General features: G+C 49.9%; 2 protein-coding genes and 1 long non-coding RNA gene across 3 annotated transcripts in view; 1 reads left to right on the top strand and 2 right to left on the bottom strand.

Annotated features, from left to right (window-relative positions):
• The window catches only part of LOC116967701 (B-cell lymphoma/leukemia 11B-like), a 24,182-nt gene extending 3,183 nt beyond the window's left edge, over positions 1 to 20,999 (bottom strand). Inside the window, exons 1-3 of the mRNA XM_033014296.1 lie at positions 20,786 to 20,999; positions 10,951 to 11,232; positions 1 to 352 (exon numbers count right to left, since the gene is read on the bottom strand). The exon at positions 1 to 352 is cut by the window's left edge and continues 358 nt beyond it. Of these exons, the coding sequence (XP_032870187.1) occupies positions 1 to 352; positions 10,951 to 11,232; positions 20,786 to 20,837 (686 nt within the window). The 5' untranslated portion in view covers positions 20,838 to 20,999. The remainder of the gene's footprint in view (positions 353 to 10,950; positions 11,233 to 20,785) is intronic.
• Positions 21,000 to 33,615: 12,616 nt separating this feature from the next.
• relb (RELB proto-oncogene, NF-kB subunit) lies at positions 33,616 to 56,381 on the top strand. The gene is made up of 11 exons (XM_033014425.1): positions 33,616 to 34,127; positions 41,861 to 41,896; positions 42,607 to 43,166; positions 46,930 to 47,081; positions 48,005 to 48,096; positions 49,190 to 49,315; positions 50,471 to 50,575; positions 51,841 to 52,056; positions 53,678 to 53,743; positions 54,641 to 54,700; positions 55,914 to 56,381. The coding sequence occupies exons 1-11, from the start codon at positions 34,079 to 34,081 to the stop codon at positions 56,312 to 56,314; spliced, it is 1,863 nt and encodes a 620-aa protein (XP_032870316.1). The 5' UTR covers positions 33,616 to 34,078; the 3' UTR covers positions 56,315 to 56,381.
• An 11,548-nt stretch (positions 56,382 to 67,929) lies between these two features.
• LOC116967791 lies at positions 67,930 to 70,962 on the bottom strand. Its single transcript, XR_004410321.1, has 2 exons — positions 70,442 to 70,962; positions 67,930 to 68,124 (listed from the first exon to the last, which is right to left on the bottom strand). It is a non-coding gene; the product is annotated as an uncharacterized LOC116967791 (long non-coding RNA).
• Between the last annotated feature and the right edge of the window lie 397 nt (positions 70,963 to 71,359).

The raw sequence follows: 71,359 nt of genomic DNA, 5'->3' as shown, positions 1-71,359 counted from the left end.
CCGGCCAGAGTCCGCAGCCTCCGCGAGAAGTCGGGCAGCCCGCGGCCTGAGGGGCCCGTGTCCTCCGACCCGCTGTCGCTCTGCTCCGGGCCCCCGTGCGGGGGAGGGGCGAAGAAGGGGGTCCCTGGGTGTCGGGGGACCGGGAAGTGAGCCCCCTCGTCCCGAGGGGGGGAGGAGGGGTGGTGGTGGCGGTGGTGGTCTTCAGCGCTGAGGATCGGAGGGGATTCGCACGGGTCGATCTCCAGGAAGATGTGAAGACCATGGTGGTATTGGGCATGTTGTAGCAAGTCCCAGGCACTGGAGAACGGTTCCTTGCAGGAGGTGCAGATGTAACAACTGGGTTCCATCTCATCTGTGGGGCGGGAGAGAGAGAGGGTAGGGGTTAGAACAGCAGCCAACATTAATAGCCAAAGACAATAGGTGCAGGAGCGGGGCATTTGGCCCTTCTAGCCAGCACCGCCATTCAATGTGATCATGGCTGATCATCCCCAATCAGTACCCCGTTCCTGCCTTCTCCCCATATCCCCTGACTCCACTATCTTTAAGAGCCCTATCTAGCTGTCTCTTGAAAGCATCCAGAGAACCGGCCTCCACCACCCTCTGAGGCAGAGAATTCCACAGACTCACCACTCTCTATGAGAAAAAGTGTTTCCTCGTCTCCGTTCTAAATGGCTTACTCCTATTCTTAAACTGTGTGGCCCCTGGTTCTGGATTCCCCAACATCTCGACCTGAAACATCACCCATTCCTTCTCGCCAGAGAAGCTGCCTGTCCCGCTGAGTTACTCCAGCTTCTTGTGTCGGTGCTGGTTCGAAGGGTTGAATGGCCTACTCCTGCACCTATCTTCTACGTTTCTGTGTCCCGAAACGTCACAATAGGTAGACAATAGACAACAGGTGAAGGAGTAGGCCATTCGGCCCTTCGAGCCAGCACCGCCATCCAATGTGATCATGGCTGATCATCCCCAATCAGTACCCCGTTCCTGCCTTCTCCCCATATCCCCTGCCTTCTACCGACACCTATTCCTTCTCTCCGGAGATGCTGCCTGACCCGCTGAGTTACCCCAGCTTTTTGTGCCTATCTCCACACCTACTAGAAACATAGAAAATAGGTGCAGGAGTAGAGGCCATTCAGCCCTTCGGTCCTGCACCGCCATTCGATATGATCATGGCTGATCATCCAACTCAGTATCCCATCCCTGCCTTCTCTCCATACCCCCTGATCCCTTTAGCCACAAGGGCCACATCTAACTCCCTCTTAAATATAGCCAATGAACTGTGGCCTCAACTACCTTCTGTGGCAGAGAATTCCACAGATTTACCACTCTCTGTGTAAAAAATGATTTTCTCATCTCGGTCCTAAAAGACTTCCCTCTTATCCTTAAACTGTGACCCCTAGTTCTGGACTTCCCCAACACCGGGAACAATCTTCCTGCATCTAGCCTGTCCAACCCCTTAAGAATTTTGTACGTTTCTATAAGATCCCCTCTCAATCTTCTAAATTCTAGCGAGTACAAGCCGAGTCTATCCAGTCTTTCTTCATGTGAAAGTCCTGACATCCCTGGAATCAGTCTGGTGAACCTTCTCTGTACTCCCTCTATGGCAAGAATGTCTTTCCTCAGAGTAGGAGACCAAAACTGTACGCAATACTCCAGGTGTGGTCTCACCAAGACCCTGTACAACTGCAGTAGAACCTCCCTGCTCTTATACTCAAACTGTTATCATCTGCTTTTGCATCCGACTGATGGAGGACATTTTATAACACTGGTACATTTTAGGCCACTGGTACGTTGCGTAACGTAGTTACTGAATGGGCAATGTTTGCTCTTTATCTGTTGATAATGTATGAGATAACTATTAATATTTTACACCTGCCATGTCTGTGGCTTCCTGTCTCGAAAAACACTTCCTCCTTTGGTGTGTTTTTTAAAAATCGCAGTTTTTCCCGGTGCAAGACAAACATGCGCCTCTGCTGCATCGGTGGTTTGCATTCTTGCCTCGGGGGGGGTCAGGCCCCAAAACACTAGATTGGAGCACCAACCTCCAGGCCCAGAGTCGGAGAGACTAACGGCACAGGCAGGCAGTTCTCCCACACCCAGTCTCCTGAGGTCCCGGCCATTTACTCGACATATACCACCAGAATTTGGCTTCTCAAAATGCATTAGTGTTTGAGCCCTTGGTTGATTATTGGTGCAGTGAAAAGCTTCTAGTCTGCTTGCCCACCACACCACCTCCAGGTCCCTCAGATCGGCCGACTTGGGGTTGCTGAACATCTAGGCATAAGCTCAGGGGTGACAGCATCTTTGCTGTTGCAGCTCCTAGACTGTGGAACATCATCGCCCTTCCCATCAGAACTGCCCGCCTCCATCGACTCCTTTAAGTCGAGACTTAAAACTCATCTCTACTCCCAAGCCTTTCCTGACATCCTCTGAGCGAGGGCTACATGTGTGTAGTGATGTTTGTATTTAATCTATGAACCAATGCTGTTTGTTATACTATTCTTATACCAATGTAAAGCTCTTGGTTTCTTGGTGCTATATAAATAAAAATGACTTGACTAGTCCCAACAGATCAGATATACCAAACATAGATCCAATCAAGTCAAACTCAAGTACACAGAAACATAGACAATAGGTGCAGAAATAGGTCATTCGAGCCAGCACCGTCATTCAATATGATCATGGCTGATCATCCAGAATCAGTACCCCGTTCCTGCTTTTTCCCCCCATATCCCTTGATTCCATTAGCGATACAATATGTACAACAGGTAGAGCAATGGGGAAGATACAGAGTGCAGAATATAGTTCTCAGCATTGTAGCGCATCAGTTCCACAGACAAAGTCCAATGTCCGCAATGGGGTAGAGGTGAATCGGACAGTAGCCTAGCTTATCCTGACATTCCTCACACTTGAAAAGACACAGAGTAACTGGAGTAACTCAGCGGGTCAGGCAGCATCTGTGGGGAACATGGATAGGTGACGTTTCACAGAGTGCTGGAGTAACTCAGCGGGTCAGGCAGCATCTGTGGAGAACATGGATAGGTGACGTTTCACAGAGTGCTGGAGTAACTCAGCGGGTCAGGCAGCATCTGTGGGGAACATGGATAGGTGACGTTTCACAGAGTGCTGGAGTAACTCAGCGGGTCAGGCAGCATCTGTGGGGAACATGGATAGGTGACGTTTCACAGAGTGCTGGAGTAACTCAGCGGGTCAGGCAGCATCTGTGGGGAACATGGATAGGTGACGTTTCACAGAGTGCTGGAGTAACTCAGCGGGTCAGGCAGCATCTGTGGAGAACGTGGACAGGTGATGTTTCACAGAGTGCTGGAGTAACTCGGCGGGTCAGGCAGCATCTGTGGAGAACATGGACAGGTGACGTTTCACAGAGTGCTGGAGTAACTCAGCGGGTGCAGCAGCATCTATGGAGCTAAGGAAATAGGCAACGTTTCGGGCCGAAACCCTTCCGGGTTTCAGCCCGAAACGTTGCCTATTTCCAGAAGGGTTTCGGCCCGAAACTTTGCCTATTTCCTTAGCTCCACAGATGCTGCTGCACCATAACTCAGCGGGTCAGGCAGCATCTGTGGAGAACATGGATAGGTGACGTTTCACAGAGTGCTGGAGTAACTCAGCGGGTCAGGCAGCATCTGTGGAGAACATGGACAGGTGACGTTTCACAGAGTGCTGGAGTAACTCAGCGGGTGCAGCAGCATCTATGGAGCTAAGGAAATAGGCAACGTTTCGGGCCGAAACCCTTCCGGGTTTCAGCCCGAAACGTTGCCTATTTCCAGAAGGGTTTCGGCCCGAAACTTTGCCTATTTCCTTAGCTCCACAGATGCTGCTGCACCATAACTCAGCGGGTCAGGCAACATCTGTGGGGAACATGGATAGGTGACGTTTCAGGTTGAGGCCCTTCTTCAGACTGATTGATGTGCGGGCGGGCGGGGAGAAAGCTGGAACATCTGTGTGTCTTCGTGCATTGATTGGGTTCAGGGTGGCGATGGAATGAGATACAAGGAACTGCAGAGGCAGTTTTGCAAAAGGAAAAAGACACAAAGTGCTGGAGTAACACAGCGGGCTGATGGGAATGTGTGGACACGGTTGCTCCATGAGCCAGCATGGACTAGACGGGCTGAAGAAACCTTCTCCAATGTCACAAAGGAACATGGTAAACACTGTGGACTTGCTAAACCTGCCTGGTCCTGGCAGCGTCCCAACTTCATTGGGACTTTCCCCACCTTCAACGGCCACATATTTATGTACAATGACTTGGGCGAGTTTGGTTTAGTTTAGTTTAGAGAAACAGCGCTGAAACAGGCCCTTCGGCCCACTGAGTCCGTGCCGACCAGCGATCCCCGCACATTAACACACACTGGCGACAATTTACACATTTACACCAAGCCAATTAACCTACAAACCTGTAGGTCTTTGGAGCGTGGGAGGAAACCGAAGATCTCAGAGAAAACCCACGCAGGTCACGGGGAGAACGTGCAAACTCCGTACAGACAGCGCCCGCAGTCAGGATCGAACCCGGGTCTCCGACGCTGTAAGGCAGCAGCTCTACCCGCTGCACCACCATGTACGGTGAGTTTGTAGGCGAGACCTCGGTGGTGCAGCGGGTAGAGCTGCTGCCTCACGGCGCCGGAGACCCAGGTTCGATCCTGACCAAGGGTGCTGTCCGTACGGAGTTTGCACGTTCTCCCCGTGACCTGCGTGGGTTTTCTCCGGGTGCTCTGGTTTCCTCCCACACTCCAAAGACGTACAGGTTTGAAGGCTGATTGGCTTGTTAAAATTGTTTTGTGTGTGTGTGTGCGTGTGCGTGTGCGTGTGCGTGTGCGTGTGCGTGTGCGTGTGCGTGTGTGTGTGTGTGTGTGTTAATGTGCGGGGATCGCTGGTCGGTGCGGACCCGGTGGGCCGAAGGGCCTGTTTCTGTGCTGCACCTCTAAACTAAACGAAACAAAACTAAGATGGCGTTGGTGGCTGTTTCATGTTACGGTGGAACAAGGATCAGGAGCAAAGCTGGGCGGAGTAATAGCAGATGGAATTTAATCCATGGAAGCATGTCCAGGTACATCGCAGCACAGTACAGCACTGGAACAGGCCCTTCGGCCCACAATGTCCTTGCCGAACTGGACGTCAAGTTAAACTCGAGTCCCGGTAACATCCTCGTAAATCTTCACTGCACTCTTTCCAGCTAATGCCCCTGTCCCACTTAGGAAACCTGAACGGAAACCTCTGGAGACTTTGCGCCCCACCCAAGGTTTCCATGTGGTTCCCGGAGGTTGCAGGTGGTTGCCGGAGGTTGCAGGTAGTGGAAACAGGTAGGGAGACTGACAAAAACCTCCGGGAACCGCACGGAAACCTTGGGTGGGGCGCAAAGTCTCCAGTGGTTTCCGTTCAGGTTTCCTAAGTGGGACAGGGGCATTAGACAATCTCCCTAGTTCTCCGACTAGTTTCACTGTCCTCCTGATTAAATATTACCGATTGTACGCCTCGTTGTCACCTTCCCCTCATCTAACAATTAACCATTCTAAATTTTCCTTGAACATGGTCCTCTTTGATCTGCCGTTTTCACACCTTGCCAGGGTTGCCAAGTGTCCCGTATTAGCCAGGACATCCCGTATATCGGGCTAAATTGGTTTGTCCCATACGGGATGACCCTTGTCCCGGATTTGAATGCTTCCACTCGGGTCGAGGGGACTGTCGGGCCGGAGTGCCGCGTCTGGCCCCGCCTCACCCGTCCCGACGTAGTGCAGCCCATGGAGTGCAGCAGCAGCACCTCGCCTGTTGGTCGGTCAGCAGCTGTCCAACATTTGGATCTTTGCTTACCACCGACACTACCACCACCCCTTCTCATGGCCGATCATCGGTTCACGGGTTGGATGTGGTGCCAGACTTTGCGTGCAGCAGAAGACAAAGCCCAGTCGGCGGTCCAGCTGAGGAGTTTTGGTCCAGGCCACGCGATGTAGCACGCAAAGTCCGGCGCCCGGGCCACAACTCCTCAGCTGGCCCCGCTGGCTGGGCTTTGTGTGCAGTCCAGCACCCAGGCCAACTCATCATTCACCCAGCCACGGCCGAGTCGGTCAACGAACTGCACAACGACCGTTTGTCCCTTATTTGCGAGTGAGAACGTTGGCAACCCTGGTCTTGACTCGAAACGTCACCCATTCCTTCTCTCCAGAGACGCTGTTCGACCCGCTGAGTTACACCAGCTTTTTGTGTCTGCAAGTCTCCCTCTCCCCTCACTCTCAGTCTGAAGAAGGGTCTCGACCCCAAAACGTCACCCATTCCTTCTCTCTGCCAGTCCCCACCGAGTTACTCCAGCATTTTGTGTTTATCTTCGGTATAAACCAGCACCTGCAGTTCCTTCCTACACAATACCCCAAATGCGGCCTCACCAACCAGCCTTCCTTGTGTTAATTTTTTTTGCTTATAGAAGCACTCTATGATCCTGAAACAAGTGAATCTTCCAATCTGTCAATGCTCTCTGGGTTTTAAGGGTAAGGACGTTACTGTAGGAACCCTAAGGGTATTCCGATGATAAATCCCAGCTCATCAAATGAATATTCAACAAATAATTATCCAGCCTAATTAAAAAATGCAAATTTCACTCTCTGTCTCTCTCCGCCACAAATCCCTATCAAACTCCCCGAATGTTAATTTGGAACGATGTACATGGGATTCCATAGGGAAATATCCCTGGAATCGGAGCAGGGAGGAATATTAATGAACAGACAGCGCTTTGGGGATTTTGAGACATATGTTAATATGCAAATTGACAAAGGATTGACTGAGAGCTTCAGTTTGCACAGTGGAGTAGTGCTGGGCCTGTGCGAGATTATGGCTAGGCCCGTAACCAAGGGCAACCAGCGTGGCCTGTAACTCAAGCCCAGCAGCGGGATGCCAAGTCGAGTCTTTCTCATCCACCCCCTCACCCCCCCCCCCCCTCACCCCAGGGACTTGGGGGGGGGGGGGTCTTGCCCCACCCCGCTGTTAGTTCTGTGGGTGGGGAAGGGGAGGTGGTGGTGTTGTTGAGTGAATTGTGAGTCTTGACATTGACAATGGGTGCCATTGCAAGCAAGGCTCTGCCCTGTTAAACAAGAAGCAGATAATACCAAGATGTAAACTAGATTCAGCAACACCCCAGGACTGGGGTAAATATTGTAAAGATAGATTTGTTTTTTTAGGGGGGTGGGGGGGAAGATCACTGGATCAATGGTCTCCCATCCACTTGTCCCCTCCCCGCATCTTGTTCCACCTACATTCCTTCCTCTGGCTTCACATTTCGCACTCCCACGGTAGAATTGCCGCCTTACAGCGCTTGCAGCGCCGGAGACCCAGGTTCGATCCCCACTACGGGCGCTGTCTGCACAGAGTTTGTACGTTCTCCCCGTGACCTGCGTGGGTTTTCTCCGAGATCTTCGGTTTCCTCCCACACCCCAAAGACCTACAGGTTTGTAGGTTAATTGGCTTGGTGTACGTGTAAATTGTCCCTAATGTATGTAAATTGCCCCTAGAGTGTGTACTCCCACACTCCAAAGACATACAGGTTTGTAGGTTAATTGGTTTGGTGTACAGTATGTGTAAATTGTCCCTAGTGTGTGTAGGATAGTGTTAGTGTGCGGGGATCGCTAGTCGGTGTGAACCCGGTGGGCCGAAGGGCCTGTTTCTGCGCTGTATCTCTAAACTAAACTGAAACCTTGTATCACATCTTTTGTCTTTTAATCTCTGGCCATTGTTCAACCATCTTCTGATCAACATCCCCTTCCCCCTGTATCCACCTATCACTCTGTCTAAAAAAGGGTTCAGGTCAGAAACATCGTCTATCCATGTCCTCCTGGGACGCTGCCTGACCCGCTGAGCTACTCCAGCACTTTGTGCGTCTGCATCTGCTGTACCGCCCCTCACGTGTACAAGACACGTGTACAAAGCACGTGCACCGCATGCGGCCTACAGCGGCTGATAACACCACGGCCATGCTTGGCCAGGCCGACCCTGCAACGTTGCCATGACAACGGGCCTTCATGGTCAGGTCGAGATCCCTGCACCTACCACAACTGGGACTTGGAAATGGCGCCAAAAACTGGCGACACTGTACACTGAATATGGACACAAAATGCTGGAGCAACTCAGCGGGACAGGCAGCATCTCTGGAGAGAAGAAATGGGTGACCCTTCTTCAGACTGAGTAAGGGGAGAGAGGAACTAGAGGCATGAAAGACACCACAACGCTGAGAACTATATTCTGCACTCTGTACCTTCACCTTTGCTCTATTCTACGCGACGAGTCTTACTTGACTGTGTCTATGTGCAAGTATTATCTGTGCCAGGAAGGAACTACAGGTGCTGGTTTAAACCAAAGATAGACTCAAAAGGCTGGAGTAACTCATCGGGTCAGGCAGCATCTCTGGAGTGACGGTTCGGGTCAGAAGAAGGGTCTCGACCCGAAATGTCACACATTCTTTCTCTCCAGAGACGCTGCCTGACCCGCTGAGTTACTCCAGCACCTTGTGTTGTGACGTTTCGGGTCGAGACCCATGGGTAGCATGTAAACGACTATTGCTTTTCGCTGTACCTCGGTACAGGGGTAAGCCATTTAGAACAGAGATGAGTAAACAGTCTTTCACACAGAGAGATGCGAGTCTGTGGAATTCTCTGTGGAGGCCGGTTCTCTGGATGCTTTCAAGAGAGAGCTAGATAGGGCTCTTAAAGATAGAGGAGTCAGGGGATATGGGGAGAAGGCAGGAACAGGGTACTGATTGTGGATGATCAGCCATGATCACATTGAATGGCGGTGCTGGCTCGAAGGGCCAAATGGCCTACTCCTGCACCTATTGTCTATTGTACACAGTGACAATAATAGAATTAAGCCTTGCTGGGAGCAGGGCGCCTTTGTAATTAGGAATGGCCAGGCAGGCAGGCGCGTACAGTCCTGCCCTTCACAAGCTTGGCACCCACTTCCTCACCGCCCGCCCACAACTGATGCTTCCCCTAATAAACCTGTTCGGTTTTATCTCTCAGCTTGCCCTGGAACGATTCCAGGGCCCGTAAGGTTAAAGGCGTGTCGGCCAAGGACTGGTTTGGGCAGGTTTCCCTGGGTGACAATAACCCGCTGGGATCGGCATTGCCAGCGTTTGGTGGTGTGAGCGTGCGAGACCTTGGCAACTGGGAGCGGCCCCTCGAAATCAAGCACCCCCTCTCTCCCTCCCCCTCCTTCTCTATCTCTCTCTCTGTCTCTGTCTCTCCTCCCTCTCTTTCCTCTTTCTCCCCCTCGCTCTCCTCCCCTCCCTATCTCTCCCTCTCTCCCCCCCCTCTCTCACACAAAAGCCAGTGGGAAACAGATAAAGGTTGGGTGGGTGGGTGGGGGGGGAACCTAACCAACATTCTTAAATGTCGCAGAGACCAAGTTATCCCCTCTTCCCTCTTCATTTTAAACCTCCCCCCCACCCCCAAACAAGCACCACTAGGCCCAGGGCCGGTTACCATGGCGATCGCAGGCCTCCTCCTGGGGAGGCAGTGACAGGCCCAGCGAGGGCTAACGAGCTGGCAGCTCACGGCAAAAGCAGAAGTTTCTTTCTGCAGATGTGCCATTTGAATATTCACTTCCTCCTTCGGGCCAAAGGGTTTTTTTCCTCTCTCTCGCTCTCTCTCTTTCTCTCTTTCTCTCTCTCTCTCACTCCCTCTCTCCCTTTCACTGCCCCTCTCTCTCTTCCTTCCTCTCTCTTTCTCCCCCTCCCTCTCCTCCCTCCCCTCCCTCTCCCTCCTTCTCTCTCGCTCCCCCCCCCCCCCCCCCGCCCTGCCCACAACATACACACGTTATTTTTTAAAGATACAGAGTAATACATTTTTGGAGTAACAGGCCCTTCGGCCCATCGAGTCCGTGCCGACCAGCGATCACCCGCACACTAGCACCATCCTACACACACTAGGGACAATTCATCAATTTTATCGGAGCCAATTAACTTGGAAACCTGCACGTCTTTGGAGTGTAGGAGGAAACCGGAGCACCCGGTGAAAACCCACGCAGTCACGGGGAGAACGTGCAAACTCCGTACAGACAGCGCCCGTGGTCAGGATTGAACCTGGGTCCCTGGCGCTGTGAGGCAGCAACTCTACCCGCTGCACCACCGTGCTGTACTGTTCTATGTTCTCACCTGGTATCAATACTTAACTCACAACCAATACTGTACACTCCAATGCCACCTCTAGACCATCTCAATAGTTCAGAGTGTTTAATTGTCATATGTATCGGGAAGTCAACCATTAAATTCTTGCTTACTGCAACTGAACAACATCAGCCCAAAGTCAATAACATGTAAATAGCAATCCATGATATGATAGATTAATTGGCTATTGTAGGTAGTCGGACCAATAATCGTGCAAACTCCACTCAGACAGCGTCGGAAGTCGGGATTCAACCAGGGATGCCAGTGCAGTGCACTTCCCACGAAACTATCGGTGGGTGGTGGGGAGGAGAGAAGGGAGGGGTGGAGACAGGAAGGGAGGCGAGGAGAGTTGAGGGAGGGGAGGAGAGGGGGGGGAAGGGGATGGGTGGGGGGGCATTAGGGGGGGAAGGAGAGAGGAGGAGTGGGAGGGTGTGATGGAGAGGGGGTGACATTGGGTGAGGGGAGGAGAGAGGGCGATGGGGAGAGGAGTGATGAGGGGAGGGTTGAGGGGGGACAATGAGGGTGGGGGGAGGTGTGGAGGGGAAGAGAGGGAAGGAGAGGAGAGGAGAGGAGAAGGGGATATACAGCTGGGATGAAGGAGTGGGGGAGATGGGAGATGATGAGGGGTGGGGGAACAGAAATGGGGTCCATTAGCGGGGTAGGGGAGGAGAGGAGGGGGGGGTGATGGGAATGGGAGGGGGTGGGGAGGAGATGAAAGGGGTGAAGGAGATACAGTGACGATGGGGAAGTGGGGTGGGGGGGTGACGGACCGATCGCGGTACGTGACCTACCTCCCACAGGGGTGCCATCATCGTGCCCCTCCCCCGACCTGGCCCCCTGCCCCACCCGTAGCCCGGGGGTGGGTGGGGGGGAGTGGGGTGGGCCGGGAGAGTTCCGGGAGCGTCGGGGCCGGCTGCAGTCGCTCCTCTTGTGCTGGATGAAGTGGAGGATGTGGCGGAGCGGGAGGGAGAGGCCGCACTGCCCGCAGGTCAGCAGGTCCGGGGTCGCGGGGTCACGGCCGGGCGGCATGGTCACCTCTGAACCCTGACCGTCTTCCAGCTTCTCGTCTTCACCTGCAACGGGGAGACAGAGCGTGAGTGGTGGGGCGACCGACGGTATTCCCAATATCCCTGACATTCCCGACGTTCCCAAACTCCGATATCCCTGACATTCCCAACATTCCCAAAACCCGATATCCCTGATATTCCCAACATTCCCAAAACCCGATATCCCTGACATTCCCAACGTTCCCAAACTCCAATATCCCTGACATTCCCAATGTTCCCAAACTCCAATATCCCTGACATTCACAATGTTCCCCAACTCCGATATCCCTGACATTCCCAACATTCCCAAAACCCGATATCCCTGACATTCCCAATGGTTCTAAACACCAATATCCCTGACATTCCCGACGTTCCCAAGCCCAAAATATCACTGATATTCCCAACGTTCCTGACATAAGGTCATTGTTTTTAGGAGTAGAGTTGGGCCTCTTACGATGCAGTCCCTGGAGTGGGATTTGAACCCACCACCTCTGGAGGGTGAGGTGGGAGCACGACCCAATCTGCCTCATTGAGGGATGGACAATGTTGCTCATAAATTCATATGTGATAGGAGCAGAATTAGGCCATTCGGCCCTACAAGTCTACTCTGCCATTCAATCACGGCTGATCTATCTCTCCCACCTAACCTCATTCTCCTGCCTTCTCCCCGTAACCCCTGACACCCGTATACTGATCAAGAATCTATCTAACGCTGCCTTAAATATATCCACTGACTTGTGGCCTCCACAACCTTCTGTGGCAAAGAATTCCACAGATTCACCACCCTCTGACTAAAGAAATCTCTCCTCATCTCCTTCCTAAAAGAATGTCCTATAATTCTGAGCCCATGACCTCCATTCCTAGACATCCCCAACATTCCCAACCCCCAATATCCATGACATCCTCAACATCTCCCACACCCCAACATTGTAGATGCTTCCAAGATGGCGGCCAACATAGGCGACTATTTGCGCGTTTGCCTCAGAAGCAGATCTACAAACTCCTATTACAATCTGTCCACACTCTCTAAATCTACACTGTGGACGGCTCGATTGTAATCATGTATTGTCTTTCCGCTGACTGGTTAGCACGCAACAAAAAGGTTTCCACTGTACCTGGGCCCACGTGACAATAAACTACACTGAATTCCCAAAATCCCCAACATTCCCCAAATCTCCATCATTCCCAAACATTCCCAACATTCCCAGCATTGCCCAGCTCCACAACATTCCCAATGTCAATATCCCTGAAGAAGGGTCTCGACCAGAAACGTCACCCATTCCTTCTCTCCAGAGATGCTGCCTGTCCCGCTGAGCTACTCCAGCATTGTGTGCCTACCCTCAATATCCCTAACAGCTATGGACACAAAGGGCTGGAGTAACTCAGCAGGTCAAGCAGCATCTGGAATGGAGACGAGGAAACACTTTTTCTCACAGAGAGTGGCGATTCTGTGGAATTCTCTGCCTCAGAGGGCGGTGGAGGCCGGTTCTCTGGATGCTTTCAAGAGAGAGCTAGATAGGGCTCTTAAAAATAGCAGAGTGAGGGGATATGGGGAGAAGGCAGGAACGGGGTACTGATTGGGGATGATCAGCCATGATCACATTGAGTGGCGGTGCTGGCTCGAAGGGCCGAATGGCCTGCTCCTGCACCTATTGTCTATCTCTGGAGACAAAGGATGGGTGAGGTTTCGGGCCGGGACCCTTCTTCAAACCCGCTGTGCTTCCTATAATCGTCTCAACATTATCCCCATTGACTCAACACAAAGTGCTTGCTCAGCGGCTCAGGCAGCATCTCTGGAAAATTTTAGACTTGAGACATACAGTGCTGAACCAGGCCCTTTGGCCCATCGAGTCCGTGCCGACCAGCGATCACCCCGTACACTAACACTGCCCTACACACAATTTACAATTTTACAACCTACAAATCCGCACGTCTTTGGAGTGTGGGAAGAAACCGGAATTCCCGGAGAAAACCCACGTGGGTCCCGGGGAGAAGGTACAAACTCCGTACACACAGCACCCGAAGTCAGGATTGAACCCGGGTCTCTGGCACTGTGAGGCGGCAACTCTACCACTGTGCCACCCCTTGCGGCATTGATTTAAAGTGTTTGTCAAAATGCCAGGGGTGTAAGGAGGGAATCAGGTGAAATATTGTTGTTAAATTGCTGCCATTTATGGAACATGTTGGTTGAAAAAATATACAGGGAGATTCAACAGGAACCTTCAAAGAGAAACTGGATTCAAATCTGTAGGAAGTGCCTGCAGGTGCTGGTTTAAACCGCAGATAAGACACAAAATGCTGGAGTAACTCAGCGGGACGGGCAGCATCTCTGGAGAGAAAGAATGGGCGCTGTTTCTTCAGTCTGACATACAGCGCAGAAAAAGGCCCTTTGGCCCATCGAGTCCGCGCTGACCAGCGATACACTGGCGGCATCCTACAAACCAGGGACAACATACAATTTTACAGAAGCCAATTAACCTACAAACCCGCACGTCTTTGGAGTGTAGGAGGAAGCCAGAGCACCCGGGGGAAACCCACGCGGGTCTTGGACCTGAAACTAGACTTGAGTTTTGGGCCTAGGAATCAGGCTCCGTGTCCGCAGCCTGGGCCTAGATTTCTAGCTTCAGCAGATAACAAGCCAGGAATTAGATATGGGGAGTAGGAAAGGGATCCTTGGTACTGCTGGCTTGGGAGTGTCTAAGTGAAATAATTGTTTTTATACTTTACTTTAGAATTTAGAAATACATTGTGGATGCATCAGACTGAAAATAGTTCTCGACCCGAAACGTCACCTATTCCTTCTCTCCAGAGATGCTGCCTGTCCCACTGAGTTACTCCAGCGTTTTGTGTCTGGGTTCAAATCTCAGAGGAGAAAGACATACAGGGCGAGTCTGAACTTTGGAAGAGCTAGCACAGGTGCGATGGGCCAAAAGGCCTCCGTTCCAGTATTCCAGGCTGGCTCGGCCTCGCTCCCAGCCCGGGCCAGGAGGGAGCGGGGAATGAAGGAGCCGGACCCGGTCTCCAGAGAGCGTCAGGAACAGAGTCTCAGCTCCTCCAACACCACATCGGGCACCAGGTGAACAGCTCCAGGCTCTGTTTACCAAGAGAGGTCCCCGCGGACAGTAACCAAGCCACATCTGCTCCTCTTCATGTTTGGACAAGGTTTACAACGAGGGCAGGTGTGTGTGTGTGTGTGTGTGTGTGTGTGTGTGTGTGTGTGTGTGTGTGTGTGTGTGTGTGTGTGTGTGTGTGTGTGTGTGTGTGTGTGTGTGTGTGTGTGTGTGTGTGTGTGTGTGTGTGGTGTGTGTGTGTGTGTGTGTGTGTGTGTGTGTGTGTGTGTGTGTGTGTGTGTGTGGATGAAAAGGGAGTTTAGAGACACTTAGAGAAAAAAAAAAATAGGTGCAGGAGTAGGCCATTCGGCCCTTCGAGCCAGCACCGCCATTCAACATGATCATGGCTGATCATCCACAATCAGGACCCCGTTCCTGCTTTCCCACCATATCCCTTGATTCCGTTAGCCTTATCTAACTATCTCTTGAAAACATCCAGTGAATTAGCCTCCACTGTCTTCTGTGGCAGAGAATTCCACAGATACGCAACTCTCTGGGTGAAAACGTTTTTCCTCATCTCAGTCCTAAATGGCCGACCCCTTATTCTTAAACTGTGACCCCTGGTTCTGGACTCCCTCAACATCGGGAACATTTTTCCTGCATCTAGCCTGTCCAATCCCTTAAGAATTTTATATGTTTCTATAAGATACCCTCTCATCCTAAATTCCAGTGAATACAAGCCCAGTCGATCCATTCTCTCATCATACGTCAGTCCCACCATCCCGGGAATTAACCTGGTGAACCTATGCTGCACTCCCTCAATGGCAAGAATGTACTTCCTCAAATTAGGAGACCAAAGCATGGAAACAGGCCCTTCGGCCCACCGAGTCCATGCTGACCAGTGATCACCTATGTTATCCATGTTTTGCATTCTACACACACACTACACACATTTTTACCGAAGCCAATTAACCTACAAACTTGCACGTCATTGGAATGTGGGAGGAAACCGGAGCACCCGGAGAAAACCAATGCAGGTCACAGGGAGAACATGCAAACTCCGCACAGACAGCACCCGTAGTCAGGATTGAACCCTGGTCTCTGGCGCTGTGAGGCAGCAACTCTACCACTGTGACGTCCTTCCAGGAGGAGAAGGAAAGCAAAGAGGAGAACACAATCTTCTAGCCAAGGCCCTCATTCAATCCCCTCCCACCACAAAATGCTGGAGTAACTCAGCGGGACAGGCAGCATCACTGGAGGGAAGGAATGGGTGACGTTTCGGGTCAAGACCCTTCTTCAGAATCTTCGATTTAGACCAGCATCATTGGGACGACAGATGGCACAATGGGCTAAGTGTTCGGCTGGCAACCGGAAGGTAGCCGGTTCGAATCCCGCTTGGAGTGCATACTGTCGTTGTGTCCTTGGGCAAGACACTTCACCCACCTTTGCCTGTGTGTGAATGTGTGTGAGTGATTGGTGGTGGTCGGAGGGGCCGTAGGCGCAGATTGGCAGCCACGCTTCCGTCAGTCTGCCCCAGGGCAGCTGTGGCTACAGAAGTAGCTTACCACCACCGAGTGTGACTGAGGAGTGAATGAATAATGCGATGTAAAGCGCCTTGAGTATTAGAAAGGCGCTATATAAATCCCATCCATTATTATTATTATTAGCATCTGCTGTTCCTTCCTACACATGTAGTACGGTACAGCACTACCGTACAGGCCCTTCAGCCCACAATGTGGTTCCGTAATGTGGTGCCAATTTATTCTGATCTCATTTGCCTGCAGGTGAAGTTACCTGCAAGTTGGGCTGAAGGGTCTGTTTCCATGGTTTATCACTCTATACGCCACCTGACCTGCAGTATATCCCCACTTGTTAATGGTCTGCATCCATATAGTGCTTTGGACACGACATAACAGGTGGGACTAATGTAGATGGGGCATGTTGGTCGGCGTGGGCAAGTTGAGCCGTAGGCCCCGTTTCCACGCTGTATCACTCGATGACATGCCCCATCTACACTAGTCCCACCTGCCTGCGCTTGGTCCATATCCCTGTAAACCTGTCTAAATATCCATGTACCTGTCTATAACATGGATAGGTGACGTTTCACAGAGTGCTGGAGTAACTCAGCGGGTCAGGCAGCATCTATGGAGCTAAGGAAATAGGCAACGTTTCGGGCCAAAACCCGTAAGGGTTTCGGCCCAAAACGTTGCCTATTTCCAGAAGGATTTCGGCCCGAAACGTTACCTATTTCCAGAAGGATTTCGGCCCGAAACGTTGCCTATTTCCTTAGCTCCACAGATGCTGATGCACCATAACTCAGCGGGTCAGGCAGCATCTGTGGAGAACATGGATAGGTGACGTTTCACAGAGTGCTGGAGTAACTCAGCGGGTCAGGCAGCATCTGTGGAGAACATGGATAGGTGACGTTTCACAGAGTGCTGGAGTAACTCAGCGGGTCAGGCAGCATCTGTGGAGAACATGGATAGGTGACGTTTCACAGAGTGCTGGAGTTACTCAGCGGGTCAGGCAGCATCTGTGGAGAACGTGGATAGGTGACGTTTCACAGAGTGCTGGAGTAACTCAGCGGGTGCAGCAGCATCTATGGAGCTAAGGAAATAGGCAACTTTTCGGGCCGAAACCCTTCCGGGTTTCAGCCCGAAACGTTGCCTATTTCCAGAAGGGTTTCGGCCCGAAACGTTGCCTATTTCCTTAGCTCCACAAATGCTGCTGCACCATAACTCAGCGGGTCAGGCAGCATCTGTGGAGAACATGGATAGGTGACGTTTCACAGAGTGCTGGAGTAACTCAGCGGGTCAGGCAGCATCTGTGGAGAACATGGATAGGTGACGTTTCACAGAGTGCTGGAGTAACTCAGCGGGTCAGGCAGCATCTGTGGAGAACATCGATAGGTGACGTTTCGGGCCGGGACCCTTCTTCAGACTGGAGAATGTAAAGGTCTATATGAAGAAGTGTCCAGACGTTAAACGTGTCCTCCAGAGATGCTGCCTGACCCGCTGAGTTACTCCACCACTTTGTGTCTCTCTTTGGTTTAAACCAGCACCTGCAGTTCCTTCCAACACAAGACTTGATCTAAGAGCAGGTTCTTCCCCGCTGTGATTTACTACTGAACAGTCATCAATAAAAGAAGCCATTTCTTTAGCCAGAGGGTGGTGAATCTGTGGAATTCATTGCCACAGACAGCGGCGGAGGTCAAGTCAGTGGGTATTTTAAAAGCGGAGATTGATAGGTTCTCGATTAGCAAGGGCATCAAAGGTTGCGGGGAGAAGGCAGGAGAATGGGGTCGAGAGGGATAGATCAGCCATGATCGAATGGTGGAGTAGGCTCGATGGGCCGAATGGCCTAATTCTGCTCCGATGTCTTATGATAAGGAACTGCAAGTGCTGCTTTACAGAAGTGACACAAAGTGCTGGAGTAACTCATCTATCTGGGCAGCGCCTGACTGGATGGATAAATCCATGGAGTTTAGTTTAGAGATACAGCGCGGATAACAGGCCCTTCGGCCCACCGGGTCCGTGCCGACCAGCGATCCCCGCACACTAACACGATCCTACACACTCACTGAGGACAATTTACATTTACACCAAGTCAATTAACCTACAAACCTGCACGTCTTTGGAATGTGGGAGGAAACCGGAGATCTCGGGGAGAACATGCAAACTCCGTACAGACAGCACCCGTAGTCGGGATGGAACCCGGGTCTCAGGGGGCTGTGAGGCAGCAGCTCTACCCGCTACGCAAGCGTGCCGTTATGCAACAGGGAGTGTGTAAGCTGAATAATGGGAAAGAAATGTTAAGGGTTTTTTTTTTTTAATGGATTTCTTCGGAACTGACACAGATTGTCATGAATCCTCAAGGAGACAGAGAATGCCTTCATGAACAGAGTTATACTGATTGGAATCATAGACCAGTAGCAGACAGGAAGAGGCCCTTCGGCCCACAATGGCTGTGCAGGACATGTCAAGTTAAACTCATCTTCTTTGCTTACACTACTTATACCAGAGTCATAGAGTAATACAGCGTGGAAACAGGCCCTTCAGCCCAACTTGCCCACACCGGCCAACATGTCCCAGCTACACTAGTCCCACCTGCCTGCGTTTGGCCCATATCCCTCCAAACCCGTCCTATCCATGCACCTGTCTAATTGTTTCTTAAACATTGGGATAGTCCCAGCCTCAACTACCTCCTCTGGCAGATTGTTCCATACACCCACCACCCTCTGTGTGAAAAAGTTACCCCTCAGATTCCTATTAAATCTTTTCCCCTTCACCTTATGTCCTCTGGTCCTCGATTCGCAAACTCTAGGCAAGAGACTCGGTGCATCTACCCCATCTATTCCTTTCATGATTTTGTACACCTCTATAGACAGTAGACAGTAGGTGCAGGAGTAGAGGCCATTCGGCCCTTTGAGCCAGCACCGCCATTCAATGTGATCATGGCTGATCATCCACAATCAGTACCCCATTCCTGCCCCTCATCCTCCAGCGCTCCAAGGGATAGTGTCCCACCTGCTCAACCTCTCCCTTTGTAGAGATCAAAACAAGGTCCGTGCAAGCTTAGTTTAGTTTACAAATACAGCATGGAAACAGGCCCTTCGGCCCACCGAGTCTGTGCCGACCAGCGATCCCCGTTCACACTAGTTCTATTGTCATCTCATTCGCTGTCTCCTTTTCACACCATACCCTTCCTTATCTCTGTGTCTCCCTCTCCCCTGACTCTCAGTCTGAAGAAGGGTCTCGACCCGAAACGTCACCCATTCCTTCTCACCTGAGACGCTGCCTGCCTGTCCCGCTGAGTTACTCCAGCGTTTAGTGTGTCTATCTTCATGCATTTATTACTCTGTTATAAAAGCTCGGAGCTACATCAAATACCACGCACGGCCCAATGGGAGGCCATTAGCTGCGTTGCTGTGACCAACCCTTTGATCAAAAGCCTAAAGGTCACACCAGCAAAAACACACATTAAATTCATAATTGATAGGAGCAGAATTAGGCCATTTGGCCCATCAAGTCTACTCCGCCATTCAATCATGGTGGCTGATCTATCTCTCTCTCCTAACCCCATTCTCCTGCCTTCTCCCCGTAACCCCCGACACCCGTACTAATCAAGAATCTTTCTATCTCTGCCTTAAATATATCCACTGACTTGTGGCCTCCACAGCCGCCTGTGGCAAAGAATTCCACAGATTCACCACCCTCTGAACTAAATAAATTCATCCTCGCCACCATCCTAAAAGAACATCCTTTAATTCTGAGGCTGTGACCTCTAGTCAGGGGTGGGGAGGGGGTGCAGGAAGTCAGATAGACAGCGCAATGACAGAGGGGGGGTCCCTGTGTTGGAGTGAGTCACCACCTGCGCACAGTGTTCCCACATCCCTCTTCTCCACCAAGCAAGGCACACTCCTCTCTCCCCTCCGCCCTCTCCCCCCTTCCTTCCCTCACCCCTTCCCCTTCTCTAAAGAAGGAGGGAGAGGGAGGTATTGAGAGGGAGATGGGGGGGGGGCAGAGGGATATCTAAAGGGTAACTGGTTTTGGTCTCCAATCACCTCACAAAGGGCAGCCAACAGTGGTGATGAGGCAGAAGGGAGAACTCTCTCTCTCTCTCCCCACCCCCTTCCTCACCCTCTCTCTCTCCCCCCCCCTTCCTCTCTCTCCAATTTTCTCTTTCTCTCTCCCCCCCCCACTCTTCTACCCCAGCCACGTTTATATCTACAGTTCACTCCACGAGTGTGTGTGTGTGTGTGTGAGCCGAGCTGTGTTTCTCATTCTGACTCCGCTCGTATTGACAGTAATCGTGTCCAACTCTTAACTGAAAACGTGTGGTTTGCAAACTGAAAATCCCCCCTCTCTCTGTCTCTCCATTGCCCCCCCCCCCCCCCCCCACAGATAGAGACACACACACAGCCACAGAGACACACACACACACAGCCACAGAGACACACACACACACAGGGATACAGAAACACACACACACCCACAGATACAGAGACCCACACATACACAGGGATACAGAAACAGACACACACCCACAGATAGAGAGGCACACACAGAGATACACACACAGAAACACACACACAGAAACATACATACACTCACACACAGGGATACTGAAACAGACACACACAGTCAGACAGACACACACACAGCCACAGAGACACAGTCAGACACACACACGGGGTTAAATCCCACCCGTACCCCGGCCCGGACATTAACCCCGACACCAATGTTAACACAGTCTCAAACCTCCAACCTGGTTTGCTGTTGTACCGGCACCGAACGAGTTAACACAACCCCCGGATCTGTTTATCCACAGATTGTCTCCCTCTCGCACTTAACCGGCCTGTTGTCTTTCGTTTCTGCTTCAGGTCTTTTAACTCTATCCCTCCCGACCAAGAGTGGGCCGGTGGGCCGCCGATTTCATACAAATCTGACCCTTTCTCGCCGCCCCCCGACTCTCACTCACACACACACCGCCCGCCTGCCCGCTCCCGGCGTTTAACGTTGGATACTCACGGCTGAGTTCGCTGCGGTGTTGGGGCTTGCTGCCCTGTTTGCGCCTGGACATCGTAGTCTGGCGGGGGCTGTGAGAATCCCACCCCACACCCCCCCAGAGCCCGGTGCTACCCCTCTCCTCGCCCCCTCCTCTCCTCTCCTCTCCTCTCTCCCCCCCTGGTCCAGACCAGAGTCTCGGCCGCTCCAGCAACAGCAGCAAGTTCAAGGCGGACACACACAGAGCGAGAGAGACAGGGGGGAGGAGACACAGAGAGAGGGAGGAGAGGAGAGGAGAGAAGGAGGGAGGGAGGGAGGGGTGAAGGAGAGAGAGAGAAGAGGGGGGGGGGAGACAAAGGTGGAGAGAAGAAGGGATGGAGAGAAGGGGAGAGGGAGAGAGAGGAGGGAAGTATAGGTAGAAGGGGGAAGGAGGGAGGGAGAGGGGGGATGGAGAGAGGGGAGGGAGGGAGAGGAGGGGAGAGGAGGGAGAGGAGGGAGAGAGAGAGGAGGGAGAGAGAGGGAGAAGGGGGAAGAGGAGGGAGAGAGGAGGAGAGGGAGGGAAGGGGGAAGGAGAGAGAGGAGGAGAGGAGGGAGAGAGAAGGGAGAGAAGGGGAGAGAGAGAGGGGAAGGGAGAGAGAGGAGGGAGAGGGAGGGAAGGAGAGAGGAGGGAGAGGGAGGGAAGGAGAGAGAGGAGAGAGGGAGAGAAGGAGAGAAGGGGAGAGAGAGGGGGAAGGGAGAGAGAGGAGGGAGAGGGAGGGAAGGAGAGAGGAGGGAGGGAGAGAGAGAGAGGAGGGAAGTATAGGTAGAAGGAGGAGGGAGGGAGGGGGGGAGGGAGGGAAGGGGAGAGAGGGGAGAGGAGGGAGAGGAGGGAAGTATAGGTGGAAGGTGGGAGGGAGAGGGGGGAGGGAGAGAGAGAGAGGGAAGGAGAGAGAGGGAGAGAGGGGAGGGATGGAGAGGAGGGAGAGAGGGGGAGAGGGGAGGGAGAGAGGAGGGAGAGAGAGGAGAGGGAGGGAATGAGAGAGAGGAGAGAGGGAGAGAGGGGAGGGAGGAGAGGAGGGAGAGGAGGGAGGGAGAGAGGGAGGGAGAGGGAGGGAGGGAGACGGAGGGAGGGAGGGAGAGAGAGGGGTGATAAAGGGGCAAGACGGAGATAGAGCAAGAGAGGGGAGCGGGATGTGGAGGGGAATGAAAGTGCAAGAAAAGAGGGACGAAGGGCTGAGTGGAAGGAGCAGGAATAGAGGGATGAGATAGGTTAGAGGGAGCGAGGGGGAGGAGAGATGATGGAATTAGTTGAGGAGGAGAAAGGAGGTTAGAGGGTGAGATATGAGAGGAATAGATCGGGGTAGATGCACAGAGTCTCTTGCCCAGAGTAGGGGAATCGAGGACCAGAGGACACAGGTTCAAGGTGAAGGGGAAAAGATTTAATAGCAATCTGAGGGGTAACTTTTTCACACAAAGGGCGGTGGGGGTCTGGAACGAGCTGCCAGAGGAGGTAGTTGAGGCTGGGACCATCCCAACGTTTCAGAAACAGTTAGACAGGTACATGGATAGGACGGGTTTGGAGGGATGTGGGCCAAGCGCGGGCAGGTGGGACTAGTCCCCTCTCCCCTCTCCCATCGGGCAAGAGGTACGGAAGTGTGAAAACGCACACCTCCAGATTCAGGGACAGTATCTTCCCAGCTGTTATCAGGCAACTGAACCATCCTACCACAACCAGAGATCGGTCCTGAACTACGAATGGACCATCCTTGATCGGACTTTGGTAGACAAAAGTGCTGGAGAAACTCAGCGGGTGCAGCAGCATCTATGGAGCGAAGGAAATAGGCAAAGTTTTGGGCCGAAACCTTTTGGGTTTCGACCCGAAACGTTGCCTATTTCCTTTGGGTTTCGGCCCGAAACTTTGCCTATTTCCTTCGCTCCATAGATGTTTTCGGGCCATAACCCTTCTTCAGACTGATCCCTGATGGGACTTTGCTGGCTTTACCTTGCACTAAATGTTATTCCTTTATCATGTATCTGTACACTGTGGACGGCTCGATTGTAATCATGTATTGTCTTTCCGCTGACTGGTTAGCGCGCAACAAAAGCTTTTCGCTGTACCTCGGTACACGGGACGATAAACTACACATTGAATGGCGGTGCTGGCTCAAAGGGCTGAATGGCCTACTCCTGCACCTATTGTCTATTGAAACCACCATTGACTCCATCTACACTTCACGCTGGCTTAGGAATGCAGGTTCCCTCGACTCCATCCAAGGACCCTGAGTCCTTTCAGGTGAGGCAGAGGTTCACCTGCACCTCCTTCAACCTCATCTACAGTATACCTCAACCTCACTACAGGGGTTAAGAGGAAAAGATAGATCACCCACGACAGAACGGCGGAGAGTGTGAAGAAGGGTCTCAATGCGAAACGTCACCCATTCCTTCTCTCCAGAGATGCTGCCTGTCCCGCTGAGTTACTCCAGCTTTTTGTGTTTAAGAAGGAACTGCAGATGCTGGAAAATCGAAGGTAGACAAAAATGCTGGAGAAACTCAGCGGGTGCAGCAGCATCTATGGAGCGAAGGAAATAGGCAACGTTTCGGGACGAAACTCTTCTTCAGACTGATCCGTCAAGGAGAGACTGTGTGTCTTTGGCGGGATAGACTTGATGGGCCGAACGACCGAATTCTGCTCCTATCCCTTATGAACTTCTGAACAGCTACAAGGGGTTGGACAGACTTGGATTGTTTTATTGGGAACATCAGATGCTCAGGGGAGTCCTGATAGAAGTGTATAAGATCATAAGGTCGCAAGGAATAGGAGTCGAATTGGGCCATTCGGCCCATCAAGTCTACACCACCATCCAATCACGGCTTGTACTCGCTAGAATTTAGAAGATTGAGGGGGGATCTTATAGAAACTTACAAAATTCTTAAGGGGTTGGACAGGCTAGATGCAGGAAGATTGTTCCCGATGTTGGGGAAGTCCAGAACAAGGGGTCTCAGTTTAAGGATAAGAGGGAAGTCTTTTAGGACCGAGATGATGAAAACATTTTTTACACAGTGAGTGGTGAATCTGTGGAATTCTCTGCCACAGAAGGTAGTTGAGGCCAGTTCATTGGCTATATTTAAGAGGGAGTTAGATGTGGCCCTTGTGGCTAAAGGGATCATTGAAACATAGAAAATAGGTGCAGGAGTAGGCCATTCGGCCCTTCGAGCCTGCACCGCCATTTAATATGATCATGGCTGATCATCCAACTCAGTATCCTGTACCTGCCTTCTCTCCATACCCCATGAACCTTTTAGCCACAAGGGCCACATCTAACTCCCTCTTAAATATAGCCAATGAACTGGCCTCAAATACCTTCTGTGGCAGAGAATTCCACAGATTCACCTGTGTAAAAAATGTTTTTCTCATCTCGGTCCTAAAAGACTTCCCTCTTATCCTTAAACTGTGACCCCCTTGTTCTGGACTTCCCCAACATCGGGAACAATCTTCCTGCATCTAGCCTGTCCAACCCCTTAAGAATTTTGTAAGTTTCTATAAGAAATCAGGGGGTATGGAGAGAAGGCAGGTACAGGATACTGAGTTAGATGACCAGCCATGATCACATTGAATGGCGGTGCAGGCTCGAAGGGCCGAATGGCCTACTCCTGCACCTATTTTCAGTGTTTCTGTGATCTATCTCTCCCTTCTAACCACATTCTCCTGCCTTCTCCCCAAAACACCCGAGACCCACACTAATCAAGAGTCGATCCATCTCTGCCGTAAAATATATCCACTGACTTGGCCTCCACAGTCTTGTGAGAGGCGCGGGTGGAGATGTCAAGGATTAGTGGGCGGGATGGTGAGATGGGAAAGGCTTGAGCTCATCTCTAGCTGATGGAGCTATGCTGAGATTACAGCCTGACCCCACCCCAGGTCCTGCCCACACAGGTCAGTGACTCATAATGGGAGATTCGATGAGTCAGGTCCATTGTGCTTTTAGTCAACCACTTCACTGGAATCCATGGTAAAATTATGCCATTATTATGTCCCTAAATCCATCCACCTCACCTCGAGTTTAAGTAGGAACTGCAGATGCTGGAAAAATCGAAGGTAGATAAAAATGCTGGAGAAACTCAGCGGGTGAGGCAGCATCTATGGAGAGAAGGAATTGGCGACGTTTCGGGTCGAGACCCGGAAGGGTCTCGACCCGAAACGTCACCTATTCCTTCTCTCCATAGATGAAGAAGGGTCTCGACCCGAAACGTCGCCAATTCCTTCTCTCCATAGATGAAGAAGGGTCTCGACCCAAAACGTCACCTATTCCTTCTCTCCATAGATGAAGAAGGGTCTCGACCCAAAACGTCACCTATTCCTTCTCTTCATAGATGAAGAAGGGTCTCGACCCGAAACGTCGCCAATTCCTTCTCTCCATAGATGAAGAAGGGTCTCGACCCAAAACGTCACCTATTCCTTCTCTCCATAGATGAAGAAGGGTCTCGACCCGAAACGTTGCCATTTCCTTCTCTCCATAAATGAAGAAGTGTCTCGACCCAAAACGTCGCCTATTCCTTCTCTCCATAGATGAAGAAGGGTCTCGACCCGAAACGTCACCTATTCTCTCCATAGATGAAGAAGGGTCTCGACCCGAAACGTCGCCAATTCCTTCCCTCCATAGATGCTGCCTCAACCGCTGAGTTTCTCCAGCATTTTTATCTACCTCGACTTTCGTTCAGTTTAGAGACACAGCTCAGAAAACAGGCCCTTCGGCCCGCCGAGTCCGTGCCGACCAGCGATCCCCGCACACAATTTGTGGAATTCCCTGCCACAGAGGGCAGTGGAGGCCAAATCACTGGATGAATTTAAAAGAGAGTTGGATAGAGCTCTAGGGGCTAGTGGAGTCAAGGGATATGGGGAGAAGGCAGGCACGGGTTATTGATAGGGGACGATCAGCCATGATCACAATGAATGGCAGTGCTGGCTCAAAGGGCCGAATGGCCTCCTCATGCACCTATTTTCTATGTTTCTAACGACACCCATCAGGGAAAAGGTATAGAAGTGTGAAAACGCACACCTCCAGATTCAGGACCAGTCGTTATCGGGCAACTGAACCATCCTTCCACATCTAGAGAGCTGCCCCGAGCTGCTATCCACCTCATTGGAGACGCTCGGACTATCTTTGATCAGACTTTACTGGACTATATCTTGCAATAAATGTCATTCACGTAATTCCCTTTATCATGTATCTGTACAAAGTGGATGAGTGGGTTAACGTTCGATGAGCGTTTGACGGCACTGGGCTTGTACTCGCTGGAGTTTAGAAGGATGTGGGGTCACCTCATTGAAACTTACGGAATAGTGAAAGGCCTGGATAGAGTGGATGTGGAGAGAATGTTTCCACTAGTGGGAGAGTCCAGCACCAGAGGCCATAATGGTGTTTTATCATTAATGTTTTATTATTATTAATATTTAGTGTTTTCCGAGTCATTCGTAACTGTCACTGTATGTCATGTAGTTACTTGTGGGCGGAGCACCAAGGCAAATTCCTTGTATGTGATGCCAATAAACTTACTTACTTACTTAACCTCAGAATAAAAAGACGCTCTTTTAGAAAGGAGATGAGGAGGAATTTCTTTAGGCAGAGGGTGGTGAATCTGTGGAATTCATTGCCACAGAAGGCAGTGGAGGCCAAGTCAGTGGATATTTTGTACGGTGAAGATAGACAGATTCTTGATTAGAACGGGTGTCAGGGGTTACGGGGAGAAGGCAGGAGAATGGGGTTGAGAGGGAGAGATAGATGATTTGAGAATGAAGGGACAAAGGTTTAGGGGTAACATGAGGGGGAACCTCTTTACTCAGAGAGTGGCAGCTGTGTGGAATGAGTGGTGGAGGCAGGTTCGATTTTATCATTTAAAAATAAATTGGATAGGTATATGGACGGGAAAGGAATGGAGGGTTATGGTCTGAGTGCAGGTAGATGGGAATAGGTGAGAGTAAGTGTTCGGCACGGACTAGAAGGGCCGAGATGGCCTGTTTCCGTGCTGTAATTGTTATATGGTTATAGATCAGCCATGATTGAATGGAAGAGTGGACTAGATGGGCCGAATGGCCTAATTCTGCTCCTGGAACTTATGAATGTAATCGTGTAGTCTTTCCGCTGACTGGTTAGCCCACAACAAAAAGCTTTTCACTGTACCTCGGTACACGTGACAATAATATGATCTCAATTCATGTGGTGCCAGCAATTGAGAAGGTATTTTGGTAGAACAGTTTCCAAAACTCAGCGGTTCCCCGCTGCTCAGAGGTGGCACAAAGTAAACAGGAAGAGAGGGCGTTCGCGGGAGGTGTCGGGAATGTGCGGTCAACCTCCATCAGCCATCTCCCTCCCTGCCCCATGGCTCTGTGGCCTAGCCCAATGCTACCCTCTCCTGGCTGCTCTCAGCACGGCGGCACAAAAATGCAGGACTAACTCAGCGGGACAGGCAGCATCCATCTCTGGAGAGAAGGAATGGGTTTAAGAAGGAACTGCAGATGCTGGAAAATCGAAGGTAGACAAAAGTGCTGGAGAAACTCAGCGGAAGCAGCAGCATCTATGGAGCGATGGAAATAGGCAACGTTTTGGGCCGAAACCCTTCTTCTTCAGAAAGCCTTGTTCAGAGTGTCTGAAGAAGGGTTTTGGTCCGAAACGTTGCCTATTTCCTTCAGTCTGAAGAATGGTTTCGGCCCGAAACGTTGCCTATTTCCTTCAGTCTGAAGAAGGGTTTCGGCCCGAAACGTTGCCTATTTCCTTCAGTCTGAAGAATGGTTTCGGCCCGAAACGTTGCCTATTTCCTTCAGTCTGAAGAAGGGTTTCGGCCCGAAACGTTGCCTATTTCCTTCGCTCCATAAATGCTGCCGCACCCGCTGAGTTTCTCCAGCACTTTTGTCTACCTGGGACTAATGTAGATGGGACATGTTAGATGGACAAGATGGGCCGAAGGGCCTGTACGACTCTGTGACTCTATGATAGGGGGGAGGATGAGGTGTTAAGAGAGCGGCCGGTTTCATAATGGTGCTCGACTGAAGCTGATCTTTCTGCAGCAAAGACCACACTTCAAGGAGCCTTCAAAGCCCGCAACATGCTTTGTCAAGGGTGTGAAAAATAGGGGGATTTTTCTGTGCACTTAAAACCAAAATGATCACTGCCAGGCCATTTATTTAAAAACTGGCACAAGAGACTGCAGATGCTGGATTCCTGAGCAAGGCACTGGAGTGCTGGAGGAACTCAGTGGGTCAGGCAGCATCTGTGGAGGGAAATGGACAAACAACATTCTTTAGAAACATAGAAAATAGGTGCAGGAGTAGAGGCCATTCGGCCCTTCGAGCCTGCACCATTCGCCATTCAATATGATCATGGCTGATCATCCAACTCAGTATCCCATCCCTGCCTTCTCTCCATACCCCCTGATCCCTTTAGCCACAAGGGCCACATCTAACTCCCTTTTAAATATAGCCAATGAACTGTGTGGCCTCAACTACCTTCTGTGGCAGAGAATTCCACAGATTCACCACTCTCTGTGTAAAAAATTATTTTCTCATCTCGGTCCTAAAGACTTCCCTCTTATCCTTAGACTGATGATTTTAACGTTGAAAATAAAGTTTTAATGTTTGCAGCATTAAATGTGTAGGAAGGAACTGCAGATGCTGTTTCAAACCGAAGATAGACACAAAAGTACTGGAGTAACTCAGTGGGTCAGGCAACATCTCTGTGTAAAGGACTAGATGTGTAAAGGACCATCTCTTCACCTCTGCCTATCCTTAGCCCCACGTCCCGTCCCTTTTCATCTGTGCATTAATTGCCTCATACTGTGTTTTGTTTTGAATTCTGTCTTTACTTTGTGTACTGGTCATGTCTCTACTATTTATTTCATTCCCCTTACATGTTTTTCCTCTACATGCTCAATTTTTGTAAGGTGTCCTTGAGACTCTTGAAAGGCGCCCATAAATAAAATTTATTATTATTATTATTAGATGGCGTTTTGGGTCAGAACCTTTTTTCATTTTGTCTTCTTCTTCTTGCGCGTGGCTTGCACAGCCTAAAGTTGTAAGACAACTTGTTCTGTTTGATCTTCCGTTTGTGCACGCCAGGTTGATTGCATTACTTGAAACAGGGTGGACCATGTGAAGGTTGCAATCTCCCACCCCTTCATATTGTCAAGTCAAGTCAAGCCAATTTTATTTCTATAGGACATTGAAAAACAACTCTCGTTGACCAAATTGCTTTACATCAGTGCAGGTACTAACATGCTACATACAGTGGTACATAGATCTAACAATACATACATACATACATACATACATCAGAGGACCTCAGGAAATGCTTGTGAGTAGAAATAGGTTTTAAGTCTAGACTTAAAGGAGTCGATGGAAGGGGCAGCTCTGATGAGGAGAGGGATACTGTTCCACAGTCTAGGAGCTGCAACCGCAAAAGCGTGGTCACCCCTGAGCTTAAACCTAGATCGCGGGATAATAATAATAATAATGGATGGGATTTATATAGCGCCTTTCTAATACTCAAGGCGCTTGGTCAGTAGCCCCAAGTCGGCCGGCCTGAGGGACCTGGAGGTAGAATGGTGGGTCAGCAGATTTTTGATGTCGGTGGGGGCAAGTATGTATCCTTTTGTATACATAAAGGAGGAGCTTGAAGTAGATTGTGTACCGTACTGGGAGCCAGTGGAGACAGGCCAGGATCGGGGTGATGTGGTCCCTTTTACGGGTACCCGTCAGGAGTCTCGCTGCGGCGTTTTGGACCAATTGCAGGCTTGAATAGGATATTGAGTAGGGTCTTGACCCATTCCTTCTCTTTGGAGATGCTGCATGTCCTGCTGAGTTACTCCAGCTTTTTGTGTCTATCTTTGGTATAAACCAGCATCTGCAGTTCCTTCTTACACTTATTTTAATGTTATAGACAATAGACAATAGGTGCAGGAGTAGGCCATTCGGCACTTTGAGCCAATACCATCATTCAATGTGATCATGGCTGATCATCCCCAATCAGTACCCCGTTCCTGCCTTCTCCCCATATCCCCTGACTCCGCTATCTTTAAGAGCCCTATCTAGCTCTCTCTTGAAAGCATCCAGAGAACCTGCCTCCACCGCCCTCAGAGGCAGAGAATTCCACAGACTCACCACTCTCTGTGAGAAAAAGTGTTTCCTCGTCTCCGTCTAAATGGCTTACTCCTTATTAGAAACATAGACAATAGGTGCAGTAGGCCATTTGGCCCTTCGAGCCAGCACCGCCATTCAATGTGATCATGGCTGAGTCATGATCCTGATAAAATGAGTCACAGTTTATTCTTAAATTCTTATTCTTAAACTGTGACCCCTGGTTCCGGACTCCCCCAACATCGGGAACATGCTTCCTGCCTCTAGCGTGTCCAAACCCTTAATAATCTTAGATGTTTCAATGAGATCGCCTGTCATCCTTCTAAACTCCAGAGTGTACAAGCCCAGCTGCTCCATTCTCTCAGCATGTGACAGTCCCGCCATCCCGGGAATTAACCTGGTGAACCTACGCTGGGCTCCCTCAATAGCAAGAATGTCTTTCCTCAAATTAGGGGACCAAAACTGCACACAATACTCCAGGTGTGGTCTCACTAGGGCTCTGTACAACTGCAGAAGGACCTCTTTGCTCCTATATTCGATTCCTCTTGTTATAAAGGCCAAGAGGAACAATTTGTTATTTAAGGATTGAATTTTAGCCGCAGAAAGTTCCCCTGCCCTTCAACTCACACCGAGGGATAGCACCTGTCAGTAAATGTGCATGTAGCAACTTTCAGTTCAGTTTAGTTTATTGTCACGTGTACTGAGGTACAGCGAAAAGCTTTTGTTGCGTGCTAACCTGTCAATGCATGATTACAATCAATGCATTTACAGTTTACAGATACATGATAAGGGAGTAACGTTTAGTGCAAGGTAAAGCCAGTAAAGTCCGATCAAGGATAGTCCGAGGGTCACCAATGAGGTAGATAGTTCCTTCCAACTCTGGAAGGGAAAATGAAAAGCAGATTATCACTTAACTAGTTGTTTAAGAAGGAACTGCAGATGCTGGAAAATCGAAGGTAGACAAAAGTGCTGGAGAAACTCAGCGGGTGCAGCAGCATCTATGGAGCTAAGGAAATAGGCAACGTTTCGGGCCGAAACCCGAAAGGGTTTTGGCCCGAAAAGTTGCCTATTTCCTAAAACAGTTCCTATTCGAATGCGAATGGTATGTTAGCTTTCATAGCAAAAGGATTTGAGTATAGGAGCAGGGAGGTTCTACTGCAGTTGTACAGGGTCTTGGTGAGACCACACCTGGAGTATTGCGTACAGTCTGATTGAGAATACAAAACGGGGTGTGACTGGTCCTTGATTATGGTCTGGAGAAGGGACTCGAACCGAAACGTCACCCGTTCCTTCTCTCCAGAGATGCTGCCTGTCCAGCTGAGTTACTCCAGCTTTTTGTGTCTATTTGTAGGAAGGAACTGCAGATGCTGGTTTAAACCAAATATGGACACAAAAAGCTGGAGTAACTCAGCGGGACGGGGGAATTATGAAAGTTCAGTAAAACTGAATGGCTGAAGAATCTGTGGGTTCCTAATGTGTTATGTAGTTCACATACTTCAATGTAATTACTGCTACCCAAAAGAGGGAGCAAGACCTGCCACAGGGTGGTGATATGAGTCTTGTGTAACTCTCTATCTATGCCAATAACTCTGCTTAATTCAACCCCGGTTTAGAGGCTCCAGTTGGCCAGGACAAAGCGGGAGATGTCTTCTGAAAACCGAAAGCGCTGCAGATACTGAAAATCCGCGATAAAAATACAGGGGTGTCAAAGTGGCACAAGTGTAGAGTTGCTGCCTCACAGTGACAGAGACCCAGGTTCAATACACAATAGACAATAGGTGCAGGAGTAGGCCATTCGGCCCTTCGAGCCAGCACCACCATTCAATGTGATCATGGCTGATCATCCCCAATCAGTATCCCGTTCCTGCCTTCTCCCCATATCCCCTGACTCCGCTATTTTTAAGAGCCCTATCTAGCTCTCTCTTGAAAGTATTCAGAGAACTGGCCTCCACCGCCCTCTCAGGCAGATAATTCCACAGACTCACAACTCTCAGTGTGAAAAAGTGTTTCCTCGTCTCCATTCCAAATGGTTACCCCTTACTCTTAAACTGTGGCCCCCTGGTTCTGGACACCCCCAACATCGGGAACATGTTTCCTGCCTCCAGCGTGTCCAAACCCTTAATAATCTTATATGTTTCAATAAGATCCCCTCTCATCCTTCTAAATTCCAGAGTATTCGATCCTGACAACGGGCGCTGTCTGTACAGTGTTTGTACGCTCTCCCTGTGACCGCGTGGGTTTTCTCCGGGCGCTCCGGTTTCCTCCCACTCTACAAAAGACGTGCAAGTTTGTAGGTTAATTGGCTTCTGTAAATTGTAAATTGTCCTTCGTCTGTAGGATAGTATTCGTGTACGAAGTGGTCACTGGTCGGCATTGACCCGGTGGGCCGAATTCCATACCGGTTCTCTAAAGTAAAGTCTAAAGCTGCAGATGTAGATAATCTGAAATAAGAATACAAGGGGCAGCATGGTTGCGCAGTGGTAGAGACCTGGGTTCAATTCTGACTCTGGGTGCTGTCTGTACGGAGTTTGCACGTTCTCCCCGTGACCGCGTGGGTTTTCTCTGGGTGCTCCGGTTTCCTCCCACACTCCAAAGACGTGCGGGTTTGTAGGTAAATTGGCTTGATTTAAAAAAATGTAAATTGTCCAAGTTGGCGATAGATTAGATATAATTAGATATAATTTATAGAATATGCAGAGTACTGCCCTGCCGACTACAACATTCAGAAGGTAGACAAAAGTGCTGGAGAAACTCAGCGGGTGAGGCAGCATCTATGGAGCGAATACAGCAATTCGTTCTTCCCCCGCACAATTAAAGCACGGAATAATCTCCACCCAACTATAGTTACCCAACCAGATGCAACTAAATTTAAAGTAGCTCTTTCTTCCCAATAACCCTTTCTGCCTTAAGCCCTCCCTCCACCACCTCCAGTTTAAATTCCATTGGGAATATTTTGGAGGACCAAGAAACCAAGAAGGAAATAGGCAACGTTTCGGGTCGAAACCCTTCTTCAGACTGATGATAAGGGGGCCTTACAACGCCCGGCGCGGCTGTAAATTGCCGCGGACTTGCTAGCGCCCGCCGGGGGCTTTGACCTCGACTTCGGGAGAGGAATGGAGAGCAGGGGAGAGACAAGTCTTTGCCTTCCATCACAGTGAGGAGGAGACTCACTGTGATGGATGTTTATGTGAATTGAATTGTGTTGGTGTGTGTCTTGGTTCTTTTTTTGTATGGCTGCAGAAACCAAATTTCGTTTGAACCTCATGTGAGGTTCAAATGACAAATAAAAGGTATTGTATTGTATTGTAGGTATTTTTTTTAATTTAGCGAATGCAAAGTCCTTTAGCCAAGCAGTTGCCTCTTGATCTGCTGTATGAAGGGTGACAAGTCCTCCTTTGAGTCTTTGTTGAGGGCATGCTTCAATGATGTGTTGCATTGTTTGCTGCTCTCCACAAGCACACCATGGGGTTGGACTGCTGCCCCATTTGTGAAGGCTGGCCAAGCAGGGGCCATGTCCAGTCCTGAATCTATTCAGCGTCGTCCACTGCTTCCTTGGGAGATTGGTGCCAGGGACCGGTAGGGTGGGGTATTGTATTGTATGACAAAATTCAGAAAGATCTGAAGATCCACTCCGGGTTTTGATTGCTGCCGGCCGCGTCGGCGAGGGAGGGAAATCCGGATCCGGGATTTCCAGCCGACCGCGCGTGACGTCACTGGCCGCGGGGGAATCCCCCGTGTCGGCCAATCGGCGCGCGGCGCGGCCGGGGATTTCCAAGCAGTGTAGCAAAGGAGACGGCGGCTGCTGCTGATGCAGTTACACCCCGACCCTGACCCTGATACACCCCCACCCTGGTACACCGACACCCGGCGCTGATACACCCCCACCCTGGTACACCCCCACCCTGGTACACCCCCACCCTGATACACCCCCACCCTGACACACCCCCACCCTGATACACCCCCACCCTGATACACCCCCACCCTGATACACCGACACACAGTGGCCCTGAGACCGGGGGACACGGACACAGAGAGCTACCGGGGCCAAACGGGGGCAGAGAGAGAGGGAACGGGACACTGGAGAGGCCCCACCGACCGGGTTAGTGCAACGGGACAGACGGCCGCTAACAGGCAGCGGGACAGACGGTCGGAGGCGAACAGGCCTGACGCTGGCGTCGGTTCAAACGGCGAGGGGGACGGGCGGTGGCGGCATGAAGAGCAGGAAACAGGAGCAGCTCCCGGGGCCGCTATGCCCCCCAGGTACGTGTAACCCCCCCCCCCCCCGCCCCGCGGCCTCTCTCCCTCCCCCCTTCCTTCGGCCCGATCCTTCTCGCCCCTCCTCCTCCTCCCTCTCCCCCCTGCCTAGTTCCCCGGCCTCGTCCGTGGGAGGGGGAGTTAAAGTGTTTGGCAACCGGGAGATCAGGTAGGTTCAGGCGGACTAGGCGAAGGTGTTCAGCTAAACGATTGCCCAGTCTACGTTTGGTCTCACCGATGTACAGGAATTCACACCGAGAACAACGGACACAATAGATCATGTTGGAGGAGGTGCAAGTGAACCCCTGCCTCGTCTGAAAGGACTAATTTGTTTAGAAATATTAATTTGTCATTGTGGTGGGCACAGACATGATGGGCCAAATGGCCTGTTACTGTGCTGTACTGTAGGTTTTTAGGAGAGGGGGTTAGACGATGACATTGGGAGAGTGTCTAGTTGGGAACGAGGCGAAAACACAACGGGGTCTTATTGGAAAGGGCAACAAACTTGAAAGGCCCGGGCAGAGTGGATGTGGAGAGGATGTTTCCACAGGTGGGAGAGTCGAGGACCAGAGGGCACAGCCTCAGAACGAAAGGATGTTCTTTCAGAAAGGAGATATTTCTTCAGCAAGAGGGTGGTGAATCTGTGGAATTCGTTGCCATAGACGGCTGTGGAGGCCACAAGTCAGTGGATATTTTGAAGATGGAGATAGGCAGATTATTGATTAGTGCGGGTGTCAGGGGTTATGGGGAGAAGGCTGGAGAATGGGGGTGAGAGGGAAAGGTTGATCAGCCATTATTGAATGGCGGAGTAGACTTGCTGGACCGGATGGCCTAATTCTGCCCATTGAATGTATGAACTTGGAGGAAGTGACTTCCTCTGTGAATTGAGAGATGTGACTATTTCTAAGCTGTTGTTTTGACAGTAACACTGTGTGGGCGTGTAGAAGGGCTCGCTGTGTGATCTCTGGAGTGTGTCGGGCTTGTGACCCAGGGCATCTCTCTTGTTTATGTGTTGGAAGGAACTGCAGATGTTAGTTTAATCTGAAGATAGACACAAAAAGCAGGAATAACTCGGGCAGCATCTGAGGAGCGATGATATGGGCCTCTGTGTGGAAAAAGTTGCCCCTCAGGTTCCTATTAAATCTTTCTGCTTTCACAGTCCTCTGGTTCTTGATTCCACTACTCTGGGTAAAAGACTCTGTGCATTCACCCAATCTATTCCCCTCATGATTTTATACATATTTATAAGATCACCCCTCAACCTTCTGCACTGCAAGGAATGAAGTCCTCACCTGCCCAGCCTCGCCCGGTAGTTCTGGCCCTTGAGTCACAAGTTATGGGAGTAGAATTAGGCCATTCGGCCCATCGAGTCCACTCTACCATTGATCTTTGCGTCCTAATCCCATTTTCCTGCATTCCCTCCCATAACCTTTGACATCCGTTCTAAGTCTACCTCTGCCTTAAAAATATCCTCTGACGTGGCCTCCACAAGCCTCTGCGGCACTGAGTTCCACAGATTAACTTCCCTCTGACTAAAAAAAGTTCCTCCTCACCTCCTTTCAAAACGAGTGCCCTTTAATTCTGAGTGTGTGACCTCTGGTCCAAGACTCTCCCACCAGTGGAAACATCCTCTCCACATCCACTCTATCTACGCCTTTCATTATTTTGTAAATTTCAATGAGGTCCCCCCTCAACCTTCTAAACCATCGAGTACAGGCCCAGTGCTGGCAAACGCTCATCATATGTTAACCCACTCATTCCTGGGATAATTCTTGTAAACCTCCTCTGGACCCTCTCCAGAGCCGGCACATCCTTCCTCAGATACGGGGTGCAAATTTGCTCATCGTTCTCCAAATGCCCTCAATTCTAAACTTCCTTGTAAATTTTTAGAATGAAGTAGAGATGATGTTAGTCTTCCTACATGGTGTGATGGGTATGAATGACCAGAGACCCGGGTTCGATCCTGACTACGGGTGCTGTCTGCACGGAGTTTGCACGTTCTCCCCGTGACCTGCGCGGTGGGTTTCCTCAGAGATCTTCGGTTTCCCCACCACACTCCAAAGACGTACTGGCTTGTAGGTTAATTGGCTTGGTATTAATGTAAAATTGTCCCGTGTGTGTGTGTGTGTGTGTGTGTGTAGGATAGTGTTGGTGTGCGGGGATCGCTGGCCAGTGCGGACTAGATGGGCCGAAGGGCCTGTTTCCGTGCCGTACCTCTAAACTAAACTAAGTGTTTAGAATGAAGTAGAGGTGATGCTGTTGGTTTTCATACGAGCTGTGATAAGGGTGGCATTAATGAGCGAATTAGTCGGGAACAAATATGGAAGGCACTGGAATTCCTTGGTGAGTTCGAGAGGGAAATGTAACATTTAGGTCAATGGTCACAGATGTGAAACATTAACTTTGTTCTATTGTGCCTGGTCCTCCCCCGACCCATTTCTGGCCTGTTCTGTTGGAGCCTGGAGAGAGTGCAGAGAAGATTCACGGGGACGTTGCCAGGAATCGAGGGCCTCGGGTCTAGGGAGAGGCTGATCAGGCGAGGACTTTATGCCTTGGAGCGCAGGAGGATGAAGGGTGATCTCATAGAGGCGTATAAAATGATGAGGGGAATAGATCGGGTAGATGCACAGAGTCTTTCACCCAGAATAGGGGAATCGAAAGCCAGAGGGCATAGGTTTAAGGTGAGAGGGGAAAAATTCAATAGGAACTTGGGCGGCAACCCTTTTCATAGAAAAATAGGTGCGGCAGTAGGCCATTCGGCCCTTGGAGCCAGCATCACCATTCAATATGATCATCTAAAATCAGTACCCCGTTCCTGCTTCCCCCCCCATATATCCCTTGATTCCTTTAGCCCCAGCAGCTAAATCTAACTCTCTCTTGAAAACATCCAGTGAATTGGCCTCCACTGCCTTCTGTGGCAGAGATTTCCACAGATTCACAACTCTCTGGGTGAAGAAGTTTTACTTCATCTCAGTCCTAAATGGCCGACCCATTATTCTTAAACTGTGTGTGACCCCTGGTTCTGGTTTCGCTCGATGGATGGTGGGTGTATAGAACGAGCTGCCAGAGGAGGTAGTTGAGGCAGATATTATAACAGCACTTAAAAGCAATTTGGACAGGTACATGGATAGGAAATGTGTAGAGGGATGTGGGTCAAATGTGGGCAGGTGGGATTAGTCCAGTTTATTGTCACGTGTACCGAGGTACAGTGAAAAGCATTTGTTGGATGCTGAATGCATGATTACAATCGAGCCATTCGCGACCTGCAGGTAAATGATAAGGGAATAATGTTTCGTGCAAGGTAAAGCCAGTAAAGTCCGATCAAATGTAATAATAATGGATGGGATTTATATAGCGCCTTTCTAATACTCAAGGCGCTTTACATCGCATTATTAATTCACTCCTCAGTCACACTCGGTGGTGGTAAGCTACTTCTGTAGCCACAGCTGCCCTGGGGCAGACTGACGGAAGCGTGGCTGCCAATCTGCGCCTACGGCCCCTCCGACCACCACCAATCACTCACACACATTCACACACATTCACACACAGGCAAAGGTGGGTGAAGTGTCTTGCCCAAGGACACAACGACAGTATGCACTCCAAGCGGGATTCGAACCGGCTACCTTCCGGTCGCCAGCCGAACACTTAGCCCATTGTGTCATCTGTCGTCCCAATGTAGTCCGAGGGTCCCCGATGAGGTTGTGTTAGGATGGTTCCGTTCCTTGATAACAGCTGGGAAGAAACTGTCTCTGAATCTGGATGAGTGTAATGCAGATACAGTGGCTTCAATAGGCATCTTGGACAAGTTAGGTCTGTTTTTTATGCTGCATCACTTCACCAGGCTAATTCCCGGGATGGCGGGACTGACATATGATGAAAACATGCATCGACCAGGCTTATATTCACTGGAATTTAGAAGGATGAGAGGGAATCTTATAGAAACATATAACATTATTAAGGGATTGGACAGGGTAGATGCAGGAAAAATGTTCCCCATGTTGGGGGAGTCCAGAACCAGGGGTCACAGTTTAAGAATAAGGGGTCGGCCATTTGGGACTGAGATGAGGAAAAACGTTTTCACCCAGAGAGTTGTGAATCTGTGGAATTCTCTGCCACGGAAGGCAGTGGAGGCCAATTCACTGGATGTTTTCAAGAGAGAGTTAGATTTGGCTCTTGGGGCTAACGGAATCAATGGGATATGGGGAGAAAGCAGGAATTGGTTCTTGATTTTCAGCCATGATGGGTTGGGCTGGCTCGAAGGGCCGAATGGCCTACTCCTACACCTATTTACTATGTTTCTATTTCAAGACCAGGAGTTGATTTGGTATCCCGTAGCCTCTATAGAAAGTCAGCCTGCACGTTTGTTACCCTTGGATAATTCTGGAGGAAGGGAATGTTGTCTGACGAGTTGGGCAGGTGGAGGTGGGAGAGTGGAGGATTTGGCTTCTGGGAATGGGGCCAAAAACTCTGGGCAACCTGAGACGACCTTCCTGTTCCTCCTGCGTGCCATGCCTGGGCTCTGGCTGGCAGGAGCAGCTCCACCAAGCTTGTCTCACCGCACCAAGCCAGATCGTTCAGTCACAATGCTGGCAATGTGGCATCTTGGGCATCTCGAGTCATAGAGTGATACAGCGTGGAAACAGGCCCTTCAGCCCAACTTTCCCACACCGGCCAACAATGTCCCATCTACACTAGTCCCACCTGCCTGCGCTTGGTCCATATCCCTCCAAACCTGTCCTATCCATGTACCTGTCTAACTGTTTCTTAAATGTTGGGATAGTCCCAGCCTCAACTACCTCCTCTGGCAGCTTGTTCCATACACCCACCACCTTCTGTGTGAAAAGGTGACCCCTCAGAATCCTATTAAATCTTTTCCCCTTCACCTTGAACCTATGTCATTCTTGCCATAGAGGGAGTACAGAGAAGGTTCACCAGACTGATTCCTGGGATGTCAAGACTTTCATATGAAGAAAGACTGGATAGACTCGGCTTGTACTCGCTAGAATTTAGAAGATTGAGGGGGGATCTTATAGAAACTTACAAAATTCTTAAGGGGTTGGACAGGCTAGATGCAGCAAGATTGTTCCCGATGTTGGGGAAGTCCAGAACAAGGGGCCACACAGTTTAAGGACAAGGGGGAAGTCTTTTAGGACCGAGATGAGAAAAACATTTTTCACACAGAGAGTGGTGAATCTGTGGAATTCTGTGCCACAGAAGGTAGTTGAGGCCACAGTTCATTGGCTATATTTAAGAGGGAGTTAGATGTGGCCCTTGTGGCTAAAGGGATCAGGGGGTATGGAGAGAAGGCAGGTGCAGGATACTGAGTTGGATGATCAGCCATGATAATATTGAATGGCGGTGCAGGCTCGAAGGGCCGAATGGCCTCTACTCCTGCACCTATTTTCTATGTTTCTGATCCTCTTTCTTTCTTTTAAAATCTTTTTATTAGTTTTTTTCAAAAGCAAAAACAAGGCAACAAAAAAGGAATGATAAACTTATCAGTACTATTGATACATAGGGATCAGGGTTACATTAATGGCAGGTAGAACCTAAATATGAGTCCAGTGTCAAAATACACATTGAATATAGACCTCCCGGTCTCTATGTAAATATAGCTAAGTGTTTAAAAGAGAACTTGTATGTATAAAAACAAAAAGGAAAAAAGAAAAAAAGAGAAAAAATGAAATACCAGTAAATTAAAATTATTATAACAGTTGGAGAGGGGACAGTTTATGTCGTATGAAAATGTTGAATAAATCTTCCCCAAATCCTATCAAATTCTTCCCCAGGTCTGAAGAAGGGTTTCGGCCCGAAACGTTGCCTATTTCCTTCGCTCCATAGATGCTGCTGCACCCGCTGAGTTTCTCCAGCATTTTGTTGTCCATGTTCAGTATAAAGCAGCATCAGCAGTTCCTTCCTACTCTGTAGTCTCCCCTGCTTCCCTATTCTGTGAATCCAGGCTTGTCACCTGCCTAGAACCAGCCGCTGAGGGAGGTGGGGGGGGGGGGGGGGGGGGAATGCATTGTTGGATCAGAGGGAGGGGGGGATAGAAGGGGAATTATTGGCACTCATTTGGTGGTTGGTGGTGGTGGGGAGGGGGCAGCAGGGAGAAGGTTAGATTGTCGCTGACGTGGGCTGCGGGCAGCTGCCCCATTCCCGAGTTTCGCTTCCTCTTCCCGCCACGCTTTTAAGAGGCTCTCTGTCCTCGGCCCCGCTCAGTCACAGCTGAGCCGTAGCTCTGGATAAACCCACAGCTTGGGAGCGTACAAGGTGCCCGCTCTGCCAAGGGTACTCCCATCTGCTGGAGTCCAGGCCAGTGCCAGCTGAGCCTTGGGTCCCCACAGCTGCTCAACGTCCGTGGGGTGAGTAAGCCTCATTGATTTGAGAATTAAGGGACAGAAGTTTAGGGGTAAGGGGGAACTTCTTTACTCGGAGAGTGGTAGCTGTGTGGAACGAGCTTCCAGTGGAAGTGGTGGAGGCAGGTTCAATTTTATCATTTAAAAACAAATTGGATAGGTATATGGACGGGAAAGGAATGGAGGGTTATGGTCTGAGTGCAGGTAGATGGGACTAGGTGAGAGTAAGTGTTCGGCACGGACTAGAAGGGCCGAGTTGGCCTGTTTCCGTGCTGTAATTGTTATATGGTTATATGTCGCTGTGTTCCATAGACGGCTGTGGAGGCCACGTCAATGGGTAGATAGATTCTTGATTAGTGCGGGTGTCAGGGGTTACGGGGAGAAGGCAGGAGAATGGGGTTAGGAGGGATAGATCAGCCATGTTTGAATGGCGGAGTAGACTTGATGGGCCGAATGGCCTAATTCTGCTCCTATCACTTATGAACCTGATCAGAAATGTCACCTATCCATGTTCTCCACAGATGCTGCCTGACCCGCTGAGTTACTCCAGCACTCTGTGAAACATCACCTATCCATGTTCTCCACAGATGCTGCCTGACCCGCTGAGTTACTCCAGCACTCTGTTTCTTGTTTGTAAACCAGCACCTGAAGTTCCTAGTCTCCACCATTGCTGGGAGATACTGGGATTAGTAACTAGGGTGGGGGTCCCAACCTGTCTGTCCATACGTGGCCTAGAGTGAGCTGGTCAATTGGAGGCTGGTGAGGTTGAAGGGGTCAAAGGGTGTACGTCAAGGATAGTTGTGGTTCACATTGGAGGTCAGGGATCAGCGATGGGTCACAGGGATTGGTGCCTGGGGTGAGCTTCCTGTTTCTCAATATGGATGGCAATATTGCTAACATGGTTAGTAAAATGAAGATAGGCTCAAAATGGTGGGCGGCACGGTGGCGCAGCGGGTAGAGCTGCTGCCTCACAGCGCCAGAGACCCGGGTTCGATCCTGACCACGGGTGCTGTCTGTACGGAGTTTGCACGTTCTCCCTGTGACCTGCGTGGGTTTGCTCCAGGTGCTCCGGTTTCCTCCCACACTCCAAAGACGTACAGGTTTGTGGATTAATTGGCTTGGTATAATTGTAAAATGTCCCTAGTGTGTGTGTGTGTGTGTGTGTAGGATAGTGTTAGTGTGCTGGTCAGCACGGACTTGGTGGGCCGAAGGGCCTGTTTCCGCGCTGTATCTCTAATCCAAACTAAACATGGCTAGGTTGTGGGAGCACACGGGTCGACTAATTTCTTCCAGAACATTCCGCACGCCCATTCAGACCATCCTTTGGGACGAAACCAGTTGACTAATGTTTTGTTTTGTTTTCTTTGTGTCTTGCCTTTCCAGGTCCCAGTCCGTTTCTACAAGCTGAGCAGAATTTTGGTGAGTCTCACGGAATTCCTCATCGGATCAGGGAAGGGCCTATTTACGGGTTATTTAAACCAGAGGCTCGGACCAGACTGGTGAAACCATTAGGGAGGAGATGAGGAGGGCAGAGGGCGGTGAATCTGGGGAATTCATTGCCACAGACGGCAGTGGAGGCCAAGTCAGTGGATATTTTTAAAGCAGAGATAGATAGATTCTTGATTAGTACGGGTGTCGGGGGCTATAAGGAGAAGGCAGGAGAATGGGGCTAGGAGGGAGAGATAGATCAGCCATGATTGAATGGCGGAGTGGAATTGATGGGCCGAATGGCCTAATTCTGCTCCTATCACTAACGAACCTGACCTGAAACCTCACTTATCCATTTCCTCCAGAGATGCTGCCTGACCCGCTGAGTTACTCCAGCACTCTGTGAAAGGTCACCTATCCATGTTCTCCACAGATGCTGCCTGACCCGCTGAGTTACTCCAGCACTCTGTGAAACGTCACCTATCCATGTTCTCCAGGGTAGGCCTGATGGGCCGAATGGCCTAATTCTGCTCCTGTCGTTTATGAACATTAGTTCCAGGGGTCTGTGGCCACCTATAGAGGTGGAGTCGGGGAGGGAGAGAGAGTTGAGTTGGGGGGAGAGAGGGAGGGTCGGTGAGGCAGGTAGCGAGAGTTGAGGGGGTTGCGTTGAATGAAAGCTGACTGGTTTGATTTATTTTCAGATCTGAACGTGCTGAACGAATATATCATGAAGGACCTTGAGGACCTTCAGCCCACACAGCCATGTGACTTCAACGATGTCCATATTGGGGAGATTAGGAACCAACTAATGGACCAGGTACCCAGTTGGGCCTGCAACATCACCGATCTGCTGCCCGCCTCCGCAGGGTCCCCTCTGCTGGTCCCCAGAGGCACGGGGTCCCCCCAGCTGGTCGCCAGGGGCCCGGGGCCCACCCAGATGCCCCCCAGGGGAGGCCTGGGGCCCAGCCAGCTGGTCAGCCGTGGCCCGGGGGCCCCACAAGCGGGTTCCAGGGGAGCGGAGGCGAAGCACCACGGGTCAGGCCGGGGCGCCAGGAGCAGGGCCCCGTCGCTCCCGGAGCCACGCTGCTTCCCCGGGCTGGGCCCCGGTAGCGTTGCCGAGGACCCGGCCCCAAGGCTGGTCATCACCGAGCAGCCCAAGCAGCGCGGCATGAGGTTCCGCTACGAGTGCGAGGGCCGGTCGGCGGGCAGCATCCCCGGCGAGAACACCACCGAGATCAACAAGACCCTCCCCACCGCCCAGGTGAGCACCGACCCCCCCCGGACCACGACCCGCCCAACACCGACTCCGGGTCGCGGCTGGCTTGTGTCCATCAGGCTGAGGAAGCTCAGTGACGGCTTCATGCTCACTCTGCATTGGTGGTGGAATTGGGTTTGGATGCTGTTGAGTTGCTATTGGCCTTGGGTTGCTGTTGGCTTGGGTTTGAGATTGGCTTGGGGTTGGCGCCAGATTAGTATTGGTGTTGCTGTTATGTTAGTGTTGGGCCTTAGCTTTGTGCTTGGCCTTGTCCTTGTTGTTGGGCCTTGTCCTTGGTGTTGGGCCTTGTCCTTGGTGTTGGGCCTTGTCCTTGGTGTTGGGCCTTGTCCTTGGTGTTGGGCCTTAGCTTTGTGTTTGGCCTTGTCCTTGGTGTTGGGCCTTGTCCTTGGTGTTGGTCCTTGTCCTTGGTGTTGGGCCTTGTCCTTGTTGTTGGGCCTTGGCTTGGTGTTGGGCCTTGGCTTGGACTTGGCTTGGTGTTGGGCCTTGGCTTGGTATTGGGCCTTCGCTTGGACTTGGCTTGGTGTTGGGCCTTGGCTTGGTGTTGGGCCCTGGCCTTGGCGTTGGGCCTTGGCGTTGGGCCTTGGCGTTGGGCCTTGGCTTGGCCTTGGACCCTGGCCTTGACTTGGTGTTGGCTTGGCATTGAGTTGATGCGAGCACCAGCTTAATATTTGTGTCACCATCGGTTTTCTGTTGGTACCTGTTAAAGTCGATCAGAGAGTCATGGAGCCACGGATACAGGCCCATCAGCCCAACTTACCCACGCAGGCCAAGAATCCCCATCTCAGTCTGAAGAAGGATCTTGACCCGATACGTCACCCATTTATTTTCTTCTCTCCAGAGATGCTGCCTGACCCGCTGAGTTACTCCAGCATTTTGTATCTATCTTTGGTGTAAACCATCAACTGCAGTTCCTTCTTACACGCTCCCCATCTGCACTAGACCCACCTGCCCACCTTTGGGCCATATCCCTCTAAAACCGTTCGTGTCCATGTACCTGTGGAGATGTCTTTTAAACCCTGTGATAGTCCCTGCCTCAAACACTACACCGTGACCAGGGCACAGTGTGAATGTGGGATTGGTTCCCACATGCACTGGCTGCAGTGAATACTACAGTGACATTGAAGGGGAAGATGGACAAATGTGTGGGTGAAGTGGAGATGTGTCTCTGTGTGTCTGTCTCTGTGTGTGTGTGTGTGTGTGTGGTGTGCATGCCTGTGTCCATTTACGTGCATCTGTGTGCGTGCGTGTCTCTGTGTGTCTGCATGCGTGTCTCTGTGTGTCTGTGTGTGTGTGTGTGTGTGTGTGTGTGTGTGTGTGTGTGTGTGTGTGTGTGTGTTGGCCTGTCTGTCTCTCTCTGTGCTCCACTCCCCAGCTCTGAGTTGCGGTTCACAGACACCACTTGCCAGCTCAGCCTCTGAACTCTGAACTCCACTGCCAAGTGGTTATGTTGGGATTATTTCAGGGTGTGTTTATGAGCTGGGGATTTTGTTTGGGAGTTTGGGCGTGGCCTGGGTGGTTCCCACTGTGTCTGGGAGATTCTGTGGGGGATTCCGTCACACCTGCCCGTGTCTCTGTCACCAGACAGAGTGTGGGGCCTGCATCTCCACTGAGCCTCACGCAGCCTGGCATCACCCCCATAAATCCGTTGCCATCTGCAGTCTTTAGACTTTAGAGATACAGCCCGGAAACAGGCCCTTCGGCCCGCCAAGGCCACACCCACCAGCGATCCCCGCATGCTAGCACCACCCTACACACACCGGGGACGATGTGCAATGTTGCCAAAACCAAGTTAACCAACAAACCTGGAGTGTGGGAGGAAACACGGGGCACCCGGAGAAAACCCACGCAGGTCACGTGGAGAACGTGCAAACTCCGTACAGACAGCACCCGTAGTCAGGATCAAACCTGTGTCTCTGGCGCTGTAAGGCAGCAACTCTACCGCTGTGCCACCGTGCATCTGGAGTCCAATCTTTATTGAACCTAAGATACTTCAGCTGCTTTACTGCCAGCTTGCTGGATGCCCATCATGCTTACTCCGCCATTCAATCATGGCTGATCCATCTCTCCCTCCTAACCCCATTTTCCAGCCTGCTCCCCATAACCCCTGACACCCGCACTAATCAAGAATCTGTCAATCTCTGCCTTAAAAGTATCCACTGACTTGTGGCCTCCATAGCCGTCTGTGGCAAATAATCCCACAGATTCACCACCCTCTGACTAAAGAAATTTCTCCTCATCTCCTTTCTAAAGGAACGTCCTTTCATTCTGAGGCTGTGCGCCCTCTGGTCCTAGACTCTCCCACTAGTGGAAACATCCTCTCCACATCCACTCTATCCAGACCTTTCACTATTCGATAAGTTTCAATGAGGTTCCCCCTCATCCTTCTAAACTCCAGCGAGTACAGGCCCAGTGCCGTCAAATGCTCATCATATGTCAACCCAAACCTTTCTCAGTTCAATTCAGTTCAGTTTATTGTCCAGTGTATCGAGGTACAGTGAAAAGCTTCTGTTGCGTGCTAACCAGTCATCGGAAAGACAATATATGATGGCAATCGAGCCGTCCACAGTGTACAGATACATGATAAGGGAATAACATTTAGTGCAAGGTAAAGTGCGATCAAAGGTTACAATCGGGCCATCCACGGGGTACCGACAAGGGAATAACGTTCCTGGGGTCTATGGGACTAGGTGAGAGTAAGTGTTCGTCACGGACTAGAAGGGCCGAGATGGCCTGTTTTTGTTATATGGTTATATGGGTTGTCCGTGTAAATCCCACACCATCCTGGCCACACACTCATCTCCCCGCTACCTTCAGGTAGAAGGTACAGGAGCCTGAAGACTGCGACAACCAGGTTCAGGAATAGCTACTTCCCCACAGCCATCAGGCTATTAAACCTGGCTCGGACAAAACTCTGATTATTAATAACCCATTATCTGTTATTTGCACTTTATCAGTTTATTTATTCATGTGTGTATATATTTAAATTATGGTATATGGACACACTGATCTGTTCTGTAGTCAATGCCTACTATGTTCTGTGTGCTGAAGCAAAGCAAGAATTTCATTGTCCTATCAGGGACACATGACAATAAACTCACTTAGAAACATAGACAATAAGTGAAGGAGTAGGCCATTCGGCCCTTCGAGCTTGCACCGCCATTCAATATGATTATGGCTGATCATCCAACTCAGTATCCCATCCCTGCCTTCTCTCCATACCCCCTGATCCCTTTAGCCACAAGGGCCACATCTAACTCCCTCTTAAATATAGTCAATGAACTGTGGCCTCAACTACCTTCTGTGGCAGAGAATTCCACAGATTCACCACTCTCTGTGTGTGAAAAAAAAATGTTTTTCTCATCTCGGTCCTAAAAGACTTCCCCCTTATCCTTAAACTGTGTGACCCCTTGTTCTGGACTTCCCCAACATCGGGAACAATCTTCCTGCATCTAGCCTGTCCAACCCCTTAAGAATGTTGTGTTCAAAAAGGAACTGCAGATGCTGGAATATCGAAGGCACGCAAAATTGCTGGGGAAACTCAGCGGGTGCAGCAGCATCTATGGAGCGAAGGAAATAGGCGACGTTTCGGGCCGAAACCCTTCTTCAGACTGAATTTTGTGTACCCTTAAGAATGTTGTAAGTTTCTATAAGATCCCACCTCAATCTTCTAAATTCTCGCGAGTATAAGCCGAGTCTATCCAGTTAATTCTTAATTCACCGTGCGTTCTATTGCTTCCCTTCCATCCAGATCCAGAACTGGCATGGGGAGGTCAAGATGGTCATCTCCCTGGTGACCAAGGATACCCCATACAAGCCTCACCCCCACAGTCTGGTGGGCAAGGACTGCCAGAACGGCATCTGTGAAATTACCGTCAGTCCCAAATGCAACATGAAGGCCAGGTGAGTGAGCCTCAGCCATCCGAGCGTGGGGGAGGAAGGGGAGGGGGGGGGGGGAAAGGAGTGGTTGTTCGGCCCATCAAATCCATGCTGACCATCGTGGTGGCTCCCATGGGTGATACTTCGAGTTCTGGGGGCAGAACTTCAGGTGGCGCAGCGGTAGAGTTGCCACCTCACAGCGACAGAGTCCCTGGTTCCATCCTGACCTCTGCTGCTGTCTGCGTGGAGTTTGCACGTTCTCCCTGTGACCGCGTGGGTTTTCTCCGGGTGCTGCGGTTTCCACCAAAAGACGTACAGATCCGTAAGTTAATTGGTCTTCTAGTGTGTAGGGAGTGGATGAGAAGGTGGGATAACTTAGAACTAGTGTGAAGGGGTGAACGATGGCTGGTATGGACTCGGTGGGCCGAAGGGCCTGTTTCTATGCAACTCTAAAGTAAACTCTAAGGTTTAGGTTTATTTTTCTCATGTGTACCGAGGTACAGTGACAAACTTCAAGGTCAGATATACCATTGTATAAACCCAATGATGTCCAAACTCAGGTACATCGGGGAAGATACAGAGTGCAGGATATAGTTCTCAGCATTGTAGCGCATCAGTTCCAGATGTCTGTAATAACCCTAAACCTTTAGTTTAGTTTAGAGATACAGCGCGGAAACAGGCCCTTCGGCCCATCGAGTCCACGCCGACCAGCGATCCCCGCACACTAACACTACCCTACATATGCCAGGGATAATTTTACTTTTATACCGAAGCCAATGAATCTACAAACCTGCACTTCTTTGGAGTGTGGGAGGAAACCGAAGATCTCGGAGAAAACTCACGGGGAGAACGTGCAAACTCCGTAGAGACAGCACCCGTAGTCGGGACCGAACCCGGGCCTCTGGCGCTGTTAGGCAGCCTTCCCTAACCTTGTCTTCATGTTCCAGTTTCGCTAACCTTGGCATTCAGTGCGTGAAGAAGAAAGAAACGACCAGAGCTGTCGAACACAGGTTGAAAATCGGGGTTGACCCGTTCAACGGTAAGATGGCTCTAGGAGCACTTCAATTTGTGTTGTGTTAGACCCACGACAGACATGGAGAAAAGACACAAAGTGCTGGAGGAACTCAGCAGGTCAGGCAGCATCTGCAGAGATAATGGACAGGCAACGTTTCGGGTCGGGACCTTGTTTTAGACAGACTGCCTAGATTGTTTATTTGAACCCTGGGTGTAAAATATTGGCCTGCAAATGTGTTTTGTGATTAGCAGCCGCAGGTGGTGTTAAGTTGCGCTGGGCTCTGCGTGGTTTGTGTTGCTGGATGACAAAGATAGAGAGTGAAATGTAACGGCCACTAGACCGCAGACAGGCAGGCAGGCCCGCTGTGAGAGAGCAGAGAGCCACACACAGGAAACTGTCCTCTGCAGTACAGCAGTAACTCTTGCTGCTGCCTCCGCACTCACAGGAGACGCCCTCAATCTGGGGAAATAACTCCTCTCTCTCCTCAACTCTCCCCCACCCCTCCCCCTCTCTCTCCCCCAACCCCCTCTCCCCCACCCCCCTCTCCCCCACCCCTCTCTCCCCCACCCCCCTCTCCCCCAACCCCCTCTCCCCCAACCCCCTCTCCCCCACCCCTCTCCTCCCCCCCCTCCCCCTGCACACGCACACACACACACTGTCACTGTGTGTCATGTTGTTACTTGTGGGCGGAGCACCAAGGCAAATTCCTTGTATGTGAATACTTGGCCAACAAACTTACTCACTTGCTTAAACTGGAGCACAACAAAAATAGCTTAGCAGACTCTGGTTTCATGCGGTGGTTTGATTGATTAGTTTTTCATTCAAAACAAAGGCAGACACAAAGTGCTGGAATAATTTAGCGGGTCAGGCAGCATCTCTGTGGAGAACGTGGACAGGCACAGAGTGCTGGAGTAACTCAGCGGGTCAGGCAGCATCTGTGGAGAACGTGGATAGGTGACGTTTTGTGTCGGGACACTCGTGCTGAAGGCGGGATAGTTGGACAAGGTAAAGGCCACTGTGGATGGCAGTGGTTGGGGTGGGTTGTGGTCGGGGTGGGTTGGGGTCGGGGTGGGTTGGTAGACCAGGTGCTGACGGGGTTTTTTCTCTTCTTCCACAGTTGGAGATTCCCTCAACTACCTGGAGGACATTGACATGAACGTGGTGCGTCTCTGCTTCCAGGCCTTTATCAAGGACCCATACATCGCCCTGACTCCCGTGCTCTCAGAACCCATCTACGACAAGAGTAGGTTCTATAACTGCTAGGAGCAGAATTATGCCATTCGGCCCATCATGTCTACTCCGCTTTTCACTCATGGCTGATCTATCGTTCTGTCCTGGCACCTCAACTCTAGTTTAAGAAGGAGCTGCAGATGCTGGAGAAATCGAAGGTAGATAAAAATGCTGGAGAAACTCAGCGGGTGAGGCAGCATCTATGGAGAGAAGGAATTGGCGACGTTTCGGGTCGAGACCCGGAAGGGTCTCGACCCGAAACGTCGCCAATTCCTTCTCTCCATAGATGAAGAAGGGTCTCGACCCAAAACGTCACCTATTCCTTCGCTCCATAGATGAAGAAGGGTCTCGACCCAAAACGTCACCTATTCCTTCTCTCCATAGATGAAGAAGGGTCTCGACCCGAAACGTCGCCAATTCCTTCTCTCCATAGATGAAGAAGGGTCTCGCCCCAAAACGTCACCTATTCCTTCTCTCCATAGATGAAGAAGGGTCTCGCCCCAAAACGTCGCCAATTCCTTCTCTCCATAGATGAAGAAGGGTCTCGACCCAAAACGTCACCTATTCCTTCCCTCCATAGATGTTGTCTCACCCGCTGAGTTTCTCCAGCATTTTTGTCTACCTTCGATTTTTCCAGCATCTGCAGTTATTTCTTAACCATAAATACTATGCAACGCAAATATTCTCAAATACTGAATGAACGACTAGACAACTATCTCACCATCTTCATTCTATTGTTGGTGGACGCAAAATTCGGGAGAAACTCAGCGGGCGAGACAGCATCCACGGAGAGAAGGAATTGGCGACGTTTCGGGTCGAGACCCTGAAACGTCACCTATTCCTTCTCTCCATAGATGCTGCCTCGCCCGCTGAGTTTCTCCAGCATTTTGTGTCTACCTTCGATTTTACCAGCATCTGCAGTTCTTTCTTGAACGTTATTCTGGTGCATAATTTTAGATGCCGAATGTTTTATTATTCTTGTACAATTGCTTCTAATAAAAAAACATATATTTAAAAAAAAAAAAAAAAAAAAAAAAAGCACATTATTCTGGTGCTGCCTCTGGGCGCGCACGTAACCCCGGAATTAGGGGTCAGGCGGCCAGTTTGGGCACACGCTGCCATGCGATGGGTAACGCTTCATCTAAACCCCCTCCTCTCCACCACACAGAAGCCACCAACACGTCGGAGCTGCGTATCTGCCGACTGAACAAGGACTGCGGAGTTTGCACGGGCGGTGAAGAGCTCTTCCTCCTGTGTGATAAGGTGCAGAAAGGTACGGTGTGGAGAGGGGGGGGGGGTCTCCATGCTCTGACCATTGCCCGGGTTGATTGCACGCCTTAGAAACATAGAAAATAGGTGCAGGAGGAGGCCATTCGGCCCTTCGAGCCAGCACCGCCATTCATTGTGATCATGGCTGATCGTCCCCTATCAATAACCCGTGCCTGCCTTCTCCCCATATCCCTTGACTCCACTAGCCCCTAGAGCTCTATCTAACTCTCTCTTAAATCCATCCAGTGACTCTGTGGCAGGGAATTCCACAAATTCACAACTCTCTGGGTGAAAACGTTTTTTCTCACCTCAGTCTTAAATGGCCTCCCCTTTATTCTAAGACTGTGGCCCCTGGTTCTGGACTCACCCAACATTGGGAACATTTTTCCTGCATCTAGCTTGTCCAGTCCTTTTATAATTTTATATGTTTCTATAAGATCCCCCTCGTCCTTCTAAACTCCAGTGAATACAAGCCTAGTCTTTTCAATCTTTCCGCATATGACAGTCCTGACATCCCAGGGATCATTCTCGTGAACCTACGCTGCACTGCCTCTATCACAAGGATGTCCTTCCTCAAATTAGGAGACCAAAACTGTACACAATACTCCAGATGTGGTCTCTCCAGAGCCCTATACAACTGCAGAAGTGCACTGTTGTCACGGGTGGCGCAGTCTCTTGCCTGCAGCGACTCCTGCACCGTTCCACCCGCGCATGGATCATAGAAACACAGAAAATAGTTGCGGGGTGAGGCCATTCGGCCCTTCGAGCCAGCACCGCCATTCATTGTGATCACGGCTGTTCATCCTCAATCCACAATCAGTACCCCGTTCCTGCCTTCTCCCCATATCCCCTGACTCCGCAACGAAAAACGGACACAAAAATCTGGAGTAACTCAGCGGGTCAGGCAGCACCTCTGGAGAAAAGGAGTAGGCCACGATAAAGATTAGTTTAGTTGAGAGATACAGCGCGGAAACAGGCCCTTCGGCCCATCGAGTCCACGGCAACCAGCGACCACACACACTAACACTACCCCCTACACACACACACACACTACGGACAATTTACATTCTTTACCAAAGCCACTTAACCTACAAACCCACACGTCTTTGGAGTGTGGGAGGAAACCGGAGCACCCGGAGAAAACCCGCGTGGTCACGGGGTAGAACGTGCAAACTCCGCACAGACAGCACCCATGGTCAGGGGGAATGGGGGAGGAGGGTGGAAGCCAAGGTGAGCTGTCCTCTAACTCTCTCTCTCCCTCCTCCACAGAGGACATTACTGTCGTCTTCTCCGGCGATAGCTGGGAGGCGCGCGGCGTCTTTTCCCAGACGGACGTCCACCGCCAAATCGCCATCGTGTTCAAGACGCCGCCGTACAGTGACATCGACATCCAGCAGCCGGTGTCGGTGAGCCTGCGGCTGTACCGACCCTCCGACAAGGAGTACAGCGACCCCTTCGAGTTCCGCTACACCCCCAAGGACATCGGTAAATGCAACACCTTCTCCCTGGCCCAGCGGCCAGACGGGGTGTGTGTGGGTGGAGGGGGCTGTGAGGTGGCGTTTAGTTTATTCTCACATGTACCGAGGTACAGGGGAAAGCTTCTGCTTAGGATAGTTTAATTTAGTTAGGTTTTTGTTTAATTTCGTCTATTTGGGGGTATGGAGAGAAGGCAGGTACAGGATACTGAGTTGGATGATCAGCCATGCCACAGAGGGCAGTGGAGGCCAAATCACTGGATGGATTTAAGAGAGAGATAGAGCTCTAGGGGCTAGTGGAGTCAAGGGATATGGGGAGAAGGCAGGCACGGGTTATTGATAGGGGATGATCAGCCATGATCACAATGAATGGCGGTGCAGGCTCGAAGGGCCGAATGGCCTCCTGCACCTATTTTCTATGTTTCTATTTTAATTTAGTTATTTTAATTTAGTTTGTGTTAGTTTAGGTTAGTTTGTTTAATTTAGTTTGGGTTAGATTTGAGTGAGTTCAATGTAGTTGTTTTAATTTCATTTAGTTAGTACACTTAGCTAGTTTAATTTAGTTACTTTCATTTAGATTAATTTTAATTTCGATTAATTTTAATAGATTAGTCTAGTTTATTGTCCCGTGTACCGAGGTACAGTGAAAAGCTTTTTTGTTGCGTGCTAACCAGTCAGCGGAAAGACAATACATGATTACAATCGAGCCATCCACAGAGAAAGCTTGGGTACAGATTCTGTTTTACACAAAAGTGCTGGAGTAAACGGGGTCTGGACCCTTCTTCAGTGAGTCTGAAGATGGGTCTTGACCCGAAACATCACCTATCCACGCTCTCCAGAGGTGCTGCCTGACCTGCTGAGTTACGCCAGCACTTTAGGTCCTTAAGTGATAGGTGGATACAGGTTGAGGTTGGTTTTTGATTGTCAGATGGGTGTGTAAAGACCGGAGGTGAAAAGACCAAGTGGGAGATAGTGAGACGAGGCTTTGTGAGTTGGGACAGTGGATGGTCTGGGAGTTAAAGTTCAAGTTACATTTATTGTCACATGCACCAATTGGTACAGTGAGACTTGAGTTGCCATACAGCCTTACGAATAAAACTAACACAATAAACGTTAGAATTTATCCCCACACAGCAGAATGTGAGGTCTGAGTGAGGTTTGTACTCAAAGATCCTATAGCGGGAGCAAGATAGACCACTCCTGCTAAATGCAATGGGCTGACGTGTAGTACGCAACGGAGCCGAACGTGGGCCTTTTTTTCATCCATTTCAGTAACCCGACCCGACCCGCAGTGTAATCAACGTTGCGGGGGAACAGTTTGTGTTAATAAATTAAAATTCTAAAAATGAGGAGAAGATTTTTACCAAATAACTTTGATTTTTTACGAGGATTTTTCCGTCTCCGCACTAGTATCTTTGCTCCGCTACGGGATCTTTGGTGCGGAGACGGAAGCCGGTTACGGAAATGGGGCCGAAAATGACCCGCGAAGATGCCCATGACCGTACTAGGTCTTTTTCGTCGAGTGGACGATCTTGCTCGCTGTAGGGTCTTTGGTTGTACTCACTGAGACTGTTATGTGAATGACCTCTGGGTGATGACTTTCAGCTGATTCCCGAACACTTTTATTTCAGATTACTATGGCATTCACCAGAAGTGGAAAAGGAAGATCAAGTTCCCTCCGATCAGCACATTTATTGGTGAGTTTGGGAAACCCGGCCATAGTTTCATTATAGACAATAGACAATAGGTGCAGGAGTAGGCCATTCGGCCCTTCGAGCCAGCATCGCCATTCAATGTGGTCATGGCTGATCATCCCCAATCAGTACCCCGTTCCTGCCTTCTCCCCATATCCCCTGACTCCGCTATCTTTAAGAGCCCTATCTAGCTCTCTCTTGAAAGCATCCAGAGAACCTGCCTCCACCGCCCTCTGAGGCAGAGAATTCCACAGACTCGCCACTCTCTGTGAGAAAAAGTGTTTCCTCGTCTCCGTTCTAAATGGCTTACCCCTTATTCTTAAACTGTGTGTGGCCCCTGGTTCTGGACTCCCCCAACATCGGGAACATGTTTCCTGCCTCTAGCGTGTCCAAGCCCTTAACAATCTTATAAGTTCCAATGAGATCCCCTCTCATCCTTCTAAACTCCAGTGCGTACAAGCCCAGACGCTCCATTCTCTCAGCAATTGTCTGAGAAGGAACTGCAGATGCTGGCTTAAACCGAAGAGAGACGCAAAAGTCAGTCTGAAGAAGGGTCTCGACCCGAAACGTCACCCATTCCTTCTCTCCAGAGATGGTGTTGCCTGTCCCGCTGAGTTACCCCAGCTGTTTGTGGGATAGGTTTGAGGGCCAGTCCCACTTGGCAATTTTCTTCGGCGACTGCAGGCATCATTCACTGGCGTATCAGGTTATTTTCCAAGTGTCGCAACTTTTTTTTTGTCCACGCCAGATTTTGAAATGTTCTGGTGGGACAGGCCCTTAGAGGGAGAGTTTAGGTGACAAAAGGGCTACAAAGTGTAAGGTGGGAAGGTGGATCTGGAGAATGTGTGAGTGGCAATGAAGGACTGAATAAATAAACCCTTTGTTTTTATTTGTTGACAGACGCTAACATGACTTTACCGGAAACAGCAACGGGACCGAAAAATCCAATGCCTTATCGAGGTAACGTTAGCATCTGGTGACAGGAGCAGAATTAGGCCATTCAGCCCATTACGTCTAGTCCGCCATTCAATCATGTCTGATCTATCTCTCCCTCTCAACCCCATTCTCCTGCCTTCTCCCCTGAACCTCTGACTAACCCGTACTAATCAGGAATCTATCATAAAATATTGGATTTTAAGAATAAGGGGTAAGCCATTTAGAACGGAGAAGAGGAAAGACTTTTTTTCACAGAGAGTTGTGAGTCTGTGGAGTTCTCTGCCTCAGAGGGCGGTGGAGGCCAGTTCTCTGGATGCTTTCAAGAGAGAGCTGGATAGGGCTCTTAAAGATAGCGGAGTCAGGGGATATGGGGAGAAGGCAGGAACGGGGTACTGATTGGGGATGATCAGCCATGATCACATTGAATGGCGGTGCTGGCTCGAAGAGCCGAATGGCCTACTCCTGTACCTATTGTCTATTGTCTATCTATCTCGGCCTTAAAAACATCCACTGACTTGGCCTCCACAGCCATCTGCGGCAATGAATTCCACAGATTCACCACCCTCTAGGTGCAGGAGGAGGCCATTCAGCCCTTCAAACCAGCACCGCCATTCAATATGATCATGGCTGATCATCCTAAATAGTACCCGGTTCCTGCTTTCTCCCCATATCCCTTGATTCCGTTAGCCCTAAAAGCTATATCCAACTCTCTCTTGAAAACATCCAGTGAATTGGCCTCCACTGCCTTCTGTGGCAGAGAATTCCACAGATTCACAACTCTCTGGGTGAAGTCCTAGTCCTAAATGGCCGGCCAACCCATTATTCTTAAACTGTGACACCTGGTTCTGGACTCCCCCCAACATTGGGAACATTATACCTGCATCTAACGTGTCCAATCCCTTAAGAATTTTATATGTTTCCATAAGATCCCTCTCATCCTTCTAAATTCCAGTGAATACAAGCCCAGTTGATACATTCTTTAGCCTGAATCCAATCTTTAGTCTGAAGAAGGGTCTCACCCATTCCTCCTCTCCAGAGATGCTGTCTGTCCCGCTGAGTTACTCCAGCTTTTTGTGTATCTTCGATCCATTCTTGAGCCCAGTTGATCCATTCTCATCCTTCTAAATCCCAGTGAATGTAAGCCCAGTCGATCCTTATTCTTATTAACATCCATTAACTTAATCCCCACAAGGGATATCCTGAAAACGTGTTTAAGGTTTTGTTCTTGGCTTTACAGCGGCGGAGAGTGAGAGATTTCCGGACTCGAGACACGCGCAAAAGCCCTGGGAGTTCTTCGACGAGAGATACCCGACCTTCGGCCCCGAAACATCTACGATGGACTCCGTGAACGACTTGTACGGAGGAGGCTGCAAGAAAGAGGAGCCTGTGGACTGGAGTACCGGTCGCTACGGGGCCCGGGTGGATGAAGTGTTGCGCGTTAGAGAGGGGGAGATGTTTACCTCTGCATTCGGTAGCGCCAGGCTGCAAGGGGGCGACATGGGCCTGGCTGCTTCCGCAGAGGCGGGCTACCTGAACCCCTACACCTTCGGGGAGTTTCCTCAGGTGGACGATGAGCTGCCCAGTATTCTGGCCACCAGCATCACCATGCCAGATGACCAAGCCGGAGGCAAAGGCTGAGAGGCGAGCCCATTTGTAGGGTGAGAATTGGGGGGGGCATTTGATTGGGAAGAGGCGGGGGAGGGGGGGTGGGGGGATGAGGGGAGAGGTGCAGGAAAACTCTAACCTCCCCCCCCCCCTGACTGCCTCTCCTAAATATATCCCACCCAGATACCTGTCCATTTACACTGGCCTTGATCAATCAGAGTATTAAATATAGAAGATAGACACAAAATGCTGGAGTAACTCAGGCAGCATCTCTGGAGAGAACCAATGGGTGAAGTTTCGGGTCAAGACCCTTCTTCAGACTGTCCCAAAACCTCACCCATCCCTTCTCTCCATAGATGCTGCCTGACCCGCTGAGTTACTCTGGCATTTTGTGTCTATCTTTGATGTAAACCAGTAGCCGCAGTTCCTTCCTACCTATAGAGTATAGAGGTTGGTAGGCCATGTAGCAGTTGTACAGTGAGGCCTTGTTTGGGAAAGAACTGCAGATGCTGGAAAAATCGAAGGTAGACAGAAAATGCTGGAGAAACTCAGCAGGTGAGGCAGCATCTGTGGAGAGAAGGAATAGGCGACGTTTCAGGTCGAGACCCTTCTTCAGACTGATGTCGGCTGGGGACTGGAGTATTGTGTTCAGTTTTGATCGCTCTTTTATAGGAACACTGTTGACAAGCTGGAGAAGGTGCAGAGAAGATTCACGAGGAAGTTGCCAGGACTTGAGGGCCTGAACTATAGGGAGAGGTTGAACAGGTTAGAACTTTAATCCTTGCAGCACAGGAGGATGAGGGTGGTCTTGTAGAAGTATACAAGATCATGAGAGGAATAGATCGGGTAGAATCCTTTACCCAGAGTAGGGGAATCGAGGACCAGAAGACATAGGTTTAAGGTGAGAGGGGAAAGATTTGAGCAACCTTAGGGGCAACTTTTTTTCACTCAATGGATGGTGGGTGTACGGAACGAGCTGCCGGAGGAGGTAGTTGAGGCAGGTTCTTGGTTCAAACGGAATATTTAAGAAATGGCAAATTTAAGAAAGATTTAGACAGGTACACGGATCGGACAGGTTTAGAGGGATATGGGCCAAACGCAGGCTGTTGGCACTCGTGTAGATGGGACATGTTGGTCGGTGTGGACTTGATGGGCAGAATGCTCTAATTCTGCTCCTTCTGGCTTAAGAACTAATGATCAGTCTGAGGAGATTTTAAATGAAGCCATGAAGTATATTAACTAGTGAAGTTGAATTTATTGTCCCGTGTACAGTGAAAAACTTTTTGTTGCGTGCTAACCAGTCAGCGGAAAGACAATACATGATTACAATCGATCCATTTACAGTGTATAGATACATGATGAGGGAATAACGTTTCAGTGCCAGGTAAAGCCAGCAAAGTCCGATCAAGGATAGCCCGAGGGTCACCAATGAGGTGGTTAGTAGTTCAGCACCGCTCTCTAGTTGTGGTAGGATGGTTCAGTTGCCGGTTAACATGGAAAAAACAGGTGCGAGAGTAGGCCCTTCGAGCCAGCACCACCACTCAATATGATCACAGCTGATCATCCAGAATCAGTATCCCATTCCTGCTTTCTCCCCATATCCCTTGATTCCGTTAGCCCTAAGAGCATAGGATAAATAGAAAAAACAGGTGCGGGAGGAGGCCATTCAGCCTTCGAGCCAGCACCACCACTCAATATGATCATCCCGAATCAGTACTCCGTTCCTGCTTTCTCCCCATATCCCTTGATTCCGTTAGCCCTAAGAGCTCCATCTAACTCTCTTGAAAACATCCAGTGAATCGGCCTCCACTGCCTACTGTGGCAGAGAATTCCACAGATTCAGAGTTGGGATGGAGGGGTGGGTAGGGTGAGAACAGGGGGGGGGGGGGGGGGGGGAGGGGAGGTTCGTTCACCATTTCAAGGTGTTGTAAATACCTCTGTAGCAAAGCCTCAATTACGAAGACAATCGTTGTATATACTGTATGTACTGTAAATAATTAACTTAACCTGATTTCTAATGTCGGAGGCTTGCTGCTGCCTAAAGTTTCATATTTTTGTCACCTTCAAACAGAATGTGAATATTTACAAAAAAATAAAGAAATGACTAATTCTTTATTACTGAAGGCGTAGGAGTCTTCTTTTCAGGAAGGCCATTTGGCCCATTGAGTGTGCTAGCACACATACTCACACACGCATATATATCTATATATATTATACTCATACACACACATATTATATACACACACACATATTATATATATATATATATACACACATACACAAATTCATACACATATTGAATTGAATTGAATTGAATCCTTTATTTGTCATTCAAACCTTTCGGTCTGAACGAAATGTTGTTGCGAATATAAATTCATACACATACGGTACATAATGTGCACGCACATCCTGTCTGAAGGGTCTCGACCCGAAACGTCACCCATTCCTTCTCTCCAGAGATGCTGCCTGTCCCGCTGAGTTACTCCAGCATTTTGTGTCTACCTTCGATTTAAACCAGCATCTTTCCTACACACGCACACCGAAAGGTCTGAATGACAATAAAGGAATCCAATCCAGTCTTGACCCGAAACGTCATCTATTCCTTTCGTCCAGAGATGCTATGTGATGCCGTTATTCCAACTCACGCACACATACGTATGTACACACTCGCACTCACACACATGTACACACACACATGTATACACACAAATGTACACACAGACACACACGTACACAGACACACATGTACACACACACCCCTAGTGAGGTTTGGGGCGGGGGGCGGGGTGGTGATGAGTGTGGTCTGTCTCCACGTGCTGTTTGAGTCTCTGCAAGTTGTTTGTGTTGTCACTACTTTGCGGGCAGATTCCGTATAATAATAATGGATGGGATTTATATAGCGCCTTTCTAATACTCAAGGCGCTTTACATCGCATTATTCATTCACTCCTCAGTCACACTCGGTGGTGGTAAGCTACTTCTGTAGCCACAGCTGCCCTGGGGCAGACTGACGGAAGCGTGGCTGCCAATCTGCGCCTACGGCCCCTCCGACCACCACCAATCACTCACACACATTCACACACATTCACACACAGGCAAAGGTGGGTGAAGTGTCTTGCCCAAGGACACAACGTATGTTGGGTGATTAAAATGTTCCAGAGATGGTGGCAAGGTTCTGGCAGCCCGGCAACAGCTTGTGAGAGGGAGTTTCATTCTCTTTTGTTTCTTTTGTGTCGTTCAATGATTGCCCACAATATTACTTGGTTGGAAATCCCCAAGTTGGGGAATCCCCTTGGGAACAACTGTCCAGGGAATCTCGTTACAACGACAACCGATAAACCACTGAACTCCTGCAGCAAATAACCCCTTGTGGCCACAGCCAGAGGTCATAAAGTGCGAGGGCCATTCGGCCCATCAAGTCTACCCTACCATTCATAGAGTCATACAGTGATACGGCGCAGAAACAAGCCCTTCGGCCCAACTTGACATTAGTGAGGCGACATTTAGAGTATTGTGTTCAATGTTCAACTGGAAAAGGTGCAGAGAAGATTTATGAGGATGTTGCCTGTCCCACTCAGTTACACCAGCATTTTGTGTCTTATTTTTGGTGTAAACCTGCATTTGCAGTTCCTACAGCCATCTCTCTCTCTCTCCCACCTTCTCTCCTCCTCCCCCCCTCTCTTTCTCTCTCTCTCCTTCTCTCCCTCCCCCCCTCTCCCCCTCTCTCTCCCCCCCAAACCACTTCCACTGCACAATAACCCAAACCTAATGAGCCGGTGGCAAGTGGATTTTATTTGCTCTGCCAAGAGCCATGATCACATCCATTCCTGTCCGTCTATTCCTGGCATGCATCCAGGGAAATTACGCTCAAACCAAACCAAACCATAATCATTCCAACTCCCAGCAAGACCATGACACTGATTGCGGTAACAGCACAAGAAGTGGAACAAGATATGTAGATGTAGGGTGCAGCTGCCCTTTGCACTAGTCAAACTAACCGGACAAACAAGTCAACAGTGCAATTGGAAAGAACCTGCTTCTATTTAACAGCTTTGATCGTCCACAAATACTTTGCATCCAATGCATTGCGGTCGATTTACATTTTCTGTTGTTTGGTTTAGAAATGCAATGCGGAAACAAGACCCTTCAGCCCACCGAGTCCGAGTCGGCAACTTGAGCGCCCTGGAGCAGAAAAGACTACAAAAAGTAGTAAACACTGCCCAGTCCATCATCGGCTCTGACCTCCCTTCCATCGAGGGGATCTATCACAGTCGCTGCCTCAAAAAGGCTGGCAGTATCATCAAGGACCCACATCATCCTGGCCACACACTCATCTCCCTGCTACCTTCAGGTAGAAGGTACAGGAGCCTGAAGACTGCAACAACCAGGTTCAGGAATAGCTACTTCCCCACAGCCATCAGGCTATTAAACCTGGCTCAGACAAAACTCTGATTATTAATAACCCAATTTCTGTTATTTGCACTTTACCAGTTTATTTATTCATGTGCGTATATATTTATATTATAGAAACATAGAAATTAGGTGCAGGAGTAGGCCATTCGGCCCTTCGAGCCTGCACCGCCATTCAATATGATCATGGCTGATCATCCAACTCAGTATCCCGTACCTGCCTTCTCTCCATACCCTCTGATCCCCTTAGCCACAAGGGCCACATCTAACTCCCTCTTAAATATAGCCAATGAACTGGCATCGACTACCCTCTGTGGCAGAGAGTTCCAGAGATTCACCACTCTCTGTGTGAAAAAAGTTCTTCTCATCTCGGTTTTAAAGGATTTCCCCCTTATCCTTAAGCTGTGACCCCTTATCCTGGACTTCCCCAACATCGGGAGCAATCTTCCTGTATCTAGCCTGTCCAACCCCTTAAGAATTTTGTAAGTTTCTATAAGATCCCCTTTCAATCTCCTAAATTCTAGAGAGTATAAACCAAGTCTATCCAGTCTTTCTTCATAAAACAGTCCTGACATCCCAGGAATCAGTCTGGTGAACCTTCTCTGCACTCCCTCTATGGCAATAATGTCCTTCCTCAGATTTGGAGACCAAAACTGTACGCAATACTCCAGGTGTGGTCTCACCAAGACCCTGTACAACTGCAGTAGAACCTCCCTGCTCCTATACTCAAATCCTTTTGCTATGAAAGCTAACATACCATTCACTTTCTTCACTGCCTGCTGCACCTGCATGCCTGCTTTCAATGACTGGTGTACCATGACACCCAGGTCTCGCTGCATCTCCCCTTTTCCTAGTCGGCCACCATTTAGATAATAGTCTGCTTTCCTGTTTTTGCCACCAAAATGGATAGCCTCACATTTATTATGGTATATGGACACACTTATCTGTTTTGTAGTAAATGCCTACTATGTTCTGTGTGCTTAAGCAAAACAAGAATTTCATTGTCCTATACAGGGACACATGACAATAAACTCACTTGAACTTTATTTGTGGCTTTTACAATGACCTTTGAAAGGGTGGGTGGGATTTGAGTCACCTGCTGCAAAAGATTCAGATTCAGATTCAATCTATGTTGTCATTGTATTATTGCTGCAGTGTACAGTACAGAGACAACAAAATGCAGTTAGCATCTCACCCAGAGGAGCGAACATAGAATAACGGAACGGTCAAATATATATATGTACATATATATGCACTGGGACGACAGATAGCGCAGTGGGCTAAGTGTTCGGCTGGCAACCGGAAGGTAGCCGGTTCGAATCCCGCTCGGAGTGCATACTGTCGTTGTGTCCTTGGGCAAGACACTTCACCCACCTTTGCCTGTGTGTGAATGTGTGTGAGTGATTGGTGGTGGTCGGAGGGGCCGTAGGCGCAGATTGGCAGCCACGCTTCCGTCAGTCTGCCCCAGGGCAGCTGTGGCTACAGAAGTAGCTTACCACCACCGAGTGTGACTGAGGAGTGAATGAATAATGCGATGTAAAGCGCCTTGAGTATTAGAAAGGCGCTATATAAATCCCATCCATTATTATTATTATTACATACAGTAGCAGTAGTGGAAGAAGCTGTTCCTGGACCTGCTGGGCCAGCAACGGAGAGACCTGTAGCGCCTCCCGGATGGGAAGTGAGGACTTCAGAACAACTCCTTGGTTGGACAATACACCCACTGGTCCTCATGACCCCAACAGGTTAAGTCTTGCTGTCTACATAGACAACCTTTGGAAGGGTACGTACTGAGTAACGTCCTGCACCCTGGAAGAGCAGTGTCCAGAGTGGTTACAGTGGGTTTCTGGTGACATCTGATCTCTCTCTTTGGAACAGGTTGCAGTCTGTAGTGACGAGTCTTCAATGGGCTTCTGCTCGATTTTTCCCTCTGGCGCTGTGCAGCAAAGTGTTGGAGGTAGATCACCAGCCGTGGACTTGAAGGGCCGGGCAACGCTGAAGGTCCCAAAGGCCCATTGTTTCTCCAAATACTGAGCGATCCTGCACGTACAAATAACAAGGCAAATGCAATGTTAGCATTCATTTCAAGACAACTGGACTATAAACTCAAAAAGCTGGAGTAACTCTAAAATATATAAAAAGAGATGTAACGCTGAGGCTTTATAAGGCACTGGTCAGACCACATGTGGAATATTGTGAGCAGTTTTGGGATCCATATCTGAAGAGGGATATGCTGGTATTAGAGAGGGTGCAGAGGAGGTTTATGAGAATGATTGGATTAACATATGATGAATGTTTAATAATAATAATAATGGATGGGATTTATATAGCGCCTTTCTAATACTCAAGGCGCTTTACATCGCATTATTCATTCACTCCTCAGTCACACTCGGTGGTGGTAAGCTACTTCTGTAGCCACAGCTGCCCTGGGGCAGACTGACGGAAGCGTGGCTGCCAATCTGCGCCTACGGCCCCTCCGACCACCACCAATCACTCACACACATTCACACACAGGCAAAGGTGGGTGAAGTGTCTTGCCCAAGGACACAACGACAGTATGCACTCCAAGCGGGATTCGAACCGGCCACCTTCCGGTTGCCAGCCGAACACTTAGCCCATTGTGCCATCTGTCGTCCCAATGTTTGAAGGCTCTGGACCTGTACTCGCTGGAGTTTAGAAGGATGGGCGGGGGACCTCATTGAATAGTGAAAGGCTGGAAAGGGTGGATGTGAGAGGATGTTTCCACTCGTGGGAGAGAGTCTAGGACAAGAGGGCACAGCTTCAGAATTAAAGGATGTATCTTTAGAAAGGAGACAAGGAGGAATACAATGAAAGAGAAGGCATATAACATTGCAAATGTTAGTGAGTGGGGTAGCTGGAGAATTGGGAAGCTTTTTAAAAAACAACAGAAGGTAACTAAAGGTTGAGAGAGTGGGCTGAGAAGTGGCAGATGGAATACAGCATAGCAAAACGTGGAGTCATGCATTTTGGTAGTAGGAATAAAGGCACGGACTATTTTCTAAATGGGGAGAGAATTCAGGATTTGGTGGTGCAAAGGGACGGTGGAGAGCTGCTGCAGGATTCCTAAAAAGTTAATTTGCAAGTTGAATCGGTGGTACGGAAGGCAAATGCAAAGCCAGCAGTTATTTTGAGAGGGCTTGAATACAAAAACAGGGATGTAATGCTGAGGAGTTCCTGGGGCACTGGGTCAGACCACATGTGGAATATTGTGAGCAGTTTTGGGCACCAAATCTCAGGAGGGATGTGTTGGTCCAGAGAATGATCTCAGGAATGATTGGGTTAAGATATGATGGTGTTTGGGTGCACTGGGCCTACACTTGCTGGAGTTTAGAAGGATGAGGGGGTGGCTCATTGAAACTTACCGAATAGTAAAAGTGGATGTTTCCACCAGTCGGAGAGTCTTGGACCAGAAGCCATAGCCTCAGAATAAAAGGACGTACCTTTAGAAAGATGAGAAGGAATTTCTTTAGTCAGAGGGTGGTGAAGCTGTGGAATTCATTGCCACTGACGGAGGTGGAGGCCAAGTCAATGGATATTTTTGAGGCAGAGATTGACAGATTTTTTATTAGTACGGGTATCGGGGTATGGGGAAAAGGCAGGAGAATGGGGTTGAGAGGGAAAGAGAGATCAGCCCTGATTGAATGGCAGAGTAGGCTTGATGGGCTGAATGGCCTTATTCTGCTGCTGTAACTTATGAATTTCTTTAGGGAGAGGGCGGTGAATCTGTGGAATTACTTGTCACAAACGGCAGCGGAGGCCAAGTCGTTGGGAATTTTTAAAGTGGAGATTGACAGGTTCTTGATCAGTAAGGGGATCAAAGGTTACAGGGAGAAGGCAGGAGAATGGGGTCGAGAGGGAAATATAGATCAGCCATGGTTGAATGGTGGAGTAGACTCAATGGGCTGAATGGCCTAAATTTGCTCCTATGACTAATGAACTTATGACAAGTGGCACAGTTTCAAGAGCGATAGCTGTCTACATTGTTGGTGGCACAGGAGCTGCTTCAGACAGTGAGAAATCGGGGGCCATGAATATGCTGCCAGTGAATGTTCTACAACAGTTTGTAAGGTCTATCTCGTGGGGAATTACAGAGGGAGGATACCCAAATAAATGTCTTACCTGAAGTCCCGAGCGATGCCCCATACCAGGCACGGGAAGGCCATTCAGCGGAGAAGCAGCTCAGTCTATTCCCAGTAGCACCACATCCTCCTCAGGAACACAGAAGAGTCAGGAGCGATGAAGCTTCTACATGTTTCCCTTGGTCCATGGCCATCTCTTCAGATTTTGTCCTTTGGTCAATCAGAGGCTGATGATCACCCTGGAAAAAGTTCAACCTCCTCCCTTCTTTGTTTTCAGCTCCCCCCGCGCTGGGCAATCAGACCACGGGTTGGGACTGGTCGAACCTCCTGCGACTTTGGACCTTCCCGACATCAGTCTCTACCCGGGATTGCAAGCTCCTTGATGTTGAAATGGACTTACCATTGTAAGTTGTGACCACTGCCCGGTCCACCACCGGCTCTGACCTCCCCACCCTCGAAGGGATTTATCACAGTTGCTGCCTAAAAAAGTCTGGCAGCATCATCAAGGACCCACACCACCCTGACCGCACACTCATCTCTCCGCTACCATCAGGTAGAAGGTACAGGAGCCTGAAATCTGGAACATTCAGGTTCAGGAACAGCTTCTTCCCCACATCCATCAGGCTATTAAACTTGATATCAAACAAACTCTGAACTATAACAACCTATTGTACTTTATCTGTTTAACATAGAAACATAGAAATTAGGTGCAGGAGTAGGCCATTTGGCCCTTCGAGCCTGCACCGCCATTCAATATGATCATGGCTGATCATCCAACTCAGTATCCCGTACCTGCCTTCTCTCCATACCCTCTGATCCCCTTAGCCACAAGGGCCACATCTAACTCCCTCTTAACTATAGCCAATGAACTGGCCTCGACTACCCTCTGTGGCAGGGAGTTCCAGAGATTCACCACTCTCTGTGTGAAAAAAGTTATTCTCATCTCGGTTTTAAAGGATTTCCCCCTTATCCTTAAGCTGTGACCCCTTGTCCTGGACTTCCCCAACATCGGGAGCAATCTTCCTGCATCTAGCCTGTCCAACCCCTTAAGAATTTTGTAAGTTTCTATAAGATCCCCTCTCAATCTCCTAAATTCTAGAGAGTATAAACCAAGTCTATCCAGTCTTTCTTCATAAGACAGTCCTGACATCCCAGGAATCAGTCTGGTGAACCTTCTCTGCACTCCCTCTATGGCAATAATGTCCTTCCTCAGATTTGGAGACCAAAACTGTACGCAATACTCCAGGTGTGGTCTCACCAAGACCCTGTACAACTGCAGTAGAACCTCCCTGCTCCTATACTCAAATCCTTTTGCTATGAAAGCTAACATACCATTCGCTTTCTTCACTGCCTGCTGCACCTGCATGCCCACTTTCAATGACTGGTGTACCATGACACCCAGGTCTCGCTGCATCTCCCCTTTTCCTAGTCGGCCACCATTTAGATAATAGTCTGCTTTCCTGTTTTTGCCACCAAAATGGATAACCTCACATTTATCCATTTATGTGTATATATATATATATTGTCTATGGTATATAGACACACTGAACGGTTCTGTATTTATGCCTACAATATTGTTGTGCTGCAGCAAGCAAGAATCTCATTATCCTATCTGGGACACATGACAATAAAGTCTCTTGACTTGAGTCTTGGGGCTCAAACTCAGTCTCGAACAAGGCCTCCAGCTCAGCACAAGCGGGCAACACCCCCTCCTCTATAACCGACACAGGACCAGCTCAAGGCTGTGTGCTCAGTCCCCTCCACAATGACCAGGACTGCACAGCAAGACCATTCCAACACCGTCTTCAAATTCCACCGACGATACCACCGTTGTTGGACAAATGATGAGTAGTGACAAGAGAGAGATTGATAATCTGAGGGAATGTTGCCAATAGGACATTGTTACTCCTGTTCTTCCATGTCTGCTTGGATATTCTCCAGAATGTGGTTACTGTTACTGTATAGGAAGATGGTTTACTGTATATGAATATATTTCCTCATCCAGAGAGTGGCTATTAGTCACCGTTGATCCTTGGTCGGTGAATTGGATGATAGTTTCCAGCAGACAGGTGTTTAGGATGATTACAGAGGGGAGTGCCTTGACCCATGACAACAGTTGTCTTAATACTGATTGCCAGCCGGTAATCATTGCAAACATAATAATAATAATAATAAATTTTATTTATGGGCGCCTTTCAAGAGTCTCAAGGACACCTTACAAAAATTGAGCATGTAGAGGAAAAACATGTAAGGGGAATGAAATAAATAGTAGAGACATGACTAGTACACAAAGTAAAGACAGAATTCAATACAAAACACAGTATGAGGCAATTAGTGCACAGATGAAAAGGGAGGGGGACGTGGGGCTAAGGATAGGCAGAGGTGAAGAGATGGGTCTTGAGGCGGGACTGGAAGATGGTGAGGGACACGGAATTGCGGATCAGTTGGGGGAGGGAGTTCCAGAGCCTGGGAGCTGCCCTGGAGAAGGCTCTGTCCCCAAAATTGCGGAGGTTGGACTTGTGGATGGAGAGGAGACCGGCTGATGTGGATCTGAGGGACCGTGAGGGTTGGTAGGGGGAGAGGAGGTCAGTGAGATATGGGGGGGGGCAGATGGTGGAGGGCTTTGTAGGGGAGGACCAGGATTTTGTAGGTGATCCGGTGGGAGATGGGAAGCCAGTGAAGTTTTTTGAGGACTGGAGTAATGTGATGCCAGGATTTGGTGTGGGAACAGCATGACACAGTCTGTCCATCGGTCCCTGAAGTCCTTCTTCTGTTGGGGTGATGAGTGAACAATATGGTCCCGATGGTTCCTCTACCTTCTCAGCGGCGAGTCATTCAATGAGCAGTCTGACCTCCGGCACCTACCAAGGGCCGGACTTGACCCTTGTCTCTGCGGTCACTTCGGCTGCCGGGTTCGGCCTTGTTCGTGGCCACTGCGGGCCAAGTCCGGTCTTGAGTGGCTTCAATCTTTTGTCATTCAAGTCCATGTTGATCATCAATCTGTCAACAGAAACCGACCTGGTAAATGGAGACAAGAATGGAGTCTTGAAGATTCCCGATCCAAGCCGTTGTCTGTCCAGTCCCTCCACAGATGAAATGGCCTCTCGAAGTCGTGCCCTCGGCCGACCTCCAGCACCCACCTTCAAACAATCTGGAGGAGATCCAGGGCCACAAGAAATCCCACCAAGTTGTTCCTCAACAGCTTCTCCAGCTCCAGGTGTGGACGTTCGCAGAGAACGTGGAGCAAGATTGGGTCTTCAGGATCTTCAAGCATCTGACATGCAAGTCCATGATGATCATCAACCTTGGCCATTTCCGGTCATCAGAAACCGACCTGGTAAATGAATGGAGACAAGAAGGGTCTCGATCCAAATGTCATCTGTCCATTTCCTCCACAGATGCTGCCTGGCCCGCTGAGTTCCTCCAGCAGTTTTCTGCTCCACCTTCGCTGACAGCCGAGCTCTATTAACACATCTCCATCACGGTCTTCCACTGAGGGCAGTTTACAGAGGATCAACTCCACATTCCCAGTGACACCAGATCTTCCTCAGTAACACAGCAGGGTCAGGTGTGATGAAGCTTCTGTGTGCCAGCCCTGGTCCACGGGCCCACCTTGGTCCTCTCCCATTCATTTACCATTCTTGATGTAGGTAAGTCGCCCAAGCTTCACTGTTGTACAGTAACGTGTTCAACACTCACGTGTTGTAGACAGTTACCTTGGTCTTCATTGTGAGTTTCCTGTTCTTCCATGTCCACTTGCTTAGTCTCCCGAAGGTGGGTGCTGTAGAGGAAGGTGGTTTACTGCACGTGAATTGGTTTCCTCATCCAGAGAGTGGATGTCAGTCACCGTAGATCCTAGGTTGGTGAATTTAAGACATTTTCCAGCGGAGTGGAGTTTATGGTGATTTCAGAGGGGAGCGGAGAGCCCTGACCCATGACAACAGTCATCTTAGCACTGATTGTGTCGGTCTTTGGTGCGAGCGTGAGACGGTCTGTCCATCAGCCCCTGAATTCCTTCTTCTTTTGGGGAACTGAGTGCAGCATCATCAGCGGGCTGGAGTTCCCTTATAAGCACAGTTCTCACCTTCGTCTTGGCTTTCAACATTGCCAGATTGAAGAGCATCCCATCACTTCTGGTTTGAAGATACACGTCTCCCGTGCCTGTTGGGACAGAAGTAGAGATCGGAAGATGCCAAACACCATGGGAGTTGGGACAGAGTCTTGCTTCACTCCACTTCTCATGGGGAAACTGTCTGATGTAGCTTCATCAAATTCCACTGTAGATGCATGTTCTCATGGAAGGACCAAGTGAGGTTTAGAAGACGTGATGGACATCTAATCATCTCCAGTAACTGGTAGAGGCCGTGTCTGCTGACAGAATCAAAAGCTTTTGTAAGATCCACAAAGGCGATGAACAATGGGGTTCGCTGCTCCTGACATTTTCCTTGGATTTGACGCAGGGAGAAGATCATGTCCATTGTGGATCTATCGCCATGGAAACCGCATTGTGCCTCAGGTCAGCGAGTCTTTGTAGGATCACTCTGGCAAAGGCCTTTCCTGTAACACTCAGAAGTGAGATGTCCCTGTAGTTGGTGCACTTGCTGTGATCTCCCTTGTCCTTGTGCAGTGTGACGATGTTGGTGTTACGTCTGTGTTGAGGGACACCACTCTCTCTCTGATGATGATTGTCAGTCGGTCTTTGTTGCGAGCTTGAGACAGTCTGTCCATCAGGCCCTGAAGTTCTTCTTCTCTTCCTCTTCCCCTCCGAAGACTTGCAGGAAAATGCCACTGGGGCAGATGATGAGTCCGAGACAGACGAGGTTGACAAATTTCTTAAATGCCGTGGATTCTCACGTGCAACAGATCGCTGCCGGTTGTACTGGAAAATGTTGACGATGAAATCCCAAATGCAGTCGAGAGCGCGAGGGGGGATGAGGTTGTAGCTCTTTCCAGAAGTGGCTCTTAAAAGGGCCTTTGTTGGACGGAGTGAGAACTTCCAGTGCGGTCCCCACCGATGTCGCTTCATATCCGATGGTTTTACACGAACGGCACTCGGCTTCCTGACATCGCTTTTGTTGCGTGCTGTCCAATCCCTCTTGGGGTTGCACGGGAGAATCCACGCCGTTTAAGAAATTTGTCAAATTCGTTCCGTTTCGACCCATCATCTGCCCCAGTGGCATTTTCCTGCAAGTCTTCGGAGGGAAAGTTCCTCGCAAACAGCTGGCGACCACATCAGTCGGCAGATGTTTCATGCTTTCCCCTTCACACTGTCTGGAGGAGATCCGGGGCAACTAGAAGTCCCACCAAGTGGTTCCTCAAGAGCCTCTCCAGCGCCAGGTGTGGAAGGTTGCAGAGAACGTGGAGCAAGATTGGGTCTTCAGGATCTTCAATGTTCTGCCATTCAAGTCAACTGTGATCATCGACCTCGGTCATGTTCCGGAGAATGTCCAGAGGACAAGAATCCAGTCTTCACTGGCTCCGTGCCGGCGGCCAGGTCAGCTCCGGTACGTCTGCGTGGCGCTCTCCGTGAGCGAGTCAGGTTCACCTGCTCCAGGTGTAAAAGGTGGCAGAGAATCTGGAGCAAGGTTGGGCCTTCGGGATCTGTCATTCAAGTCCACGGTGATCATCAAACGTGGCCATTTCCAGCCGACCTGGTAAATGGAAACAAGAATGGAGTCTTGAAGGATCCCGATCCAAACGTCGTCTGTCCATTCCCTCCGCAGATGCCGTGTTCTCTCAGGGGCGAGTCCTCGACCGACCTCCGGCACTCAGACATCTGTCATGTTTGTCCCTTCAAACAATCTGGAGGAGATCCAGGGCCACAAGAAGTGCCACCAAGTTGTTCCTCAACAGCTTCTCCAGCTCCAGGTGTGGAAGGTCGCAGAGAACGTGGAGCAAGATTGGGTCTTCAGGATCTTCAATCATCTATCACTCCAATCCACGGTGATCATCAATCTTGGCCATTTCCAGTCATCATAATCCAACCTGGTAAATGGAGACAAGAATGGAGTCTTGAATGGTCCCGATCCCAACGTCGTCTGTCCATTGCCTCCACAGATGCTGCCTGACCCACTGAGTTCCTCCAGCAGTTTTCTGCTCCAACTTCACTGACAGCCGAGTTCTAAAAACACATCTCCATCATGGTTTTCCACTGAGGGCAGTTTACAGAGGATCAGCTCCACATTCCCATGGACACCAGACCTTCCTCAGCAACACAGCAGGGTCAGGTGTGATGAAGCTTCTGCGTACCAGCCCTGGTCCATGGCCGTCTTGTCAGATATTGTCCTCTGGTCAATCACAGGAAACGTGGCAGATGGTCGAGGACCTCAGGAGGGGAAAGCCCATGATCCACAAACTTGTCTTCATTCATGGGACAGTGGTGGAGAACATTATGTTGCAAGTTCCTGGGTGTCCATGTCTCTGGAGATCTGTCCTGGGTCCAGCACATCAATCCAATCACACACAAAACATATGACCACCTCTAAGCTTTCGTAACATCCACAAAGGCGATGAACATGGGGTTTGCTGGTCTTGACATTTTCCTTGGATTTGACGCAGGGAGAAGATCA

Source organism: Amblyraja radiata, chromosome 41, assembly GCF_010909765.2.
Source record: "Amblyraja radiata isolate CabotCenter1 chromosome 41, sAmbRad1.1.pri, whole genome shotgun sequence".
NCBI lineage: Eukaryota > Metazoa > Chordata > Chondrichthyes > Rajiformes > Rajidae > Amblyraja > Amblyraja radiata.
The sequence above is the reverse complement of the archived record's forward strand: the minus strand, read 5'-3'. Positions and strand labels throughout refer to the sequence as shown.

Coding starts and splice junctions, on each gene's coding strand:
- relb (XM_033014425.1), top strand. CDS start 34,079: ATGAAGAGCAGGAAACAGGAGCAGCTCCCGGGGCCGCTATGCCCCCCA. Junction 47,082..48,004: donor AAATGCAACATGAAGGCCAG/GTGAGTGAGCCT, acceptor TTCATGTTCCAG/TTTCGCTAACCTTGGCATTC. Junction 54,701..55,913: donor AAATCCAATGCCTTATCGAG/GTAACGTTAGCA, acceptor TTGGCTTTACAG/CGGCGGAGAGTGAGAGATTT.